Source organism: Malania oleifera, chromosome 7 (assembly GCF_029873635.1).
Source record: "Malania oleifera isolate guangnan ecotype guangnan chromosome 7, ASM2987363v1, whole genome shotgun sequence".
Lineage (NCBI taxonomy): Eukaryota > Viridiplantae > Streptophyta > Magnoliopsida > Santalales > Ximeniaceae > Malania > Malania oleifera.
The window spans coordinates 102,426,071-102,490,334 of record NC_080423.1 but is presented as its reverse complement, the minus strand read 5'-3'; the positions used below and the strand labels follow the sequence as shown (position 1 = coordinate 102,490,334).

The following is a 64,264-nucleotide window of genomic DNA, read 5'->3' as shown; positions in this document are numbered from 1 at the left end:
TGCCCCATGGCTTGTGGTTGTTTTTTCACTGCCTTTATCTTTTTGTGTTTTGCTTGTATGCGACTACTCCATGAGGATAATATAAAAGGGGAAAATGTTGTCTCCTCTAAGAATTAAAGGGTCGGGTGGGGATTTATCTACTTCAATAATTTCTTCAACTCTTTCTGATGATTGCGATATTCTAACCATTTTGCGTCTTTAACTAACAATTATACTTTCATAAATAAGGGTCTCGGTGGTGATTCGCATCCTTCTAACCCTCCTTGATTTGGTGAGAAGAAATTCCGCATTCGCATTTGTGAGACTAGTTAATAGTTAAGAGTAGAAATTAAGAAACTAATAAGAACCTTAAGTCTTGAATAATTGCATTCAAAGGAATTATATCGTTGTAAAACTGAGCATGTAAGAAGTGGCATTACGAAGATGCCTATACTTCCTCTAATATAACTCTAAGTGTTAATTTTCCAAAGCTCTTATTTTTTTTTGTGCATTATTGAAACTATCTAGATTGTCCTGTACCTAGGGTTATGTTAGATTAGAGTAGAGATGAAAGAGATGAAGCAGTTGATAGTGATCTATTAACCAAAACCTAGGTAAATAACCATTTAGTAGAAACTCCATGAACATTTATTCCTCCCATTAGCTTATCACACTCTCGCTGGGCTTATCATTTGACGTTAAGGCATTTCCATTCATCTAAGAAAAACTTCTGTTTGAACCAATTGGTCACCCTGATTATGTAGTTAAGGGCAAGTCATTTAGTGACTCTTTTATTTGCCCTCAACGGATCTATCAAGTGAGAAGTAAGGCAAACAAGGAAGAAAAATAATTAATTGAAAAGTGTGGAATAAGAATTTTAGGACATTCACTAATGATTCTTATGGTACACAGATAGTTATAATCAAGAATTTCGAATTACGAAATTTCTAGGTATTATTCATTTAAGAAAGCTTGTCTAATATGGATGAGGATTTTGTCTTTTTCAAATTCTTGACTCGAATTTTATTTCATCAAACAGCATTTGTAATTGGAAGGCTATAAGTCTCCTCCAAAAATTAAAGCTTTCATTTGGTTTGTTGTGCTAAATAAAAATAATACTGATCAACTTCGTATGCACATTTAGGTGGCTTTTGAGGCTCTCTCTTTGATGTTATGGTTCTCTATTACAAAAATTCAGAAGACGCACCTTTCCTATTTTTTTAGTGTCTTTATGAATATTTCTTGAGAGGATTTTTCGTAAGCTTTTTTGGCTTTTTATTTTAGTTTAGGAGAGGACTGCATCGGGTTTTTCCCCTCCTTTTGATTGGATGCTGAATTGTAGCATTTATTTTTCAAAGGAGCCCCTTTGGTAGAGAGTAAGGACCAAGGCCCAATGATATGGCAAGAGTGGAATATTCATAGTTTTATGGCGTGTTATGAGTTGATGCCCTAACACAAGTATTCAATGGAAAAAATTAAATGAGTGCGGTGTTTTGGTTTAGCGCAGAAAAAATTAGTATTTGCCCTTCAGGGGAGTGTGCTTTAGTTTGGGTTTTTGAGAGCGAATTATTCTTCATAAGTACACGAAATGGAGAGATGAGGAAAATTTTGCCATGTGAATTTATTAATTTTTTGATATTCTTTTTTAAGTGGTTTTATTGAATAATTCTAGGTCCTTTTTGGGGAGACGTCCATTCTTTCTTACGTAATGGTCCACTTCCTAATGAATGATGAAGTTTTCTTTTCCTATAAGAAAAAAAGCCCAAAACAACTAACAAAGGGCTTACAATTATAAATAGTTAGAACCCTAAAAATACAACCTATTTCCAATTATTTAAAAAAAAGCATAACTGTTTTTTTTTTTTTAAAAAAAAAGTTTTTGCATAAGCTTTTACAATTTTCTAACTTTGTACTAATTATAACCATAAAACACATGATGAAATGACTGAATCAAAACTATAATAAGACAAATATAAAAGAAAATTTCACATTTCAAGAAGTCCTATTTTCAAATGCTCGATCATTTCGAATTCCTTTGAAGCCCATCAAGGGCCTAAAAACCAATATGTAATAAGATTCACTAAGAATTGATAACTAATCCTAATAGTAATAATTATTATGCTGATTAGTAGTAGCAATAATTCTTTGAATACTAGTAATGATAATAAATACTTTTTGGTGGTTTTGTGTGACATTTTTTAATTGTAAAAAATAAATTTAAAACATAATGATGGTGTGGATGATGATTAGAGGACTAAATTGCGTTAAGTGGAACCAAATAAAGTCAAGTCAAATGGATCTTCTATTTTCCATTTTAGACGAGCCAAGAGAGGGTTTTTGTAGCCCCTCTAGGCTTTGACTACAAAAGCCATCACCTGAGCGCCGTGCACAAACCTATTGGAGCGCCAATTTTTGGTCGCGCATTGAAATAACTAACTAGGCAAGACGTCATTATTAGAACCAATGCTTGGGTGTTAGATTTTCTTCACATACGGTATTTCTTAGTTTTAAGATATCTCATCTATTTGTTTCAATACCTTACCAAGATTAGAACATGCCATCTTGAACTTGGGAGGATGTTTTTGAAGGGGGGGATGAAGGATTGTTTGAAAAGAACTCAAATCCACAATGATTTCTTAAAGCCATTTTAGACTGATATACTACGTTGTGAAAACACAAACAATAAAGAAACAATCAACCCCGTCGAGTAAGCTAACAAACAATGTTTGATCATAGTACTAACAAAGTAGTTGACAAGAAGTTGAACATTGATTAGCAATCATGATTGATAAAGAAAAAATGTGCCAAAAGCTTAGCATTTCCATCTTATGCATCTGCATAAAATTCTTCTATTATGGACGAATGATTGTGGACATTTTCACCAAAGATGGGATTAGTCAAATATACTATAATCCAAAATGAGTATCGTCCTGAACTCTTAGTTGGGAGCATATGTGATTAAACTTATTTCTTTAGGCTCCGTTGAAGAGCCAAAATTGGTGGTTGGTTCAAACTATCAAATTATTCCTAGCGGGAAGAGCTTGGTAATGAAATGTACCAAGTAAATTTGCCTGGACCAACATTTGCTAGCTTGTCCTTGATATGGTTAAGCAAGTCTTAGTTCGGAATGGAAATAGAGGGCAAAATTGAGATTTTCAGCGAAAATAGTTGTTCCATTGCACATTGGATGAGAATCAAGTCATTGAATGAACTACACTTTCATCATAGCCCATGGACGCAAATAAATTGACATAGTCTAGAAGTTCCATGATCAAACACACGACAAGGATCTATGGCTTTATTAAGGATTAACAACGCCACTCCAAGTCGAATGAGATCGGCACGTTGACTTGAAGTCTTCAGCAACAATGTGTTGACCTATACATCCTTTATGGAAGCGACATGGGTACGAGTGGGTGCATGTAGTGTGACAAATTAGAGAGAGAAATATTTTTTAAACACACACTAACACAAGAGAGAGAGTAACTTCAATAATTCTTTTTGATAACATCTGTGTGACAAGTGCAGATTTGATGGCAGCAGGGCTCCAAGTGGGATAAATAGATTTAATAAGAGCAACAACGGCGATATATGAGGACAGGCCATAGAAGTTCCATATAGAACGTTAAAGTTTGTATAGGGAAAGGAAGAAGGTGACCAAGCAGCCAATATCTCAATTCCCGGAGCAGCAATGTCAGGCTAACCAAATACATACCTGCATTAGTTAATGATCAATTGAAATAAAATATGTAAAAAATATGTTATTACCTTCACACAGCATGAGAAAGAGAAACTAGGTCCTCGTGAAGAGAAGCTTGCTACTTCAGGGGCAATTTGTTTCCCTATTGTTGTCGTTGTGGGACTATCTTGACTTAGGGTATCTATAGCATAAAATCCATTAGTAAGGGTCACTTAAACAAGCAAGTTAATTACGACACTAGGTTTTGAAAGGACGAGGCATTTCGAAATTATAAGACTTATGAAATCATGAACCACATGCATCCTAGTTATAGGATGAATGTTTGTGCACACCATTTTTTTTTTCCTTTAAAAAGGCACTTCAATATCATTTACTTCGTTCATAATATAACCTATGATCTATCTGGTCCAAATTTAGTTAGTATTTAAGATACCAGATCAATTTGATCTGATAACGAAAATTCTGTCTCATTTAACTTGTATAAAATAAAATCTATTAGAACAAAAGATATACGCTCACACACATAATCATATCGATTGATGCAAGAAATACATCTTGTAGAAGTATTGTTTTTATTTATAGCAATATAATCACAACAAAATATAATTACTTTGTTTTGAAAGATGCGTCATGTATGCTGGATGATTAGCAATTAGATAACATAAAACAATTCATCCACCTTATGAAATTTTATAGCGTCTTATCCTGCAATTTAGTGTACTTAGACAAGAATGAACACTTTAGATATTAAATAAAACCATGATCAATCCATTCAAAATTTTTAGTTGGAGAGGATACTAGTTAAGCCCATTTTAGTAAAATAAAAACATCATTTGGACAATCATGCATTTAGTTTAAGGACTATTATTCAAGATGCATACTAATTACTTTTAATTTATACAATTCAACCTTTGATTAGGTGTTGGTTGGGTGGTTTGGTTCATAGAATCTTTATAAGATCATGTGAAATTAATGGCGCATTTTGTTCAATTGTTTATTTTGGGTTCGAAGGTGATGTGATGGTAACATAACATTTTTAAAATTCAATTTATAACATATTACAATTAAATAATATAAAATTATATATATATATATATATATATATATTTAACTCAATGCTATTTTTCTTCTAAAAATTTATGTGCAATGCAAGTGTGTGTGTAGTGATGTAAATACAAAAGCTTTTTGGAGAAACTAGATCGCAATAGTGGAATTTGAGTAATGACCCCATGGCTTTAGGTCCTACTGGCATGAAACAAAAATTCAAAACCATTGATACATTATTTAGTTGTGATGCAGATCTTCAATTGTCTACCAACAACCAAACTGTATTATAGATGGCACTAAAGAATGGATAAAAACACTAAGATAGTGTTTGGAAGCATGAATTTCGGATCTTAAATTTGAATTTGAATAGATTTGAAAAACTTTCAATACAATTTTATAATACATTTTATTCAAATCCAAGGCATCTCAAAGCATAAGGTAAGAGTCCATTTGGATAAAAAATTTTAATTAGAGAAAGGAAATGAAAGGACAATAAGGAGGAAATTTATTTATTTATTTTTTGTATGTTTTTTTTTTTTTTTTTTTACTTTTTCTTGATAACCAAACATGATAGTGTGAATTTTTTGATATTTTCCTTTCTCTAATATATTTCGAGTTTTAAATGGAATGTAAAAGTCAACACTCTCTAAATGCTATTTGATAATTAAATATGAAAATGTGAATTTAAAAAAAAAATATTTTTTCGCAATATTTTTACGAGTTTCAAATAGAGTCTAAAAGCTAACTCTTTTTAAATGCTATGTTACCTGTTTAATACAACGTATAATCAAAAAGATGTTCGTATTGTGTAGTCCACTTGAACAACTGGAAATCGTTCGGATGGTGCAATTTCTTTTGTGGGTGCTTGGGCAAAGATGAGACCGACTCCCCCTGCTCTATATACAGTAAACTGTGCGGTATACACTAAACTTTGAGATTGAGTTTGAAAACAGAGAGAACGACCTTTCCTCTTGTTCGTGTGGCATTCAAGGAGCCAATTTGACAGCTTCTATTAACAATTAATAAACATTGCGAATTTGAGTTTCTTAACATAGTTACATTTCAAAAAGAAACAAAGGGAAAGGATGGTTCATATTGACTGTGATGGTAAAAATAAATTAATGGAGAGTTGTATTACTTGGCATCATCCGAGCTTGCGCCAATTGATGCAAGACCCTCTCCATACCTAAGAGGATAGAAGTTGTTCACATTTTCCCATGTATTTAAAGCTTGGCCCTACAAAAAGTTATTCCACAGTAGTGTGCTATTTAAAGAACATACTTCAAAAAATGGACATAATAACTTGAAACATTGGCATATGATATAGGCAAGGATACAATTTTTCTAATTATTTGTGTTTTTCTATGTATTAAGTTCAGCATTATATTACCTAGTTGTGAATCTCATGTTCAATGGCTTATTCAAAGCAGGATAATAAATTACCAAGAAGAAACTTAGATTGCTTATTATAATGCAGTAATTTTGAAGTTTTGAATAGAATTTGGAATCACAAGTTGGTTGACATGTAAACTTTAATCGAAGGGAGTAAAATATGAGTATTGTGATTTTCGAAATGAGATGGGATGAACACATGCATTTCCCTTAATAGTTGCAGACACTAAAAGAAATTAGGGATGCTTTTACGAAAGGAGCATGAAAACAAACCATGTTGGATCAATCAACCAAGAATTTGAGTTGACGGATATGAAGTAGCATGGAATCAAATTACATTATCCGATTTAATTTGAACCAACACATATATAGATATTGTTATGCTTTGTTGTTCTATTCTTTTATTAGCATTCACAGCTAGACCTAAGGCTTAGGCTACTTCTTGTAAAATGAACTAAAAATATGTTTCTGCAGTTCAAGGAGTAAAAGTACCACGAACGTTTGATTGTTCCCAAGTGTGATCGAAGTGGGGAAAGATCTATCAATGGTGCAAGCAGCAACACAGATGAGCCATGGAGCAGTATTCTGAACTGTTTGAGCGAAAGGGCCGTCATTCCCGGCAGCGCAGACTACAGAAATTCCTTTTGCTGCAGCGTGAAAGGAGCCGATAGAGATAGCATCCACAATATAAGGTCGAAATGGGATTACTAATCCAATAGATACTGAAACAACATCCACTCCATCATAAATAGCATCATCAAAAGCAGCAAGAATATCAGCTTCAGCGCAATGGTTATCAGTGCTCCAACAAGTTTTGTAAATAGCTAGGCACGCTGATGGGGCACCTCCTCTTGCCAATCCTTGAGCTAGTCCTAGAAAACTTGCATTTTGTACGAAAGCCCCTGCTGCAGTAGAGGCTACATGAGTGCAATGCCCATTTTGGTCTCGTGGAGATAAAAGATCACCCCAACCAGTTGAGTTCACGTTTTCATATTGTGCTTCGTACCCTTTAATGTACCGACGTGCGCCAATAATTTTTCTGTTAGTAGGGTCGTAACATTGTGTTAATACATTCCATCGGAATACAAGAATGAGCTCTCGCTATGCAAGAGGTAGAAAAATAGGCTATAAAAGCATCATCAAATTAAAATGACTCACTATATATTCTATGTAATTTCATAATATTTTAGCAAAATTTGATGTTACAACATTACAAGGAGAAATTGGATGCTCGACGCCTGTAACAATTAAAATGACTAAGTTTCGAAGGCAACAATGTGGGCTAAAATTTTTTTATACCACAAAATGATCTTCAAGGTGCAGAATTAAAACGAGGAGGAAGTTATACCAGCAATGTATTTTTAAATAGAAATAATGGAACATTGATTTTTGGGTCTCCACCTTAATGTTCGAGTTTACTAAAAGTGAAGAAAATGGCGTGTAAAGTAGTAAAGAATGCTAAATTAAGGATGAATAATGTGAAAAAATTTAACCTATTACAATTTGAAAGATTGAATTTTTCGCCTTCTTGACATGTCCCTTTCCAATGGGATGGGATCGGTCCCATGTCCTCATCATTGAAACTTTCAGATTCAGGCCAATTTCCTATACAATAACAATTGAGTGCAAGAACACAAAAGTGCATATGAATAAGTAAAATTTCCATAACTTGACTTGCGTATGGTGTTTTTAGTACTTACCAGTATCAAGGATGCCAATAATTGATCCGTTTCCATTATGACTCTTATTAAATATTCCACTTGCTACTTGGGGTTTTCCTTGTAAAAAATCCCAGCTTCTAGTTGTGTGGAGAGACAAAATTCTACTCGAAAATACACCAAGAACTTCAGGAAAACCTGTATTTTTATTTGTTAATAAGGTATATGAATTATAAGTAATACTTATTATTGCATCTTATTCATGTGCAATATCACATTAAGAAGAAAATCACATTTTTCTCCAAATACACATTACCTGAAATATTGTTGGCTTGAGACTCAGATAACATTGCAGCAAATCCTGAAAACCCATACTTGTAGCTATATAACATTGATTTCATGGCTTCTTCTTTGCTATCAAATAAAATTACAAACAATTACATTTTTTCATGAATAAATATTTAATTATTTGGATAATTTATATAAAAAAATCAGCAAAAATGAATGCCGTGCAAGTGACAATTCTTTTAAATAAATCCCAAGGAGAAAATGAGAAAGGGACCTAGGTAGTTTAAACAAAAGAAAATAGTGCAAAATTTAAAAGCGAAAACAAAATTGTCATCTCTTTTACTACCATCTGTTAGCCTTAAGGTTTCATTAACTTGATTTTGGTAATAAGAAACTATTGTGTACTAATAACTTTGTACTTAAGTTGTTTTCTATAGTATTAAGCTATTGAAGTTGAAGAAACAATAGAGGTTTTGAAGAGTTAAAGCTTTATTTGTTTGTATTGTCATTCTCTCAATTGTATTGTACTTCAATTTATAAAACTATATGAATATAGAAGTCATAGCACTAATGAACTTAGAATGGAGAATTACTGGAACAAAAGGATGACTAAACCTGACCTTGGGATAGGGGCAATTGATTGGTCATAGGGAGCATTCAATTGGTCTAGGTAGAAGTTATAAGTGGTTGATTGGCCCCTAAAAGCGGTTGAATGATATGGCAAACTTTGCCTGCAACAATTAGTTTTTCCTATCTAACGGCTAGTAAGTGGTTAGCTGGGTCCAATAAGCACTTGAACGTTTTGAGTAGCAAAAATGCTCCAAGGGGTTGAAAGGGACTAGTTTTTCTCTACTCTCTATAATACACCCTTTAAAGGTTAGAGAACGTTAAAGATACATGTTGAATATCAAAGTGCTTTTACTTTCAATTATCTCTTAGTCTCTCTTTGTGTTATAAATTACTCATTCTTGAAAGAAACTTTAGAAAACTCTTGAGCATTAATCTTGCATATTCTTTGAGAGTTTCTTATGTGAGCTTAAGTTTATAAATTATTCCTTATGAAGAAATTTTTTCTTGTAAACTTTCTTGTATTTGGTTCCTTGGTCTTCTAAAAATAAGGATTGTAATTTGCTTGGCTTGTCTTCAAAAAATAAGGGGTTGTATTAGTTTCCTTAGTCTCTGTTAAAATAAAGGGAATGCTAGAACCTCAAGACAGTTGACACTGAGAGAGTGGACGTAAGTGAGGATAGCGGAACCACTATAAAAGGAGTTTTCAATTTCCCTTTCCTTCTCTTTTTGAATTGTTTTGACATTGTGTATTTTTCTTGGTTTCTTTTGTATCAAACATTTAATTTTATTAAATTCAATTTACCCCATCTTAGGTTGCCACTTCCATCAACAATTGGTATCAGAGTAAGGGCTCTTCTTTTAAATTTTGACTTAACCGTCTTTGAATGATTTATGCCAATTGTCAACAATGGCATTGATGGATTCTCCATCATTTGACCTCCATTTTTTAATTGAGAAGACTTTGCCTATTGAAAAAATAAGATGACCATTTTTCTAAAATCTTTTAATTTTAAAATTTGGGATGTTATCCAAGATGGATCCACTCGCCTAGCCATTGTGGAGAATGGTGAGACCAAACCAAAACTTAAAAAATATGTGGAATGAAAATGAAAAATGCATGAGCGAAATAAACTCTAAAGTTATGAATATTTTACATTATGCATTAGATTACAGAGAATTTAATTGCATCATTGAATATATCTCTACTAATCAAATTTGGCGCACACTTCATGTAATCCATGAGGGAATCTCAAGGGCAAAATATTGAAGGATAAATATGTTTGTCATGAAATATGAAATGTTTGAAATGCATCAAAATAAGAAAATTAATGATATATTTACTAAGTTTGCTGATATAATTAATGCTCTAAAATCTCTTGACAAGAATTAGGCTAATTTTGTACTTGTGCAAAGAATACTTAGGTGCTTGTTAAAAAAGTGGGAGGCCAAGAAGACCACAATTGTAGAGTAAAAAGACCTACAAGAACTTCCTCTTGAGGAGTTATTTAGGTTTCTTCTTGTGCATAAAATGGAAGTAAAGAGGGTGATGGATACAAGAGACAAGAAGAAAACATTAGCACTTGCCTCAACAAAAGAAAAGGAAGAAGAGGAAGATGGCGATGAAGAAATAGTACTCATCACAAAAAAATTTAAAAGATTCATGAAAATGAAGAAGGATGAAAAAAATGAAAAAAAAAAAAAAAGCAAGAAAAAGTTACTTTTTATGAATGCAAGAAGTTGGGTCATCTTTGAATCAATTGCCTATATTTCAAGAAGGAAAATAGGAGGTTCAAGAAAAAGACTTTCAATGCCATTTGCTTCATGATTATTGAGGAGAAAGATGAGATAAACTCCTCCTCCTGGAATGAAAAAAAATTCAAGATGACTTGCTTAATATCCTTAAATTTGAGAATTAGTTTGAAAATGGTTCCTTTGAAAAATGAAACTTGGGCTTTTTAAAAAAATTCTTACAATTTCAAACCAATTGTTTTTACCTAAAGTTTCATCTTTAAATTGTTTGATATATTTATTTATATGACATTTTGGGCAAATATTCTGCTACTTAAAATATGATAATAATTTTTTTTTGAATTTTGATTCTTTTTTATTTACTTTGATAAACAAAAGTTTTGTCGAATGTTGAGAATGATTGAAAATATTTTATGTTGAAATGATTTTTTGCCAAACCGTATTTGAAATTTTGAATGCTTTGGTTTAGGGGGGAGCTTGCTCAATTTGAATAACATATTTTGATTTTATAACTAATTATCATTGAGCATAATGAGTTGTAGATTTTGAAAATTTTAAATGAAAGACGAACTTAAATGAATAACTTAAACGAAGAAGTTGATCTCTCTATGAACCTTATTTTTTCGATTGGACTTTCAAGCAAAGTGGATGAGATCGCTGAAATCTTAAATTGTAAATTAGGCCCATTTCCTACTTCATACTTAGGTCTCCCACTGGCGGTCAAAGCAAGCTTTTCTCATGTATGGGATCCGATTATTTAAAAATGGAGTAGACATTGCCTACATAGAAATCAAAATTTCTCTTAATGGGAGGTGGGTTGACTCTTATCAGTTCAGTTCTTTCCAATCAAACTGCATATTTCTTGTCCATTTTTCCCTTGCCAAAGAAAGTTGTCTATGCAAAGGAATTTTTTATGGAAAGGAAGGAGGAAAATTCAAATACCCACTCATGAACTAGAAATTAGTTTCAAAGCCTAAATCCAGGGTGGGTTGGGTATTAAAAATATGGAGCTCATGATTAAAGATATAATGGGAAAATGGTTGTGGAGATTTAGCAGGGAAGACAAGGCACTTCGGAAATCGGTGCTTTGTGTTAAATACTGGTATGATAAAGTTAAGTGGTCTCCAACCATGCCTTCAAGTAGCTTTGGTTGGGGATTGTCGAAGTACATAGTTAGATTGAAGGATACAATTTGGGATTGCGTATCAATCAAAATTGGAGACAGAGGTAAAATAAAATTTTGATAGGACAAGTGGGCCACTAAATCAACCCTCCAAGAACTTTTTCTTAAATATTTTTCTCTTGGCCAGTCGAAAGGAGGTTAGAGTGATAGAAATTGTGAGTACCTCCAACAGTAACTCCTTTTGGGACTTATCTTTTGTTAGATAAGTTAGAGGCAAGGAAGTCAAACAATTGTTTGAGCTCTTTGTTGTGCCGGGCACCCCACTTGTGCCAAACACCAATACTACAACTATTACTATTGAATATATAAGAAATTAAAGTAATGCAGAAACTAATAATAAAACAATAAAAAGATCAAGATAAGAAATTTATGAGGTTCGGTATAGAATTACTTACGTCCTCGGGCACCGATGATCAATCCACTACTTCTTGATAAAGTACAACTTTGAGGTGTGTTTTACAAATGAAGAGTTGAGCTCTTTATATAGCTTCAACCTCAAGTCCAAAAAACACTCATCTCCAATGTGGGACAAATAATATAAAAAATTCAAAATAACCTTTTATACTAATGTGGAACTATTCTACCAATATGGGACAAAAAAACAACAAATCTCCACCTTGACAATAAATTCAACAAAATTTTCAGTCACCAACATTTTCTGGAGTTCCACATCATTGGCGCCTTCCAAAATTATTCAAACTTGCAGGATATTGATAAAGTCCAAACAATGTTTGAACTTGATTGTTGTCACAATCTTGGTCAACATATATGCTGGATTTTCAGTTGTAGCAATCTTCTGAAGAAGTATATTGCTTCCATCAATAATATCCCGTATAAAATGAAGCCGAACGTCTATATGCTTCGTTCGTGCATGGTAGACTTGGTTCTTTGTCAAATGAATAGCATTCTGGCTATCACAGAACACAACAATGTGCTTCTGAACAACTCCCAAATTTTCAAGTAAACACTACAACCAAATAGCTTCCTTAACAGCCTCTGAAGCTGCGATGTACTCTGCTTCTATTGTAGACAAGACAATGGTAGACTGTAAGGTAGACCTCCAACTCACTGGACCATTAGAAAATGTAAAAATATATCCAGTAGTTGATCGATGTTTATCCAAATCACCTGCAAAATCAGAATCCACATATCCAACAACACGTTGATCAATAGTATTATTTTTTTCAAATACTATACCAATATCAATCGTATTCATAATATATCTCAAAATCCATTTCACAGCTTACCAATGTCCTTTACCCGAATAATGCATATACCTGCTCACCATACTAACAGCTTGTGAAATATCAGGTCTAGTACAAACCATTGCATACATCAGACTACCAACAACACTTGCATAAGGAACTTGTGACATGTACTTACGTCCCTCATCTGATTTAGGAGATAAAGCAGCACTAAGTTTGAAATGAGAAGCAAGAGGAGTGCTTACTGGTTTTGACTGTTCATACATGCCAAAACTCTGTACTACCTTCTTCAAATACTGTTTCTAAGACAAACTAACTCTTCCACTCATTCTGTCTCTGCAAATCTCCATACCAAGTATCTTCTTTGCTTCACCAAGATCTTTTATCTCAAACTCTTGATTTAACTAACTTTTCAACTTGTTGATTTCTTCCCTATTCTTTGAAGCTATTAACATATCATCAACATACAAGAGTAAATGTAGTAAAGGAAAAAAAATATATATAATAATAATAATAATAAAATAATAAAATAATAAAATAAAATAAATTAATTAAATTAATAAGTAAAATGAACAGTATGATAAGGAACAAATATATATATATATATATATATATATAAATATTAAAGCATGTATATATATATATATGTGTGTGTGTGTGTGTGTGTGTATATATATATATATATATATAAAAGGTATGAAAGCTTCTTAAAGAAGCTTTACTTTACTTTATTTTATTTAAGGTTTATTATATATATATATATATATATATATATATATATATTATTAAATTAGCACAAGCTTCTTTAAGAAGCTTTGGAAATCAAATTTTGGATATTTTTTTGGAAGTGCTCTCTCTCTCTCTCTCTCTCTCTCTCCTACGACTCTCTCTCTTCGATTCCGGGCTAGTTTTACGCCGGATCGACAAACCGAAACCACCACGACGCTCCTGGCGAAGTTCTCTACAAGTCTACCGGAACGGATCGTCAGGAAAACGAAGTTGGATTTCATCCCAAATCCAAGGTAAGACTTTATATTCAATATTTGGATTTTTGACAGTTGAAGAAAGTAATATACGCGTAAAAATACTGAACTTTAATACTGGAAATTTTCAGTTCCAGGGTATTGATTGGGAACGTTGGGAATCATCCCTAAGTTGAGGTATGACTTTTTAAGTCGAATTTGACTTAGTGGTAGTTATAGAAAATATTGTACGTACGAAAATACTAAACTTTAATTCTGCGAGTTTTCATTTTCAGGGTATTGAGTTGAGAACCTTGTGGGTACGGGAAAGATTTTTTTAGGGGCTTTTCAGGAATCAGGTAAGGGGATAAACTAAGCTAGTTTTGTTTTGAGAAAATGTATATATATATATATATATATATATATATATATATAGCATCTGGTTTCAGGAAAAATAAATATATTTATATATATGATTTATATTTGGAAAATACTGTTTAAATGATGATATGTTGAATACGTAGAAAATTTGTTTAGTGTGGCATGAGTATAAAAATGTTGTGAAATACTGTTTTTTTTGGAATGGGGACGATATGGATTTCTATGATGGACAACCGGCGTACGGGCCGAGATATTTTTATATGTATATGTGATTTGCCGGCGTATGGGCCGTGCTATGTGGATGAGATTTGCCGGCGTACGGGCCGTGCTATGTGATTTGCCAGCGTACGGACTGTGTTATGTGATTTGCCAGCGTACGGGCTGTGCTATGTGATTTGCCGGCGTACGGGCCATGCTATGTGGTTTGCCAGCGTACGGGCTGTGCTATGTGATTTGCCGGTGTATGGGCCGTGCTATGTTAAAATGTGTAATACCGGCGTACGGGCCGATGATTTTCATGATACACGTATGTATGTAAAATGATATGATTGATGTGAAAATAAATGATATGAGATATTTATGTATCACGGTTTTAGTATATGTATATGATATCAGAACCTGGTTGGTTTGGTCTAGGCTAGCACTTGCACGGTACCGTTGCTATGTGTCCATGGTCCTCGTGATCATGATATCTGTGTTAACGCCGCTGTACGGAGTGGTGTGAGATTGGATGGTTGATGTGGTTATTTTCAAGAAGTGTGCTGTTATTGCCCCTGGTGTACGGACCAGTCTGGGTGTAGACACCCTATTTTTGCCCTAGCCAAATAGAACAATGGGTCCCCTCTTATTTTCATTATTATTATTATTACTATTATTATTATTTTTCATTAGTATTATTATTATTACTTATTTTTACTTCTATTTTATTATCATTATTATTAGTATTTTTTATTACTATTATTACTATTATTTTATTTATTTATTATTATTATTATTATTATTATTTTTCATTAGTATTATTATTATTACTTTTATTTTTATTTATATTGTTTATTATTTTCATTATTATTGACATTATTTTTAATATTAGTATTTTTACTATTATTATTATTATTTATTTATTACTATTATTTTATTATTATTATTATTTTTACCTTATTATTATTATTATTATTATCGTTATTTATTTATTTATTTATTTTTATTTTTTTTTTGTTATTATTATTTTTGTTAACATTTTTAGTATTTATTATTATTATTTTACTATCATTATTATTATTTTTATATTATTATTTCTTTATTTATTTATTTGTTATTACTATTATTATTATTTTGCTATCATTATTATTTTTTATACTATTATTATTTATTTATGTATTTTTGTTATTACTATTTTGCTATTATTATTATTTTGCTATACTTATTATTATTATTATTATTATTATTATTATTATTATTATTATTATTTCCTTATAAACATAATAGTAGTATATATTATTTCCAAAAAAAGAAAAATACCAAAAACTGAAAAAGGAATTTTTTTTTTTTTAGGGTTTGTTTTTCAAATTCTTCTTTTTATAAGAAGGAGGCAGCGCACAAGACAGAGGGGGCACTGCACAGAGGCCAAAAAGGAAAAAAAAAAAAAAGACCTAAACTTCTCTATCTCTCTCGCTGCAACAGCAGCACGGCTCCCTGCCCTCGCTCCCTTTTCCTCTCACCTTCATCTTCCCAACCTCCATCACCATCTCCAACCTCCTCCACACCAGCAGGTCACACCCGGCCACCCTCCGGTCTGCACCTGCAGAAGACCATCCTAAGACTTCCTGCAGCACCGCAGCCCCTACCAGTTGGCCGAGCATCACTGCAACTCTTGGCCAGATTCAGGACTGCCACAGAGACCCTCCTATCACTCCAGCCTCCATTCGACGCCCCAACCACCAGCTGCAACTTGAGTGCATCACACTAGCAGCAGAGGGCCAGCCGCTTTCCCACGCCACCACAGCAGACCACCCGGGAGCATCACCACGCACAGCCGTGAACAGGATTACCCAGCGCCTCCAACAATCCTCACTGCTCTTCTGCAGCCGCAAGGACCACCAGACCAGCAGATAGCCACCAGTTAGCCGAGAAGAACAGCTCCAGGAAATCACCAGTCAACTCCAAACCCTCGGCCAGCCCTTGGCTTCCTCCGCTCTGCAACACAGCCGAGTCTTCCGGCCATCCCTGCAACACAAGAACCCCCCGGTGAGTCCCCCTTTGCCTCCTGTTTCTGCTGCACACACTACAACACTGTTCGGCCATACACACACTGCACACACACACACACTGCACACACAGTAAAACACACACGTTCACCTGTATTTTTATTTATTTATTTATCTTTCTTTTTCTTTCATATTTGGTTTATTTTTCTGTTTTGATTCATTTGGATGTCCGGGTTCTCATTGTACATGCAGGAAGTGTGCTTAGGTTTTTGTTATATATATAGCATGATTACCATTCATTCTATAGGATTTTTATATTTATTTTAATATTTAATATCCACGGGTAAATTTATTTTCTTTTTTAGGGTTAATTGTTTTATTATTATTGTTGTAAATATTTTATTGCAGGAATTTGTTTTAATATTGAAAGTTTAAATTTTGATTATATTTGTTATATGTATTAAGTGATTAATAATGTTATGGAAGGACTTTTAATGTTGTAACTTTAGTATATAATATCCAGGTTTATATATTTGTAGCATTCATTCTAAATACTAATTGGTTTATTTTGTTTTTGTAGGATTCCTTTTTGTTTGATTGGGTCTCAAGCGTCAAAATTTTGAATTTTCTAGTCATCTTTTTTTTTTTTTTTTTATATTATTATTATTTTCATTATTAAAGTTTCTTATTATTGTTATGTATTTGTTATATTTATTATGTAGATTGTTTCATTATTATATGCTATTATTGCGTTTATTATGTAGATCGTTTCATTATTATGTTTAAGTTTATATAGTTGATTTGCATATATTATATATTGGTTACGGTTAGTATGTTGATACATCTAGTAATCTTGTGTTTAGTATTTTAGTGTATTTGGCATGTTAGTTTTAAGGTAGGTTCAATATTAGAATGGATATTACATATTATATATTTATTACTATCATATTTGTAGTATTTTAATGTACACAATATCATTTATCTTGGTAACCTTAGTATTTTGGGATCATGTTATTATATTGTATATTAGGGTATATTTAAAATTGCTGCATTACTACTATATATTCTTAACATTGTATATCATTTATTATATTCTCATATTTTGATTTATTGTATCTTGATGTATTTTAGGATTGAAATTGCTTCTATATAAATCGTATACTTAGGGTTTTTTTTTTTTTTTTTTTTTGTCATTATTGTACTCTCTTTGTATTTAATATTTGTATAGTTAAGGTTGCGTGTTAATTTTGGTTGCCATATTAAATAGGTAATTATTAATTTTAGAATTAACTTGTTTCCATAAATTCAATTATTTTCTTGCCTGTTTTAGTAGTTTACATATTTTAAATTCGATTTGTTTTCCTTAATTAATTGTTAGCATATGTATGTCTTGTGCATATCTTTGACCGCGTGTTAATATTAGGATAAATATCATATTATTTAAATATGTATATTGTTAGTTAATGATATTTAGTATTGTTACTGTTAATATTATTATTGTTACCATTATTGTCATTTATTATTATTATTATTATTATTATTATTATCATATCTATTACTACTATTAATATTAGTATCGTTATTAGTATTAGTATTATTTATTAACGTTATCATTCTTATCATTATTAATAATATTATCACTATTTTTAGTATTTTCTTTATTCAATCTTATACGTACTATGGTATATATTTTGATAAAATATTTTCTTGATTTTTAAATCCCTATGATTTTATTGCGGGGGTATGAGCCTTCGGGCATTACGTACCCTAAGCTCTGAGGGAATATATGTATATATATATATATATGTATATATTTATTTATTTTCCTATGTATTTATAAATTCATAAAAATGAGTAATGTAAAGATTTATTAGATTAACTTAGGGATAATTTTAAATTAATTAGGTACCGTTCTTAAGAACGGGCGCGTAGGGGGTGCTCATACCTTCCCCTCGCGTAACCGAACTCCCGACCCCAACTCTGGTATTGTAGACCAATTCTACCCCTAACGGGGTAGTAATCATGTGTTCTAACCGCACTAAAGGTTAGTGGCGACTCCGATAACCATGTTTTTCCATGAAAATAAAATTGATTTTAATTTCGCCGCCCGGGGCACACGCGCTCCCGGGACGTCGCGACAGCTTGGCGACTCCGCTGGGGACGTAGAGAGTCGAGCCATTAATTAATTGAAAATTATCCCAAGTTTAAATTTAATAAATCTTTTAATTACTCCTTATTTTGTAAATATAGTAATTTGTAAATAACTTTACTTAATTGTAAAAATTTTGCTTCCATAATTTACAAATAACCTTACTTAATTAAAAATATTTTGTTTCCTAATTGTGTGAATATTAATTGTAGATATTTTGTTTCTAAATATTCTGAATAGAGCATATTAATTGTAAGATATTTTGAATAAGTAGATATTTTGTATACTAGACGTAAATATTTTGTTTCCATATTTTTTTTTAGTATGTTAATTAAAAATATTTTGTTTCCTTATTATTTTTGTTTCCAAATTTGTTGAATAGACATATTAATTGCATATATTGTGTTTCCTTATCTTTTGAATATATATATTAATTGTAAATATCTTGTTTCCATATTGTTTATAGCATGTGAATAAATGTGGGGATAGTGAGATTAGGTTAAAAATTAAATTCACACACTTTCACGCTCTATACCCGAGCTTTCCTTACTAGGATTAGATAGGAGTGTAATAGCGTTTGTCCCCACGTGGCAGGGCTTGTGGGGACCCGCGAACCACTCCACTCAGTTTAAACTTTGTCCAAACCCCTTTTGGGTGAGGATGGAGGTTAGATTGGGAACCTGTTTTATATAGGGATTAGAGCCTACCCACACGTACTTGTCTATAGTCTTCCCTAACTAGGATAGAGCCATGAAGAACCCTATATATACGTACCTACCCTAGGTTGGGACAGGAGCCACATCCTTCTCCATGTATAGTGTGTTGTATATATGTTGTGAGATACTTTGTATTATACCATGTATTTGATATCAATTTAGACATGCATCCTACTTTGTCAATATTCTGAAAAAGCCCAATAATGAGACCAAGGCCCATCCTTTCAAAACATGAAGCACTTGGCCCAAGCATTTTAAAATATGGGTCGGCCCAATCCTTTTCAAATAAATCGGGCCCAATTCTTTAAAAACAAGCCTAGGCCCGACATTTTTCTAAGTGAAAACTCGGCCCATGCCTTATTTTCAAAAAGGGTCAAACCCAGATTTCAAAAGAGGGCTTCAACCCCATTGCCTAAAACTTCGGGCCAACATTTTTTCAAGTAATCCAAACCCAATTCCTTTTTAACTAAGGCCTCAGCCCATCATGAAATATGGGTCGACCCAACCCTTTTCAAATGACTCGGGCCCAATTCTTTAAAAACAAACCTAGGCCTGACATTTTCCTAAGCAAAAACTTGGCCCAGACATGATTTCCAAAGAGGGTCAAACCCAGATTTCCAAAAATGGGCTTAAGCCCTATCACTTAAAAATTCGAGCCAATATTTTTTTCAAATAATCCAAGCCCAATTCCTTTTCAATTAGGGCCTTAACCCATCATGAAATAACTCGAAGCCCATATTTTAAAATACTTGAGGCCCAAGTGCACACTAAAGTCCACAAGTCCACATGGAATGAATCCAATGGGTTGACTAGCCTGGGTCCACCCCAACCTCAGAACATAATTTGACCCTTTATAGAATCTGAGGTACATAGACCCTCATCAAGGAAATGAATGGGTAAGGGAGAAATTGAATTGAAACCGTAGCCCATCAATGATTATGTTAATCTTGATCCGTTTCATTAGTGGGATTTTTTTTTAAAATTCTGGCCAAGTAGTAATTTAGGACATCATATTCATGCATCTCATTTCATACATAGTCATGCACGATAGGCGGCATGCATGTTTATATCTTTGTTTGTATATGTAAGTGCACCATTTGCATCCATGCATAAACACCTATTACATACCCCAATCATGCATCAAAACACTTTCACTTATGTAGTACGTAATTGTGCATTCATGATTCTAAAGAGGAAACTTTTGGTTTTCAGTTCAAAGAGGTCGTTTGAGTGATATAAAGCAATAATTGAGACCACCACGCATCAGTACAATACCAGGAGAAGAGCGAGAGAAATGAGCGAACAATTGGAAAATAGAGTCCTGGGTCTAGAACAAGGACAAGAAGAGATAAATGACAAGATAAGTAAGGTTTTGGAACTACTGATGAACAAGGGAAAGGCAGTGCATGTTGATACTGAAGTAGATGTGGACCCCACTCATCCCCCTGGGTTCACCCCAGATCATGGACAAACATCAATTCCACCGCCTGGTGTCATGGGGGGTCCACCGCCAAATATGCCCCCTTTCATCCCTGCCATGCCAGCACAGGGGTTCCCAGTGGTAGGAACTCCTCCGTTAGTACCGTCTGATATGGGAATAAGCAAATCTGAGGCTGAGCGTCGCTGTGACGTGTTAGAAGAGCGTTTAAAAGCAATGGAAGGGTCTAATAATTTCGATTCAGTTAATCCAAATGACCTCTGCTTGGTGCCTAAAGTCACCCTGCCGCCAAAGTTCAAAATGCCAGACTTTGAAAAGTTTGACGGGACCCGGTGCCCTCGAACACATCTAGTGATGTACTGCCAAGCAATGGCCGCTTACTCGGATGATGAAAAACTAATGATGCATTGCTTTCAAAGCAGTTTGACAGGGTCTGCTATCCGTTGGTACATCCAACAAGATAAGGCTCGGGTCCGCACTTGGAAGGACTTGGCCAGTGCCTTTATCACTCACTATCGCCACGTGACGGAAATGGCACCTGATCGAATGACTCTTCAAGAAATGGAGAAGAAATCCACCGAAACATTCAGAGAATACGCTTATAGATGGAGGGATATGTCGATCCAAGTGGACCCCCCGGTGAGTGACCGAGAGGCTATCTCCTTGTTCATGAGCACATTAAAGGACCCCTACCGTACGCACCTTCGGGGAGCAACTCCCCATGATTTTATGGATATTGTGGCTGCGGGAGGAAGAATTGAAGGCGATATCAAGGCAGGCCTAGTCAAGGATAGCGGCATAGAAACTGGCTTAGGCAAAAGGTGGACTAATAGGAAGAAAGAGGAAGAGGCGCAAATGATACAGGGGCAGTTTAATTGGAATAATCAGTACACCAGAGGTGGGAACCAATGGCCCAAGAGAAACTTTGGTTTTGAGCCCATGGTAAATCAAATGGCGCGTACAGGCACCAGGCCTCAGATTGTTCACTCTGGTCCACCGAATCAACAAGCACAAGATAGGAATGTGACTAGAAACTTCCGAAGGGTGGACCCCATTCCCATGACATATGCCGAATTATTTCCTCAGCTGCGGGAAAAGGGGATGGTATCTGCAATCCCTGGGACGCCTGTTGCGAACCCTCCACCACAGTGGTATGACCCTGGGGTTCGCTGTGAGTACCATGCTAACTCTCCCGGCCATACTATTGACAGATGTTGGGCCTTCAAGCATAAGGTGCAGTCATTAAGAGATGCTGGATGGTTAGCATTCGATGACAAGCAACCGGGAGTCCAGGGGAATCCTTTGCCCAAACACGAGGAAGGAAGTGGTTAACATATCCAGGGGGTTCCCAAATCAATGAGGCTAAAGTGATGGAGTACCGAACTTTTGACTATCTAATCCTTTTCAATTAATGTTCTTTTGTTTCCCGTTGTTATTTGCTTTTTGTAATCCGTGGACGCTTGTGTCTCGGAATAGTTTCTACGTTTCAATAAAATGAGTTATGCATTTCATTATCTCACTTGCATCATGAGTCCAATTGCCAAAATTCTGTTTGCTTATGTTTCATGCCGGAATAGGGAAAGAAATATTGCCAGTGTTCATGAGCTAGAAAGAGATGTTAAAGGATGAAACAATCATTGAATTCAGACGTTATGAAGAAGCTTTACTTTCCAAGGAATTCAACGAGGTGGCCGCACTGTTTTGATAAATTAATCACCCATGCTTTGATCAAATGATGGATGGCCCTCTTTGGCCGGTCAGTTATCCCTAAAAAGAACCCAAACAATGATTTACCATTTGTTAACCAAATTGAGCCTGAATGTTAAACCAGCTTTTTCTTAAAAGTCAGATCACCAAGAATCCAACCTGGGTTTGGGTCCCTTAGCGTTTGGCAAATCATTTGAGACAATAGTCATTACCAAAAGGATGGCAGGCCATTATTTTGCTACCCAAAAGAAAGTAAAAAAAAAAAAAAAGAAATCCCTTGCAAACCCTGTTTGAGCCTGAAAGATTCATTTCTTGATTAACCCGTCAAAGGATCACACCCCACACTGGGGCAATTTTTTTAAAAGATTGGTCCCAATTGAAGTTCAAATGAAAATGAAGGCAAGATTCCTTTATAAAAGAAAAAGTGAAAGTTGCGGGAAAATAAGGAAAAGAAGATTAAAAGAAAAAAAAAAAAAAAAAAGAAAAGCAGGAGGAAGAAGAAAGAGAATAAGGGACTTACTACATATGTGATCTTTGACCAAATTACCCTTGATGAAATTGATGATTTTGAGCCTTATGTAACTCCTTTCTTCTTCAACCTATGCCCTTAGCCTACATTACAGCCCAAATGAAAGTCCTGACCAGATTGGTATACATTGTTGTCTTAAATGATTTGTCAGACTCAATGTTGAGTCTGAACTACGTAATGACCTGATCCTGAAAGGTACGTAGGCAGCTTGTTAAATAACAAGTTCGGTCAACATCTTGCAAAGCGCCTCAACTCGAACTGGGGGCGTAAAACATCAGTTGGGGTGGTATATTTGAGCCTTAGTTTTCTTTTTATTCTGAAATCCTACATCCCTAAGCTTACGTTTCGTCCCGAGTCTTAAAGACCATCTTGAGATCAAAGCATGGGTGATGAAACAGGGGCAGTTGAAGAGAAGGACAATCATCTAGGCTGGGAAATCAACGTTATACGACTTTTGAATACTGGTATGAATTTTCCTATGATAGCATTGAAACATGGTAAAACATTTATTCTGTGCTGATGGCCTTTTGATTTAGCAAGTTGATGTCATAGTTGCATAACCACTCCTCGTTCTTTAAAATCACAAAAAAAAAAGAAAAAAAAAAGAAAAGAAAAAGAAAACCTTTCTTATTCTTTAGAGCATTAAAAGAAGATGGATAGTCAAAGAGTTTCAGAATCACCAGAAATTCCTATAAAGAGGATCCTTGTGGAGAAAGAGCAGTCAAACCGGGGCAAATGTTATGTCAAGTTCAAAAGGAATCCAACAATAGATTCAAGATCGGTGGCGGATGAATTTAACTGGGACAAATTGCGAGTTGAGTCTCAGTAGGCCCCATTCAAGCGCCTTCTTATCATATTGGAATATGAAATCAAGGTTAAGATCAGCTGTAGGTCCATTAAACTGGGGCAGATTTTATGATTTTCATTTGGGCTGAGTCAATCGCTTCCATTACCGGATGAATAAAGAAGATTAAGCTAAGATCGGTTACAAATCCATTCAAATATGGCGAATCTCATGTAGAGGCCAAAGATGAGGACATTGATCACGAGTGCATTGGGAGAAAAGATTCATGCATTATCAAGCATTACCCCGAATTTCATGCATTGTCATACATTTCATGCATTACCTAGATTTCACATATTGCCATGCATTCCATGCACTACCATTCATCTCATACATTGCCATGCATTTCATGCATTATCTACATTTCATGCATTATCATCCATTGCATGCAGTACCTACATTTCATGTATTACCGTACATTTCATGCATTGTCATGCATTTCAAGCATTACCATACATCTTATGCATCGTCATGCATTGCATGCATTTCATGTATTACCATACATCTTATGCATTTCCATGCATTTCACACATTGCCATACGTCTTATGCATTACCATACATCTTATGCATCGCCTTGCATGTCATACATTAACCTATATTTCACACATTACCACACATCTCATGCATTTCACGCATTATCATACATTTCATGCATTACCATACATTTCATGTATTGCCATGTATTTCATACATCACTTAAATTTCATGCGTTGCCATGCAATTCATGCATTGCCTGCATTTCATGCATTGTTATTCATCGCATACATTACCTACATTTCATGTATTACCATACATCTTATGCATCGCCCTGCATTACATGCATTGTCATGCATTTCATGTATTACCATGCATCTTATGCATTGTCATGCATTTCATGCATTACCATACATTTCATGCATCGCCATTGTGCGTTTCATACATTACACAAAAAATAAAAATGCATACATATAATCACAAGTTAGTAACATGCATATTAATAGCAACATATCACTGCATTATAAGTTAGCAACATGCATACATATAGCAGCGTATCATTGCATTCTAGTATCACAAGCAGCAATAGAGCACCCTTCACACTTGTCTTGAGTTTTCAAATGATTATTTGATATCCTTGAGGGAGAGATTCCTGTTGTGTTTAAATATGAGCTGGGGTAACTGACTCCAAGCATACATTGATTTACTTGGAAAACTAGGGCAAGTTGACCCCAAACATACGTTGATTTATTTTGAACTGGGGCAACAAATCCCAAAGATAGGGGATTCATTCATTGACATTCGGATTTTTTTACCCTAAGTGCATTTTCCAAATAGAGTAACAACTTTCCCGACTTTGCATTCACACCTTGTTACTGATGGCTGGATCATTGTATCCCTACGGTTCGGATTCTTACATTCGAAGCAAGCCATCATTGTGTCCCATGGCTGGATCATCGTGTCCCTACGGCTCGGATTCTTACATTCGAAGCAAGCCATCATTGTGTCCCATGGCTGGATCATCGTGTCCCCACGGCTCGGATTCTTACATTCGAAGCAAGCCATCATTTTGTCCCATGGCTGGATCATCGTGTCCCTACGGCTCGGATTCTTACATTCGAAGCAAGCCATCATTGTGTCTCATGGCTGGATCATCGTGTCCCTACGGCTCGGATTCTTACATTCGAAGCAAGCCATCATTGTGTCCCATGGCTGGATCATTGTATCCCTACGGCTCGGATTCTTACATTCGAAGCAAGCCATCATTGTGTCCCATGGCTGGATCATCGTGTCCCTACGGCTCGGATTCTTACATTCGAAGCAAGCCATCATTGTGTCCCATGGCTGGATCATCGTGTCCCTACGGCTCGGATTCTTACATTCGAAGCAAGCCATCATTGTGTCTCATGGCTGGATCATCGTGTCCCTACGGCTCGGATTCTTACATTCGAAGCAAGCCATCATTGTGTCCCATGGCTGGATCATCGTGTCCCTACGGCTCGGATTCTTACATTCGAAGCAAGCCATCATTGTGTCCCATGGCTGGATCATCGTGTCCCTACGGCTCGGATTCTTACATTCGAAGCAAGCCATCATTGTGTCCCATGGCTGGATCATCGTGTCCCCACGGCTCGGATTCTTACATTCGAAGCAAGCCATCATTGTGTCCCATGGCTGGATCATCGTGTCCCTACGGCTCGGATTCTTACATTCGAAGCAAGCCATCATGTGTCCCATGGCTGGATCATCGTGTCCCTACGGCTCGGATTCTTACATTCGAAGCAAGCCATCATTGTGTCCCATGGCTGGATCATCGTGTCCCTACGGCTCGGATTCTTACATTCGAAGCAAGCCATCATTGTGTCCCATGGCTGGATCATCGTGTCCCCACGACTCGGATTCTTACATTCGAAGCAAGCCATCATTGTGTCCCATGGCTGGATCATTGTGTCCCTACGGCTCGAATTCTTACATTCGAAGCAAGCCATCATTGTGTTCCATGGCTGGATCATCGTGTCCCTACGGCTCGGATTCTTACATTCGAAGCAAGCCATCATTGTGTCCCATGGCTGGATCATCATATCCCTACGACTCGGATTCTTACATTCGCAGTAAGCCATCCCTGTATTACTCAACATGGATTCTCACATTTAGTGCATATCATCTCTGGTTGGTAGAAATAAACAACTCTTGATTAACCTGAAAAGCCATAGAGAGTTGAATGGCTTGGCTAAAATAGGTGTCTTTTATCTTTGCAGGCTTGTTGCTACAAAAACGTAGGAGAGTTCCTACCGTTACATTGAAGCAACTAAGCCTACAAAGAGGGGCAGCTGTAGACACCCTATTTTTGCCCTAGCCAAATAGAACAATGGGTCCCCTCTTATTTTCATTATTATTATTATTACTATTATTATTATTTTTCATTAGTATTATTATTATTACTTATTTTTACTTCTATTTTATTATCATTATTATTAGTATTTTTTATTACTATTATTACTATTATTTTATTTATTTATTATTATTATTATTATTATTATTTTTCATTAGTATTATTATTATTACTTTTATTTTTATTTATATTGTTTATTATTTTCATTATTATTGACATTATTTTTAATATTAGTATTTTTACTATTATTATTATTATTTATTTATTACTATTATTTTATTATTATTATTATTATTTTTACCTTATTATTATTATTATTATTATCGTTATTTATTTATTTATTTATTTTTATTTTTTTTTGTTATTATTATTTTTGTTAACATTTTTAGTATTTATTATTATTATTTTACTATCATTATTATTATTTTTATATTATTATTTCTTTATTTATTTATTTGTTATTACTATTATTATTATTTTGCTATCATTATTATTTTTTATACTATTATTATTTATTTATGTATTTTTGTTATTACTATTTTGCTATTATTATTATTTTGCTATACTTATTATTATTATTATTATTATTATTATTATTATTATTATTATTATTATTTCCTTATAAACATAATAGTAGTATATATTATTTCCAAAAAAAGAAAAATACCAAAAACTGAAAAAGGAATTTTTTTTTTTTTTAGGGTTTGTTTTTCAAATTCTTCTTTTTATAAGAAGGAGGCAGCGCACAAGACAGAGGGGGCACTGCACAGAGGCCAAAAAGGAAAAAAAAAAAAAAGACCTAAACTTCTCTATCTCTCTCGCTGCAACAGCAGCACGGCTCCCTGCCCTCGCTCCCTTTTCCTCTCACCTTCATCTTCCCAACCTCCATCACCATCTCCAACCTCCTCCACACCAGCAGGTCACACCCGGCCACCCTCCGGTCTGCACCTGCAGAAGACCATCCTAAGACTTCCTGCAGCACCGCAGCCCCTACCAGTTGGCCGAGCATCACTGCAACTCTTGGCCAGATTCAGGACTGCCACAGAGACCCTCCTATCACTCCAGCCTCCATTCGACGCCCCAACCACCAGCTGCAACTTGAGTGCATCACACTAGCAGCAGAGGGCCAGCCGCTTTCCCACGCCACCACAGCAGACCACCCGGGAGCATCACCACGCACAGCCGTGAACAGGATTACCCAGCGCCTCCAACAATCCTCACTGCTCTTCTGCAGCCGCAAGGACCACCAGACCAGCAGATAGCCACCAGTTAGCCGAGAAGAACAGCTCCAGGAAATCACCAGTCAACTCCAAACCCTCGGCCAGCCCTTGGCTTCCTCCGCTCTGCAACACAGCCGAGTCTTCCGGCCATCCCTGCAACACAAGAACCCCCCGGTGAGTCCCCCTTTGCCTCCTGTTTCTGCTGCACACACTACAACACTGTTCGGCCATACACACACTGCACACACACACACACTGCACACACAGTAAAACACACACGTTCACCTGTATTTTTATTTATTTATTTATCTTTCTTTTTCTTTCATATTTGGTTTATTTTTCTGTTTTGATTCATTTGGATGTCCGGGTTCTCATTGTACATGCAGGAAGTGTGCTTAGGTTTTTGTTATATATATAGCATGATTACCATTCATTCTATAGGATTTTTATATTTATTTTAATATTTAATATCCACGGGTAAATTTATTTTCTTTTTTAGGGTTAATTGTTTTATTATTATTGTTGTAAATATTTTATTGCAGGAATTTGTTTTAATATTGAAAGTTTAAATTTTGATTATATTTGTTATATGTATTAAGTGATTAATAATGTTATGGAAGGACTTTTAATGTTGTAACTTTAGTATATAATATCCAGGTTTATATATTTGTAGCATTCATTCTAAATACTAATTGGTTTATTTTGTTTTTGTAGGATTCCTTTTTGTTTGATTGGGTCTCAAGCGTCAAAATTTTGAATTTTCTAGTCATCTTTTTTTTTTTTTTATATTATTATTATTTTCATTATTAAAGTTTCTTATTATTGTTATGTATTTGTTATATTTATTATGTAGATTGTTTCATTATTATATGCTATTATTGCGTTTATTATGTAGATCGTTTCATTACTATGTTTAAGTTTATATAGTTGATTTGCATATATTATATATTGGTTACGGTTAGTATGTTGATACATCTAGTAATCTTGTGTTTAGTATTTTAGTGTATTTGGCATGTTAGTTTTAAGGTAGGTTCAATATTAGAATGGATATTACATATTATATATTTATTACTATCATATTTGTAGTATTTTAATGTACACAATATCATTTATCTTGGTAACCTTAGTATTTTGGGATCATGTTATTATATTGTATATTAGGGTATATTTAAAATTGCTGCATTACTACTATATATTCTTAACATTGTATATCATTTATTATATTCTCATATTTTGATTTATTGTATCTTGATGTATTTTAGGATTGAAATTGCTTCTATATAAATCGTATACTTAGGGTTTTTTTTTTTTTTTTTTGTCATTATTGTACTCTCTTTGTATTTAATATTTGTATAGTTAAGGTTGCGTGTTAATTTTGGTTGCCATATTAAATAGGTAATTATTAATTTTAGAATTAACTTGTTTCCATAAATTCAATTATTTTCTTGCCTGTTTTAGTAGTTTACATATTTTAAATTCGATTTGTTTTCCTTAATTAATTGTTAGCATATGTATGTCTTGTGCATATCTTTGACCGCGTGTTAATATTAGGATAAATATCATATTATTTAAATATGTATATTGTTAGTTAATGATATTTAGTATTGTTACTGTTAATATTATTATTGTTACCATTATTGTCATTTATTATTATTATTATTATTATTATTATTATCATATCTATTACTACTATTAATATTAGTATCGTTATTAGTATTAGTATTATTTATTAACGTTATCATTCTTATCATTATTAATAATATTATCACTATTTTTAGTATTTTCTTTATTCAATCTTATACGTACTATGGTATATATTTTGATAAAATATTTTCTTGATTTTTAAATCCCTATGATTTTATTGCGGGGGTATGAGCCTTCGGGCATTACGTACCCTAAGCTCTGAGGGAATATATGTATATATATATATATATATATATATATGTATATATTTATTTATTTTCCTATGTATTTATAAATTCATAAAAATGAGTAATGTAAAGATTTATTAGATTAACTTAGGGATAATTTTAAATTAATTAGGTACCGTTCTTAAGAACGGGCGCGTAGGGGGTGCTCATACCTTCCCCTCGCGTAACCGAACTCCCGACCCCAACTCTGGTATTGTAGACCAATTCTACCCCTAACGGGGTAGTAATCATGTGTTCTAACCGCACTAAAGGTTAGTGGCGACTCCGATAACCATGTTTTTCCATGAAAATAAAATTGATTTTAATTTCGCCGCCCGGGGCACACGCGCTCCCGGGACGTCGCGACACTGGGTAGACCCATCGGACCTACAGACTACTGTTTGACTTGGCAGTGGTCGGCCAACCATTGTCAGGTCCCGCCTTCGGGCCACACAACCCAGTCATGTGGGGGTAATACATGACAACAGCCAGCTAACCTACCAGGATTGTTTTATGTTATTATTAGTGTATGAGATGAGATATGTTTATGAAAATGCAGTATATTCTGCTATGTGTTGATATGCATATGTTTTCCCATATTTGATAAACAGTATTGAATATGTTATGTATGGTATATGTAGAACACAGAATACTCATGTTGCCACACACTGGTATTAGTTTATTTCCCTTACTGAGAGGTGTCTCACCCCTAAATCTTATACATTTTTCAGGAGCCCTTGATAGGAGAGCGGGAAAAGCCCCGCTGATCTAGATTAGTTGTTTGCCCTCTTTGGAAGGGTAAGTTTTTTGTAGGGACAGTTAGGTTTTGTGGGAGATTGTCCCTAGATTTCATTTTTGAGATGTATATACTGTGAGATAGTAATTTTAGTGACTCTGGTATGTGTTATGCACAATATGATAAGATGTATATGATTTTATACTTTCTGCTGCGTAGGCTTCTGCTGTATGTTTTGTTATATCCCTGGTGCCCACAGGCGCAGGTGGATTGTGACCTGCTGAGCTGGGATGTATAATGTGATGATAATTTATTTATAAAAAAAAAAATATGTGAAAAAGGAGCAGGTCGTTACAGTAAATATATAAAAGATCCATTTTCTAGTGTGCAAAAATAAACACAATGATCATGTTTATTTCTGATGTACTTCTGACCAATTATAAACGGATGAAATCGTTGGTACCATTGTATTGGAGACTGTTTTAAACCATACAATGATTTACCCAGTTTACATACCCAATTTTCTTTTCCAACAACCTGAAATCCATCTACCTGAGTCATATAGATTTCCTCTTCCAAATCACCATGTAAAAATGCAATTTTTACATCGAGTTGAACTAGTTCAAGATCAAACTGTGCTACCAAAGTCAATAAAATTTGAATGGAAGAACGTTTAACAAGTGGAGAAAATACCTCATTATAATCAATGTCTTCCTTCTGTGCAGAGCCCTTAGCTACCAATTTAGCTTTGAAGCGAACATTATTTGCATCTGGAGATCCTTCTTTCTTTACATAAACCCATTTGCAACCAATTACTTTCTTACCCTTAGGCAGCTAGGCAAGCTCCCAAGTTTGATACTGATGAAGAGACTGCATTTCTTCATCCATTGCTTTTTTCCACTTGTCCGATTTAGAGTTCCTCATTGCTTCTTTGAAAGTGTAAGGAATATTATCATCTACAACTAGAAGTGCATAGGCCACCATATAAATATACCGAGCAAGTTTTCGAATTTCTCGTCTTGGCCTTTGAGAAACAATTGATTCTTGTTGCTGTGAAGATTCTCGAATTGAAATCTCCTTTTCTTGTACACTATTCCCCACCGCAATTGGAGAGTTACCTTGTGTAGTCTCATTTCTCACTGGGTTTCCCAAAATTGCCTCAACCTCCACCTGTTGTTGAGTACCACTGGTCTTCTCTTCAACTCATGACTCCTTGTGTATTGTTTTCTTCATCATCGCAAGTTCATCAAAAGTCACACCCATGCTTAAAGTCATTTTTTTTTTTCGTCTCTAGACAACAAAGATGATATCCTTTGACTCCTGCACTTATCCCCAAGATACTGTTTTCTTGGCTCTTGGATCCAACTTATATTCTTTAACATGACAATAAGCCATAGTACCAAATACATGTAAAGAATCATAATCACTAGCAGGCTTTCTAGACCATACCTCATAGGGTGTTTTTCCCCCTATTGTAGTTGATGGTAGACGATTGATGAGATGACACACATATCTAACAGCCTCAGCCCAAAACCTTTTGTCTAATCCAACATTAAACAACATACATCGAACTTTCTCCAGCAAAGTCTGATTCATGCGCTCTGCCACCCCATTCTGCTGTGGTGTATTTCGAACTGTTAAGTGTCGAGTAATACCTTCATCCTGACATACCTTCATAAATGGGTCACTCATGTATTCACCACCATTATGTTATCTGAGCTGTTTAATCTTTTTTCCAGTTTGAGTTTCAACTAATTTTTTCCACTTAAGGAAAATATCACACACTTCATTTTTATGCTTCATAGAATACACCCAAACTGTTCTAGAAAAATCATCAACAAAAGTGACAAAATAATGCATACCACCCAACGAAGCCATTTTTGTGGGCCCCTTTACATCTGTATGGATTTAGTTTAAAATACCTTCAGTATGGTGGATTGCTGTGCCAAATTTCACTCTAGTTTGTTTTCCCAGAATGCAATGCTCACAAAATTCAAGTTTGCACACCTTTGCACCCTTTAACAAATCTCGCTTAGCTAATTGTTGCAAAGATTTTTCTCCTACATGTGCTAATTGCATATGCCATAACCTGGTTGTATCTGAACCTGCATCTTTCTTAGAAACAACAGCCGTTGAGCCAATAATTGTACTACCTTATAAATAATACAAGTTATTTTTCGTTATTCCTTTCATCACCACTAGCGCACCTGGTTTAATCTTTAAGGTTCCATCTTTCAAAGTGATAGCGAACCTTTTAGATTCTAAGTTACCTAATGAAATCAGATTCTTCTTCAAGCTTGGAACATACCTAACATCAGTCAATGTCTTAATAGTTCCATCTTGACATTTCAACTATATTGATCCTATTCCAGTTGTTTTACAAGTATTATCATTTCCCATAAAAACAACCCCACCATCTAATTCTTCAAAATTAGAAAATCATTCCATATTGGGACACATGTGATAGGAACAACCAGAATCCAAAATCCACTCACCAAAATAATGTGATGAAGATGTTCCAACAAGAGAAAAATCTGACTCACTTCCATCATCATTGGCTATATTGGCATTAGAATGTGCTTTTCCCTTATTCTTCTGCTGTAATTTAGGGCAATTTTTCTTCCAATGCCCTCTCTCACGACAAAAAGCGCATTCATCTTTAGCAGGTCTCACGAGATTTACTCTTCTCATGAGATTTACTCCTCCCATGAGATTTACTCTTCCTTCCAAGCATACGACTCTAAGAACATCCTCTTATTGTTAGTGCTTCTGCTGTTTTCTTATGGACCCTCTGGTCCTTCTTTTTGCATTCAGTACTAATCAATGCAATACAAACAGCATCATAAGTAACTTTATCTTTCCCATACAATAAATTGGTGGTCAAATGTTCATACTCATTAGGGAGAGAATTCAGTAACAATATGACTTTATCCTCATCTTTCACCTTTTCAGCCAAATTTAACAAATCGGACAAAATTTTATTGAAAGTATTTATGTGGTCATTAATCAAAATACCTGGTTGATACCGGAAGCGAAATAATTTCTTTTTCAAATAGAGTCGATTTTCCAAACTCTTGGTCATAAATGTATCTTCCAAAGTCTTCCACAATTTCTTTGTAGATGTCTCCCTCATAACACAATATTTCTGATTTTTGACGAGACATAGACGAATCGTACCACATGCCTGACAATTGATCTCTTCCCAATCTCTATCACCCATATCTATTGGTTTATCATCCAAAGCATTATCTAGTTCTTGCTGATACAAGATGTCCATCACCTCACATTTCCACATACCAAAATTATTTGTACTATCAAATTTCTCCACTTCAAACTAAGCATTAGCTATCGTCTTTGATGATGACGTCAAAGCCGAAGGGGTTGGAGTTCGTGTGGACAGAGTTTCTTCTACTGCTGCACTAGTTTCTGCCATCTTCTATATATTCAATAGCAACCAACAAAGCAAAAGGCCTAGGATGAATAGTACGTACCAGCTGTGGCTACTCTGTTTTATCCTATGAAATTCCACTTTGACAAGACCGACCTCAAAGGACTGACTGAGTCACAATGGTCTCTGGGCACTCGCTTAGACAAGGTCTTTCTTAGGCATCAAACGTGGAATCAAAGATCCTAACAGAGGAACACCTCCGTATCAATACTATTCAACCTAGTTCCGATACCAATTGTTGTACCGGGCACCCCACTTGTGCCAAACACCAATACTACAACTATTGCTATTGAATATATAAGAAATTAAAGCAATGCAGAAACTAATAATAAAACAATAAAAAGAACAAGACAAGAAATTTATGAGGTTCAGTATAGAATTACCTACGTCCTCGGGCGCCGATGATCAATCCACTACTTCTTGACAAAGTACAACTTTGAGGTCTGTTTTACAAATGAAGGGTTGAACTCTTTATATAGCTTCAACCTCAAGTCCAAAAAACACTCCTCTCCAATGTTGAACAAATAATATAAAAAAATTCAAAACAACCTTTTATACTAATGTGGAACTATTCTACCAATGTGGGACAAAAAAACAACACTCTTTACTTTAGTATATAATACACGTTAACAGAGAGGAGTCTGATCTCAACTTATGGGGTCTTTCCAGCCCTCAGATTTTTACAGTCACTAGTTTTATAAATACCTTTCTTACAATGTATCATATGCTAACATAAGCATGCCTCTCAAAATGATTTGGAACCCCTTCATTGCCTCAAAGATCAATGCCTTCTGCTAGTTGACAATCAATAATAAAATCCTTACAGCAGATAATTTACAAAAAAGAGGATGGACACTGACCCAATGTGCTCTTTTTGCAAGAACGATATTGAAGGAGTAGATCATTTTTTTTTTTTTTTTTTGCATTATCCCTTCAGCAGACATATATGGGTCACAGTGTGGCAGTGCTTAAATCTTAAATGGGTCACGTCCAAATATTTGATATCATTATTCTGTGCATGGAATTTGTCCAGACTAAAGGGGTTCCTCAGAAGTTTTAGATTATCAATTCTGGTGGCCATATGTTGGGAAATATGAAAGGATAGGAATAGAAGAATCTTCAAGGATAATTACACCAACACGGCAACAATGTCATATAGATGCCTCTTTAGTTGGTTCCATTGGAGTTGGACTAATAAAAAGTTGAGCTTATTGTATTAGGAGGAGTTTTTGATTGCTATATCAGACTTTGGAGGGGTGGAAAGTGGGGAAGGGGGGCTAATTCAGTACTCTCATTGATTCTACCCTACTTTTAGGGTTGCATTTTGTTCTCTTTTGCTTCATTGGAAGTTTCAAACTTCTTGTTTGCTTCTTCCCTCTTAATAAATTACCTTTTCTAAAATAAAATAAAAACTTTTTGGTGATAATGAAAATATTTGAATAATGATCTTTTTTGGAATATAAATATGTATAATGAAGTTGAACACATTTAATATTTTGCTAAGATTATTAAAAATTGAGCATATTATTGAAATTGAGCTTAAATAAGTATCTTGAAAATTTGAGCAAATAAATGTTATAAGTACTTTTTTAAAGTGTTCCAAAACAAAGCATAAGATGGATCACTAGGTTCATAACCCTGAAGATACATGGAATTATAAATTAATTCGTAAAAGACACATTATTACGAATAGACTTTTGCATAAACATAATCCTAATTTATTTTTCCTAAATTTATTGAATTGAAATTCAATTATTCTTTAACTTAAATGTTCAACCAATAGAGTCTATTTATTGCCCTCCATCTTGTTATACATTGGATTGCATATACCTAAACAAGGTGATTATATATAGGGCAAGAAAATTTCACTCTTAAAAAAGGTGGAGGGACTATAATCTAAGAAGAAGGTGTCAATAGATTGGCATTTACATTTAATGTAAAGAGCTCATGTGATACGTGAGAACTCCAAATTTTATGTAACTGAAATTAAAGACAAAAACAAGTTAGTACAAGTATTCAATTTATATTAATGAAAAGAATGATTGAGATTTCTATATATTTCTACAATAAAAATAAAAAATTATTTTGATTTAATCTTTCTAAAAAGTTTTGTCAATTTAAGAGTTTAAAGAGCATGATTCGAAGTTATCGTTGATGGATCTTTTGGATGATAAATTTTATAATCTATGGGATATGAATTTGTGTTGATTTTAATTTCCTTAAAGAGATTTATTAGCATAATTTTTGAACTACGAATTTGACGATATGTGTAAAATGGTTGCGTTGATCTCGATTTCCTTAAAGGGATTTGTTAATTTGAGAGTTCAAGGAGTATACTCCTGAATGAGGTGGTGATGGATATTTTGTACCACAAATATGATGATCTGCGGGTGATTTTATATTGGTGCTCATTATCTTTAAAGAGACATTTTGGACAGCAAATTTGACAGTCTTACGGAAAATGATCTTTTGGAGCAAAAAGGTTTTTTTTTTTTTTTTTCAAAAATGGCCAAAATACTTTTTTCTATTAATTGATTCCAAAATTAATTAATCAAATATATTATTTAATTTTGACTAATTAATTTTTTGAATGTCTACAATTTGATCACACGCATCAAGTAGTCATATGATGGGCTAAGGAACCTTAGGAGAACAAAATACATAGGGCTACAAAGAACCCTATGAAGACAAAAGGAAAGGGTGTCCAAAAAGGCCAATGACAAAGGAAAGTGCTTCTCTTAAGAAAAGGGAACTATCATGAGTTCATCATGTCCTCCAAGGAAGGCAATTCAGATACTTCTCATAGAAATCAGTCTTTCACTTGGATTAACTTCTACATGAAAATATTTCGCTTCATGTTTTATTGGTTTGAAATTTATATCAAGGAAATATCTGTTCTCTTTAAATAAAAATGTTTTATGAATTATATTTTTTTGAATTCATTGTCAATATAAATTAATTAGAAAATGAGTATATACTTTTAAGTTAGATAAACAATGTAAATTATAATGAGAGTTCACTGTTAAGATGTACACAACTTATTTTAAGAAAAATGATCAAGTCATTTTTTAGGGCACATAGGGAACACATACTAGGATTCATATATAAAGATGTTGTGGATTATTGATTGTTATAGACAAAGAAAATTATTTCTTAGTTGTCAAAGTCGGGAATTTTCATATTCAAGATCTTGTGTTTGAATCTTGTGAAGTGTAAAAAAAGGGGAGGGGTGTTGTAGAATGTGACTCATATTGAGTGGAACACATGCACGGGGAAAGCATGCAAAGGAAAAATAAGGAAGTTGGTCTTCAGGAAGAAACAATCAACGATTTGATCAACGGTTCATACTCGGGAAGAAATCGTCGATGATTTCAATCTCAGTAAGAAATCGTCGACGATTTTCTGAAACTATCGACGGTTTTGTTCAACGCTATTTTTTGAATTTTGAATTGGGAATATCAATAGGTTGGGGATTCGGAGGAAAATCCTCCGAGGATTGATATAGGGGTATTTAAACAACTTCCTAATCCCTTTGTACATGTAGGGTTAGCATATAAATAATGTTGTAACCCTGGTTTTGACAAGATAATGAATATCAGCCGTCGCTTGCTCCCGTGGACGTAGGCACATTGCCGAACCACGAAAATTCTTGTGTCATGTGTTTACTTGCTTTCCTTATTATCTGTATGAGTGTGTTTTTTGTATTATTCATCGTTGGTTGTTGCATTGACGAATCGAACACGTTTTTGCACGCAATAATTTGTACAAAAAATTGGTATCAGAGCTAGGTTACAATGGCTGGGATTTCTTCTACAAAGTTCGGGATTGTCAAATTCGATAGATCGGGAAATTTTGGACTATGGCAGAGGAGGGTTAAGGACTTGTTAGTCCAGCTGGGTATGGTAAAGGTATTATACGGAAGACATGGACGACATGAGTTAGAAGGAATTGGAAGTAAAGGTTGTGTTGACTATCAGGCTTTGTCTGGCTGATGATGTGATGTATCACGTTATGGATGAGGAATCACCGACGGCAGTTTGGCTAAAACTAGAGAGTTAGTATATGTACAAGTCGTTGATGAACAAGTTGTATCTTAAGCAAAAATTGTATGGGCTTAAAATGTCAAAGGGTTTGGATCTCAACCAACACATCAATGTGTTCAATTAGATCATCCATGATCTGAAGCAAGTTGATATGAATTTTGAAGACAAAGACAAGGCTTTGATGCTGCTGAATTCTCTACCTATGTCTCCTACGTACGAAAATCTGGTTACAACTGTGACATGGGGAAAAGAAACTCTGGAATTGGAGGATGTCACGAGTGCTCTTTTGGGTTTTTATTATAGGAAAAAAACCAGTGATGAGAATTCACAAGGTGAAGGGCTTGTGGTGAAGGATAACCAGGAATATGAGTGAAGCAAGTTCCAGAACGGATCAAGTAACAATAAGGGTTGTCCAATTCCAGGAAGAGGAAGGATGTATGATATTTTAAGTGCGAGAAAGAAGGGGAATGTAGAAAATAAAAAGGGTTCATCAAAATCGGTGAATGTAGTGGAAGAAAGAGACTCAGAAACCGGTGATGGTGATATGCTTTCAGTTTCATCCAATTTAGATTGTCTCACGGATTCTTAGATTTTAGAGTCAGCATGCTCTTATCACATGACACCAAACAAAGAGTGGCTCACCACCTACTAGTCGGTAAATTCTGGTTTTGTTCTAATGGGAAATGATGCTTCCTGCAAAATTTTCAGAATAAGGAATGTCAAAATAAAAATGTTTGATTGTGTTGTGAGAACGTTGTGTGATGTTAGGCATATACCAGAGTTAAGGAAGAATTTAATTTCATTGGACACTTTAGACTGTAATAGATTTAGTTTCAAGTTTGTAAGTGGGGTAATGAAGGTGAGTAAGGGTGTTCTAATTGTGATGAAGGAGCAGAAATTACCAAGGAATATCTATACACTAGGTACCATAAATGTAAGTGGAGGTGCAACTACAGAGTCTGAGTTGGATAAAACTGTCTTGTGGCATATGCGGTTAGGGTATATAGGTGAGTGTGGGATGATGAAACTTCATGAGAGAAATATTTTAAAGGGTGTCAAAATATGCAAGCTGAATTTCTACAAGTATTGTGTGTTTGGGAAATGGAATAGGGTGTAGTTCATGATCACCACACACAAGACGAAGGTAATTCTTAACTATGTTCACTCAGATGTTTTGGGGCTGGTAAAGGTAACATCATGGGGAGGACATATGTACTTTGTGAGTTTTATTGATGATTACTCACGAAAGGTCCAGGTGTACTTCATGCGACACAAGTTAGAGACGTTTTCCGAGTTCAAACTGGGGAAAGCTGAAGTGTAAAATCATATCAGGAGGAAAATCAAATGCCTCAAGACTAACAATGGTATTGAGTACACTAATTCAAGGTTTATGGAGTTGTGTGAGTAGCATGGCTTTAGGAGACATTTCACAGTACGCAAGACACCACAACAGAATAATATGGTAGAAAGGATGAACCGAACTACAGCTGAAAGAGCTTAGTGTCTTAGGTTGAATGGAAGGCTTGTAGAGAACTTCTGGGTAGAGACAGTAAATATGACGTGTTTATTGATTAACAGATCACCAAGGGCAACACTAGATGTGAAAGTTGCAGAGGAGGTGTAGACAGATAGTATAGTAGACTACTCTGGTTTGAAAGTATTTGGATGTCCAGCTTATGTGCACGTTTCTAGTAAGGAGAGATCGAAGATTGATGCAAAGTCTAGACAATGCATCTTTCTAGGGTATCAGAAAGGGGTGTAAGGGTTCAAGTTGTGGGATCCGAAGGCAAACAAGGTGGTGATCAGTAGGGATATGGTTTTTGATAAGAAATCCATGTTGCAACGTACTCAGGAAGAGGAAGAGAAACAGGTGCTAGAAAAGTGCAGTAACAGCAACGATCATGCGATGCAGGTGGAGCTAGAGACTCAAGGTGGATATAACAATGTGCAGAGCGCAGGGAGTTCTAGCTCAGGAGACAAGCATCATCACAATATCGCTATAAACAGACCTAGACACACAATTAGGCCCCCCTAGGTATGGATTTGATGATCTAATTTCTTATGCATTTATTACTAGTAGTGTGGGTCCTACTACTTTTCAAGAGGCGGTGCACAACCAATAGAAAAGTAGATATATAGGTGCTATGGTGGAGGAGATGGAATCTTTGTATAAAAACTAGACGTGAGAGTTGGTGGAGCTTCCAAAAGGGAAGAGAGCGACATGATGCAAATGGGTGTATAGGAAGAAGGAAGCAGCATCTGAAAAAGAAGGAGAAAAATTCAAGGCTCATCTAGTAGTAAAGAGTTACTCACAGAAGAAAGAGGCTGCTTATGATGAGATCTTATTTTTTGTGGTCATACACACTTCCATCAGGGCAGTGTTGGATTGGTTGTGCATTTCAATATGCATTTAGAATAGATGGATGTAAAGACAACGTTTCTCCATGGTGATTTAGAGGAGCTGATTTACATGGTACAACCAGAAGGGTTCAGTCAGCCTAGATAAGAGCACTTGGTCTGTAAATTGAGGAAATCACTTTATGGGCTGAAGCAGTCTCCAAGGCAGTGGTACAAGAAGTTTGACTCCTACATGATGTGGATTGGCTACAGGTGATGTGAGTATGTTTTCTACATTTATTTGAAGAGCGTTGATGATGTTCATTCATTTTTCTATTGCTCTATGTGGATGTCATGTTGATTGCTGCAAAGAGTATGACTGAGGTCAACAATTTGAAAACATTGTTGAGCAAAAATTTTGACATGAAGGATTTGGGTGCGGTCAAGAAGATTCTTGGGATGGAGATTCATAGAGATGAAGCTTCTAGGAGATTGTGGTTATTTTAGCGTAGCTATATTAAGAAGGTGTTTGAGAGGTAGCATGGATAATGCAAAACTGGTGAGTACACCGTTGATGAGTCATTTCAAATTGTCTACCACCCAGTGCCCAAAGATAGATGATGATGACATTCATAACATGTCAAAGGTCCCATATGCCAATGCAGTGAGATGCTTGATGTATGCTATGGTTTGTACAAGACTGGATCTAGCACAAGCTATCAGTGTGGTGAGTAAGTTTCCTTCAAATATGAGTCGATAGCATTGGGATGCAATCAAGTGGATTTTCATATACTTGAGGGGTACTACAAACTATGGTATTATGTTCAGTAGACAACAGGGTGATCCTTCAGTGGTAGGATATGTGGATACAGACTATGTAGGGGACTTGGATGACAAGAGGTCTACCATAGGGTATATATTCACTGTAACAACCCGAATAATAATGGAATTTAAATAATACGAGGAGGGGAATGGAAACGGTAACAAAAGGAGGGAGTCGACTTCACGTTCATCGATGACATTGCATTTTGGAAGGAAAAATGAAAAGGGGGTCATCAGGGATTCGTCAATGAATACAGGGGATTCGTTGATGAGAGTTTAAGAAAATTTGTTGATAAAGAAATACCGAGAGGGTTTGAGCTGACTGAATTTCGTCGACGAGGTCTTAACAGAATTCGTCGACAAAGACTGAATTTTGTTGACAAAGAAATGCCAAAAGAGGTTTTGAGCCTCCTGAATTTCGTCGACGAGGACTGAATTTTGCCGACGAAATTACTGAAGGACTCGTCGACGAGATGACGTGGCTCGTCGACGAATCCAGTTCTATATATATCAAAAATCCAATTTTTAACTTCATTACTAAGCTATCTTCATCCTCTCTCTCTCCCCTTCGGTGCTCTCTCTCTCTCTCTCTCTCTCTCTCTCTCTCTCTCTCTCTCTCTCTCTCTCTCTCTCTCTCCTCATTTTTGGGCCATATTTACACCGGATCGACAATCCGAAGTCACCACGACGCTCTTGGGGAAATTCTCTCCAATTCTGCTGGACCAGATCGTTGGTGGAAACTAATTGGAAATCATCCCTGAGTTGAGGGAAGGCTTTTTAAGCCAAATTTGGTCTTGAGATAGTTATTAGAAATGATGTACACATGAAAATAATGAGGTTTAGTACTGGAGATTTTCAGTTTCAGGGTATTGAGCAGGAAATCCTACAGGGGTCAGGTTAAGATATTTTGGGAGCTTTCTCAGTAGTTAGGTAAGAGAATAAACTAAAACAATTATTTTCCATGCAAATTATTATTAATTATGAGTAAATCTATTTTCAGAAAAAACATATGTTATATTTGTTTATTACGAATGAAATGTACGATTGGGAAAATACTGCTATGATGATTAAAATGTATATATATGTATGAGATGCTAGAAAATCACGATTTTTAGAATATAAAGTAAGACTTTAAACAGCACATGTGTGGTATGAATATTATTTTACGTGAAATGTATTATGATATAAAATATTTTACGAACAAAGCATGGTTTCAGGTATTATGAAAAGATGAGTTATGTTGTGATGATTTTGACAAATATATGATAATGATTTATTTTCAAAATATATATATACATGAAACAATTTTGGCGCGAGGCCATGTATTTATGTTATTAGCACGAGGTCGTATTTATGTTATCGGCACGAGGCCATATTTATGTTTTCGGCGCGAGGCCGTACTTATGAAATTATGGAAGATGCTATATTACCAAGTACTATATGAACCAGGATGTTAGTTTAGTTCGGTTTAGGAGCTCGGTACCATAGTTATATTGTAGATCAAATATCTACGTCAGTTAGTGCTAACCATCCCACGAGGGGATGGGAGATGGATAGTCGATGTGGCTTTCAGTAGAGTGTGGACGCCTACCTGGCAGTCCAGACCAGGGTGTGGCAAGCTCATCGTACTTATAGACATATTTGACTCGGCAGTGGTCCGTCAGCCATTTCTGGTCCCGCCTTCGGGCTGCACAACTCGTCATAGGGGGTAATACATGACACCAGCTAGTTATTCATCCTGGGTATATTTTCAGTATTACAGTTTTAACAGATGTTTTATGTATATTATGATTTATTAACAAATATGAAATTATATGATTATCCAGTATGATATGATGAATGTTTACAGAATTATGAAATGTACTGTATATGTAAAAGTGCCTTAAGTATTCAAGTTTCCACACAGCTGTATTTAGTTTATTTTTCCTTACTGAGAAGTGTCTCACCCCCGAACATTAAATGATTTTCAGGAAATCCAGAGAGACCGGCGGGTCAGGGCCGCCGTTGAGTGATTGGAGCTTCCCTACTAGAAGGGTAAGCATTGAACTAGGATCAGGAGATTTTTGTTGTATGATCCTAGTGTCATTTTGACTTTTTGGAAGAATGTAAATAAGTATAGTCTTTAGGGAATGTAAATAACTCTGGTATTATGTTTCATGGTTGGATGAATGTGATTTTATTTTACTGCTACTTAGGTTTCCGCTGTGATTGATAGGTGTCCCCGTTACCCACGGGTTCGGGTTAACCATTTATTTATTATATTTTATTTTATATTAAGGAAAATTTAGGGTCGCTACATTCACCCTTGTGGGAGGGCCTATTTTTTGGAGGTCCATGGTTCAGTCTTTAGTTGCACTATCTACAACTCAATCAAAGTACATAACAGCGGTTGAGGCTACCAAGGAAGCGTTGTAGCTTACAGGATTGATCAAAGAGTTGGGTATTTAGGAAGGTGGAGTTCAGCTGCATTGTGATAGTCGTAGTGTCATTTGGCAAAGAACCAAGTTTATCATGCGAGGACCAAGCACAGATGTGAGGTTTCATAGGATCAGGGAATTGGTTGCTTCTGGTGAACTACTACTCAAGGAAGTTTGCACTTTTGAAAATGCAACAGATATGTTAACAAAGCGTGTTAGCACGAACAAGTTCAAGCATTGCTTGGACTTGATTAACGTCTCCAAATGCTAGATGGCAGGCATCCCAACCTATGTGGAGCTGTGGGTTATGTTTTCGTATTTCTCTTAAGGGGTGAATATTCGCCAAGGTGGAGATTGTTGTAGTATGTGGCTCATATTGAGTGGAACACATGCACAGAGAAAGCATGCTGAGGAAAAACAAGGAAGCTAGTTTGCAAGAAGAAACAGTCGATGGTTTGATTGACGGTTTAGGCTTGGGAAGAAACCATCGATGGTTTCAGTCTCAGTAAGAAACAGTTGACGGTTTGCTAAAATCATTGACAATTTTGCTCGGCGCTGTTTTTTGAATTTTGAATTGGGAAGATCAAAAGGTGGGAGATTCAGAGGCAAATCCTTCGGGGATTGATACATGGGTATATGGGGAACTTCCTAATCCCTTTGTACACGTGTAGGGTTAGCATATAAACAATGTTGTAATCTTGGTTTTGACAAGATAGTGAATATCAGCCACTACTTGCTCCCGTGGACGTAGGCACATTACCGAACCATGTAAATTCTTGTGTCGTATGTTTTTTTGCTTTCCTTATTATCTGTGTGAATGTGTTTTTTGTATTGTTCATCGTTGGTTGTTGCATTGACAAATTGATCACGTTTTCGCCCGCATTAATTTGCACAACAAAGGGGGTTATATGCAATGAGAGATGTACTGCTTTTCATTATGTAGCCCTAGTTCAATGTATAAAAATAAATAAACACACATGACTTGATCTCATCCAATATTCTAATGATCATTAATAAAAGGAACATTGCGAATAATATAAATAGCTGTGGATGATTTTCATTTTTTTTTTTAGACTAGAGATGTATAAGTAACTCATAAACAAGGATGTTTTGAGACATTAATTAGTGGTTAAAACTTGAGACTTCTATGTTGGTGATCTTCGGTTTAAAAATTAAAAAGGATGAGAAGAGATAAGGGATGGGAGATGAGAGATGAGCTACCTTATACCATGTATGCTAGGGTAGTGTAGACTTTCAAGCATGACAAAAGAAAAAAAAAAAAAAAGAAGGGCAAAAATTCAATGAGCCAGGGTTCTATACAATTTAGACTATTAACACTTTGGGTATTAGTAGGATGTACTTCTACATATTATTTAAAGTGATTGAACTATGTTTAGTTTTTGATTTTTTTTTCATATATTTTTTAAATTCACAATTAAATTAAGGACAAGATTGTGTGGAGAAGAATTAAATTTATAATAATATATAAATAAATGTTAAAATAAGGAAATGAAAAATTTTTAAATCAAAATCAAAACGAGATATATGTAATTGACACTAGAAATGTTGTATTGGCAACTCTCCAAGGTTAAGGGTTTTTAGGACTCATTTACAGGCTTTGAGTGTCCTTAAATTTTTTTTTGACAATAGTAGAAAATAAAAAAATAATCATCTTAAACAAATGCATATTAATAAATTCAATAATAGAAATAAAAAAGATGAGATCCCTAAAAATAGAATTTAAATAATGGATTGTTTGGAAACATTAGAGAGACTGCATGCTTGGAATTATGTTCGAGATAAAGAAAATTCTTGAACTTAGGCAAGATGTTGAAGGTTCTTAAAGCACTCAAATGATAACCCAACTCTAAGATTGTTATGCTTCTTAAGAGACATTTCATAAGTCAAAACTTGAGATATCCTTATTGGAGATTTTGGGTTCGAATAATGAGAGGGGGGTGGGAAGGGATATAGGCTGAGAGATGGACTATATATATATATATATAAGAGTGCCACAATGATGGATGCTTTGAATAATTTTTAAGATAAGGAAAGTCTAGTTTCAATTGAGGTTCCAAAATGATGAATGGAATTTAATTACTAAATATTAAGTAAAAGACAACTTCTCTTTTTCATCACTAAGGGTAATGAAAATCAGTGAAGATTAGGAAACAATTCTAGTCAAGGCTACACAACATTTCATAGTTACTATTAACTAAATGCGTGTTGTAGAAGTGCTAGTGTCTGCTTTATGCATAATCATACTCTCAAATTTCATATTTATTCATGCAATTCAAATTTTACCTCTTTGATGAAAGAATTTAGGTTGATTAGTGAACCATCATTAAAATTTCTAGATGATCAACTATGTTTATGAAAAAGAATTGGAGATAAATCCATTTAGCTTATAAAACTAAAATATACTCTTTCTGGTATGGGGTGTTAAATACAAATCCAGTATTACAACAATTCATTCTATAATACAACAAAGCCTAAACTTTAAACAAGTTTTTCTTATATGGATCTTGGAGGGAAAACAACCTATCTAGGCATCCAACGAATTCAAAAGAGAAAAAAGTTGTGAAGAATGACAGAGGCTTAAATGTTTTCAATAATTTTTGAATAAATTCCTAAATTTCTAAGAAACATACAATACATGTATATGTATATATAAATGATTATAGAAATGAGTAAAAGTTGAAAACCTTCCAAGCAATTTTATGAGGACCTTATTGTGCGAGTCCTCAATAAGTTGGGGACTATCAAGAGCTGCAGCACCCATGTACACAATGTAAACCTATGAAATCCATGTAAATATTAATATGTATGTGTGTGTATATATGTATGTATATATATATATATATATATATATATATATATAAGACAGAGTTACCAACAAACCATGTATTAAAAGAGGAAAGTAGTACTGAAAGTAGAGTAAAACTCACATTGTTTGGTTGAACGAGAAGGAAGGACATCTATTGCATAGCAAGAACAATAATAGTAATGCTGAATGTCCTTAAAGAATCCATCTGCTTAAGAGACCCAAAAGAAAAATAACCAAAGAAGTAGTAGTTGCACCTAAAATATTTATCTATGCTAAAGTTATTAGGTTTAACACTTTTAGACTTTAGACCTAATTTTTTAAAAAAATTGAGCAAAGACTTATGTTTTCTTATATCAATTAGCATAATTAATTTTCAACGACACTTTAGCTTTGATGATTGGTTAAGCCTTGACATTTGTTCCTCAATGTATATGTCGAACTTTTGCTCGTAACTCGTGGAGCATACATAGAGCATATATAAATAAATGCCTATAGTCGGTTGTTCTTAGCTCCTCAACAAGAAGAAAATGTCAATTCTTATGACAATTGTAGTGTATCATGCTACACTTATCCAGTATTTGATACGCTGGAATGAAATGAATTCATAGTATAATGAAATTATAAAAAAATATATCATGAATTTATAAAATTATAAAGACCAATTTCATTATATTCCATTTCATTTTTTGCATACCAAACAAAACATCAAAGAATAGAGAACTAATAATTATTATAAAATAATAAAAATTATTTTGAAAAGTTAATGTTGTTCCTCAATCACATTTAATGGTGCATGATATATTTATTTCCAATGCTACGCTTAGGTATCTTAAACCTACTTTAATTTAACTTATTGGTGTCACATATACAACTTATGGAGTTGAGATTAAAACGTTTTACCAACCAATAACATGACATTAAATTTATGTAGAAAATTTTTGGCATGAGCAAGACATTATTTTTAGTGTAATGTAAGTATTTTGAAAGGTCAGATTGTCTCTTAATCACATTTAATAATATGAATTTATTTATTTCAAATGCTACATCGTAAGTATTTTAAGCCCACTCAAATCCAACTTGATTAAGTATTTGATGTTATAGAGTTGAGATTAATATATTTTAACTGACAATAATATGTGACAGTAAAATTTTGATGTCGTGATAGGATCGTGCGGTCATCCTTGCATAGTAAGTTGGTTGTATGGTTGAAATTTTAAAACCCCAAACATTGTTCATAAAAAGTAGTGTTCTAGTCATTGAAAAAAATTCCTTTTAATCATGCCAATTAACAACATGGTCTTGTTTGATCAAAAATTTTTTTTTTTTTGAAAAAAAAAAATTAAGATCAATTTAAATATAATAGGACATATGATAGAGGTAGACATCACTGGAGAGACGTACGTACTTTAATGGTTAAAGATAAGCTTTCTTATATTGAATATATTCACTTTTGACATTAATGGGGCATGCATGCTTTTATAGTTAAAAAAAAAAAAAAAATTTGAAAGTTATTATTTTGATTTGGAGATGCCAATTAGTAAAGCCTTATTTGAATTGTTAGGTGTTTCTTAGATACCAATGTGATAGGCGAATCTTTTTTCTTTGATTGAGAGAGGATTTCTTACTCTTTTTTTTTTTTTTTTAAAGGTTAAAGTCTGAATGTTAAAATGTCACAATTCAATGCTTAAGAATTAATCAAACATGAAAAACCTATTTGAGATTTAAAGTTATGATTTCGTCCCCTTTATTTTTTCTTTTACGAGGCAATTCATTGATTGATTTCATTTTCCAAAGATTCTACTAAAATATTTATTATTGTAAAATAATTTCACCCCAAGTGAATTTGATGGGTGTTATTTATTTTTTCAATACTAAAATAAGATTACTTTGATGGCGGCATAGCATTTGTTATGCTACACAACATAATACACTAGTCTATGAAATATAGTCTATTATAATACTTAATATAGCGTCCCTCTTTTTTCATCTTGTCTCAAATCATGTATGTTCTCTTTATATATATTGTTGTGATATGTTCCTCATATACTTAATGAGATGCATGTACAAGGAGAGAACATAGTGAAAGTGTTGAGGAGCAGCAGGGTAACCGTTGACGGTTTCACTATGACCACTGACGGTTTGACGACTAAATTTAGACAATTTACATTTTTTTTGAAACCGTTGACAATTTGGCCCAATTCGTCGACGGTTTTACTATGGTCATCCTGAGAATATAGCAACGTTATGAAAAATTGATATTGCTTAGATATCCCTAATAATTAGAATTAGTCCACCATTGATTGTTCCATTCTGTTGCTCTCCTGCAACTATCACAAGTGGGTTGCAATGCCTAAATTTGGGCTTACCAAATCCATGGCTAATAGGGATTTGAAGTAAGGACAAAAAATTCTTGCTGAGGACTGAAAGGAAAAAAAAATAGATGTAGTAAATTAGGACTTCTTATTAATTCTTCAAATGCTAACCAAATAATTCCAAAATTTCTTTCCCCATGTTAGGAAGAGGCCTTTCATTTGGATTTATGTAAATGTAAATAAAATATAATACAAATTTGCATTTCATTTTATCTAAATCCATACAAATTCAAATCAAATGATCAAAATCCATGCCCTCAAATGTAGTGTTCTTATTATATTTATGACTTTTCATTGATGTTTGATTATATTGAAGAAAAATATCAAATTTTAGTAATTTTAAAATTTTAAATTATAATTTTGTGTATTTAATAACTAAATATTAGTTTAACAACTAATTAAATGAGTTTCACTTAACCATTTGGAACAATTTGAACTTAGTTAGCATTTTTTGGTGAATAGAAATTTCAATTCAATTAGTAGTTCGAGGTATATGCTTCGGATAATTAAACCATGGGCAACCCTAATTTGTGCTTCTTTGTCTAAAGTGGTGATAGGCCTCTAAGCTCAAGGAAATGGTAATTCACTTTTTTGTGATTTTTTTCTCAATATTAGATACTATTAAAAATAAAAAACTTATTATAATATATAGGATTATAAAAAAAACCATTAAAGGTAATTGAGGTCTAAAATTGAAATTCTTTTAGTTGATTTTCCTCTCTATTTTTTTTCTTCCTCATTTCTTTTGATAAATTAAATATGGATAGGTGGATTTCTTTATATTTTCATTTTGATTTCTACAATGTTTTCCAAATTCCAAATATGCTGGCCTTTAAGGTGCATTTGGATTTATTAATGGTTATTTGGAATTATAATTGAGATGTATTATAAATAGAGGAAGGGACCTATCATCGAGGCTAGGTCTTCCATTTTACTCGATTTGTTAACATGGTATCAGAGCATGATTCTGAGACCTAAATCATAATTGTTACAATCACCATCAAAATCGAACCTAAACCCTAAATTCGCTGCATGTTTATTATCATGGAAGAATTTCTAGAAATACGATAGCCCTATAAAATAATTAGTAGCTATCAAAAGTTAGACCAATTGTTAAAAATTGTTAGGAAGACATAATCTACTATGGATTTTGTGAAAAGAATGCCCATTAAAAAGAAACATTTAGAAGGTGACATGCTCTTTTTCTTCCTATTCTTGAAAGTTAGTCTGGCTACATCAAGACAATACACACTACACAGGATGCCCTAGTTTTCAAAGACAATGAATTTTTTTTTGCCCAAGTTTTATTTTTCATTTTTTATTTTGTTTTCGTGGCAGTACAATGACAATAATTGGCAACAAGGTGTTTGTTTGCATCCCCAGAACTCCATGGAAAAATGAAAGAGGAGATTTTATGATGGAATCGCCCAAAAAAAAAAAAGACAAACGACAATAACAACTTAAATATCTTCTTTCTACTAGTATTTATATGTCGAAAATTCAAAAAAATAAAAATAAAAATAAATGCATAAAAATTTCAATATTCTCTAGAAATTCCATGGAAATGGAAAAAAAAAATCTAAAAAATTATAGAAAACTCAAGAACATTAAAAAAAAAAAAAAAAACTATATTCCAGTAGAATAAAACCCTTTTTTGTGTACTTTTGTGGATTGCATGACACGTCTACATCTCTTTTGGTTGTTTTTTTCACTGCCTTTATCTTTTTTGTGTTTGTGTGCTACCAAACTATAAGAACCATAAGTCATGCATAATTGAATTCAAAGGTAATTATATCGTCTGTAAAAACTGACATGTAGGAAGTGCTAACTGCTAATACATTCCTTCATATTACCATATTCCCAAGCCTTATTTTTCTTTTTGTACATATTGATACTATAGGTTTTCCTGTACCTAGGTTATGTTAGCTTATAGATGAAAGAGATGAAGCAATTGGTAGTAATTAGATGATCTATTAACCAAACCTAGATAAATAACCAATTAGTAGAAACTCTGTGATGACCCAAAAATATATATATGATTAAAACATAATAATAATAAAATAATAAAAATGGTTATGAAGTTAATATCAATACAAAAGTGTTTTTCTGTAGGATCCTTGATTCCATGTTTGATATCCAAGAAAGACCTTATCTTAGCGAGTGTTCAGAGATCCTTGCGGCTCAATCGCTCTTTAGAGGTCGGTCTGATCAAAATGAAATTTCATAGGATAAATAGGATAGATACTGTTTGTACATGTAAATAAGTACATAAAATAATGTTTTGACTCACATAATTTGCAGAAATATATGATTAAATAATAATAATATAAGTATCCTATGCGGGACCCACAAGATTGTGTGGGGCCCACATGAGTCTCGAAACTGTGTAGGGCTCATAAAATCGTATGAAGATTATTGGAGTTACGTAAGATCCATTTGGGTCTCGAAGTTGTGTGGGGCCCACAAGACCATGTGGGGCTCACATGAGTTTTCAAAATTCAAATTTAATTCTTTTTCAAAAATAAATACTAAAAATAGTTTAAAAGTAATAACAATGATAATAATGATGATAAAATAATAAAATAATAAAATAATTAATTAAGTAAGTAATTAATTAGAAATTTATTTAAATGTTGGCAAGCATTCCCACATGGCCACCATCCTCATCCCATACTCAACCCATACCTTACCCATTCCTTGTCCATTCTTTAATTTAAAAAAAAAAATTATAATTTCACCCCTCTCCCCACATTTTTACAAATTTCATTTCTTCCCCAAAATTTTCCTATAAATAGGGAGCTCTTAACCTTTATTTTTCACAACAATTTTTCCAAGAAAGAGAAAGATTAGTTAGTGAAAAAATTTGTGGTGGAGAGAGAATTTTTAAGTAAGTTTTCACTCACCCACTCTTTCCGATCTCATTTCTTAGAGATAGTTATTGTGTTCGTAACACAAGGTAAAAGAAGAAGGTAAGTAAATTTGATTATGTTACGATTTTTATTTAAATTTTTTACCCGAATTTATTTATAAGTAAATTAGATTATGTTAGATTTACATTTAAAATTTATACCCGAGTTTATTTGTAAGTAAATTTCGTTTATGTTACTTAGTTTCGTAAAATTCCTCTGAATTTATTTTTACATATATTTAATTATACCAATTTTAATTTTAATATTCTTACATTTATTTTTGGGTTAAGAAATATTCTAATCCACTCGGGTAATTTTCAGCATTTCTTTCTATTCAAAAATAAATAAATAAATATTTTTAATACAAAAATTGTGTGGCATGAGTTTATTTCTACATTACATGTATTTATGAAAATATGAGTAAATATGAGATTTTCATGCTATTATTTTAAATTGCATAAATTATAATAAGATGATTTTAAAACCCCTTATGGCAACGAAAGTTCAAAGTTACGGATGCTTGGTAATGCAGCTTAAAGTTTATATGGATCAGAGTGCACCCACACTGTTTATAGAGTGGTTATTTATGTTAGTGGATTTCTCCTGAGTGCATACCTGGTTTCGGATCAAGACTTAATAAGGAAAATCTCACTTAATGTTTACGTACGTTGATTTAGTTTGATCGGCCAACTAGCTAAGTCCAACCTTCGGACCGCACAACCCAGTCATGGGGGTAAACATAATTTACAGCAAACAGACCTAAGGGTAATTTTTACAATATATGTTTATACATACTTAATTATGTATATAGAGTTATTAATGAGTTGAAGGAAAAATATAAGTTTATATGAAAATGGTCATTCTTATGCTTAAATGACGATTTAAATAAAACGTATAAGGAAAAATATATGTATGTTTATCATTAAATATTTTTACAGTTTTAAAGTTAAAAGTTTAATTTAACGGTCACAGTATATGGCTATTAAATTTTACTGTTATAATTGATGGTAAAATTTTTATGCAGAAATTTTTAGATTTACATTTATTTTAGAAGAAATTTTGAAATTATGATATTAAATATTGTTTTACGAAATTTTTAAAAAACTCATTTTAGCCACACACTAATAATAATCTTATTTACTTACTGAGCGTCGTCTCACTCCAATCATATTTTTATTTCAGATAACTCTGAAAGACATGTCGGAAATCAAGCTTAGCAAGCATGTGGGTGGGGATAGAAAAAAATAAAGATTGATTAGAACTATTAGTATGATGTCAGATATTTATGCTTGTGTAATTTTTCTTCTTTTGAAATAAATGATTGTAATATGGATAATTAGCGCTCTGATTTAATAATAATTGAGTTTATTTGCTTCTACTCTAAATCAATAGTAAGAAGTAAATATCCCAAACCCTTCGGGGTTGGGGTGTTACAAACTCCATTGAACATTTATTGTCCCATTAGCTTATAACACTCTCTTGGTTATCATTTGAGTTAAGGCATCAGTTCCCTTAGTCTGCATGTTATGATAGAAAGATTATATTTAGAGAAAAATAGATTATATGATATTCAAGGAAGATGTTTAAATTAGTAATTCATTCCCCGCCCTTTCAAAATACTTTGTTAGCGTTTCCATTCATCTAAGAAAATTGTTTGAACCATATTTGTCTCTTAGATTTGTTGTGCCGGGTACCCCACTTGTGTCAAACACCAATACTACGACTATTGCTATTGAATATATAAGAAATTAAAGTAATGCAGAAACTAATAATAAAATAGTAAAAAAACAAGACAAGAAATTTACGAGGTTCGGTATAGAATTACCTACATCCTCGAGCGCCGATGATCAATCAACTACTTCTTGACAAAGTACAACTTTGAGGTGTGTTTTACAAATGAAGAGTTAAGTTTTTTATAAAGCTTCAACCTCAAGTCCAAAAAACACTTCTCTCCGATGTGGGACAAATAATATAAAAAATTCAAAACAACCTTTTATACTAATGCGGAACTGTTCTTTCAATGTGGGACAAAAAATAACAAATCTCCACCTTAACGATAAATTCAACAAATTTTTCAGTCACCAACATTTTCTGGAGTTCCACATCATCGGCGCCTTCCAAAAATATTCAGACTTGAAGGATATTGATAAAGTCCAAACAATGTTTGAACTTGATTGTTGTCACAATCTTGGTTAACATATCTGCGGGATTTTCAATTGTAGCTATCTTCTAAAGAAGTATCTTGCCTCCATCAATAATATTCCGCATAAAATGAGACCAAACGTCGATGTGTTTCGTTCGTGCATGTTAGACTTGGTTCTTTGCCAAATGAATAGCATTTTGGCTACACAAAACACAACAATGTGCTTCTGAACAACTCCCAAATTTTCAAGTAAACCCTGCAACCAAATAGCTTCCTTAACAGCCTCTAAAGCTGCCATGTACTCTGCTTCTGTTGTATACAAGGCAATGGTAGACTGTAAAGTAGACCTCCAACTTACTGGACCATTAGAAAATGTAAAAACATATCCAGTAGTTGATCGACGTTTATCCAAATCATCTGCAAAATCAAAATCCACATATCCAACAACACGTTGATCAATAGTATTATTTTTCTCAAATACTATACCAACATCAATCGTATTCATAATATATCTCAAAATCCATTTCATAGCTTGCCAATGTCCTTTACCTGGATCATGCATATACCTACTCACCATACTAAAAACTTGTGAAATATCAAGTCTAGTACAAACCATTGCATACATCAGACTACCAACAGCACTTGCATAAGGAACTTGTAACATATACTTACGTTCCTCATCTGATTTAAGAGATAAAGCCGCACTAAGTTTGAAATGAGGAGCAAGAGGAGTGTTTACTGGTTTTGACTGCTCAAACATGCCAAAACTCTGTACTACTTTCTTCAAATACTGTTTCTCAGACAAACTAACTCTTCCTCTCATTCTGTCTTTGCAAATCTTCATGACAAGTATCTTCTTTGCTTCACCAAGATCTTTCATCTCAAATTATTGATTTAACTGACTTTTCAAATTGTTGATTTCTTCCCTATTCTTTGAAGCTATCAACATATCATCAACATACAAGAGTAAATATTTAAAAGATCCATTTTGTAGTCTGTGAAAATAAACACAATGATCATGTTTATTTCTGATGTACTTCTGACTCATCATAAACTGATGAAATCGTTTGTACCACTGTCTTGGAGACTGTTTTAAACCATACAACGATTTACCCAGTTTACATACCCAATTTTCTTTTCCAGCAACCTGAAATTCATCTGGCTGAGTCATATAGATTTCCTCTTCCAAATCACCATGTAAAAATGTAGTTTTTACATCGAGTTGAACTAGTTCAAGATCAAATTGTGCTACCAAAGTCAACAAAATTCGAATGGAAGAATGTTTAACAACTGGAGAAAATGCCTCATTATAATCAATGTCTTCCTTCTGTGCGTAGCCCTTAGCTACCAATCTTGCTTTGAAGCAAACATTATTTGCATCTAGAAATCTTTCTTTCTTTATATAAACCCATTTGTAACCAATTGTTTTCTTACCCTTGGGTAGCTGGTCTAGCTCCCAAGTCTAATTCTGATGAAGAGACTGCATTTCTTCATCCATTGCTCTTTTCCACTTGTCTGATTCAGAGTTCCTCATTACTTCTTTGAAAGTATAAGGAACACTATCATCCACAACTAGAAGTGCATAGGCCACCATATCAATATACTGAGCAGGTTTTCAAATTTCTCGTCCTGGCCTTTGAGAAACAATTGATTCTTGTTGCTGTGAAGATTCTCGAATTGAAATCTCCTCTTCTTGTACACTATTCCCCACCGTAACTGGAGAGTTACCTTGTGTAGTCTCATTTCTCACCGGATTTCCCACAATTGTCTCAACCTCCACCCGTAGTTGAGTACCACTGGTCTTCTCTTCAACTCGCAACTTCTTGCGTATTGTTTTCTTCATTATCGTAAGTTTATCAAAAGTCACATCCCTGTTTAAAATCATTTTTTTCGTCTCTAGACACCAAAGACGATATCCTTTGACTCCTGCACTTATCCTCAAGAATATTGCTTTCCTGGCTCTTGGATACAACTTAGATTCTTTAACATGATCCATAGTACCAAATACATGTAAAGAATCATAATCACTAGCAGGCTTTCCAAACCATACCTCATAGGGTGTTTTTCCCTCTATTGTAGATGATGGTAGACGATTGATGATATGACACGCATATCTAACAGCCTCAGCCCAAAACCTTTTGTCTAACCTAGCATTAGACAACATACATCGAACTTTCTCCAACAAAGTCCGATTCATGCGCTTTGTCACCCCATTCTGCTGTGGTGTATTTCAAACTGTGAAGTGTCGAGCAATACCTTCATCCTAACATACCTTCATAAACGAGTTACTCGTGTATTTACCACCATTATCTGATCTGAGTCGTTTAATCTTTTTTCTAGTTTAAGTTAATCTTTTTTCTAGTTTAAGTTTCAACTAATTTTTTCCACTTAAGGAAAATATCACACACTTCATTTTTATGCTTCATAGAATACACTCAAACTCTTCTAGAAAAATCATCAACAAAAGAGACAAAATAATGCATACCACCCAACGAAACCGTTTTTGTGGGCCCCCATACATCTGTATGGATGTAGCCTAAAATGCCTTCAGTTTGATGGATTGTTGTGCCAAATTTCACTCTAATTTGTTTTCCCATAATGCAATGCTCACAAAATTCAAGTTTGCACACCTTTGCACCCTTTAACAAACCTCGCTTAGCTAATTGTTGCAAAGATTTTTCTCCCACATGTGCTAATCGCATATGCCATAACCTGGTTGTATCTGAACCTGCATTTTTCTCAGAAACAACAGCTGCTGAGCCAATAACTGTACTACCTTGTAAATAATACAAGTTATTTTTCCTTATTCCTTTCATCACCACCAGCGCACCTGATTTAATTTTTAAGGTTCCATCTTTCAAAGTGATAGTGAACCCTTTAGATTCTAAGGCACCCAATGAAATCAGATTCATCTTTAGGCTTGGAACATACCTAACATCAGTCAAAGTCTTAATAGTTCCATCTTGACATTTCAACTGTATTGATCCTATTCCAGTTATTTTACAAGTATTATCATTTCCCATAAAAACAATCCCGCCATCTAATTCTTCAAAATTAGAAAATCATTCCCTATTGAGACACATGTGATAGGAATAACCAGAATCCAAAATCCACTCACCAAAATAATGTGACGAAGATGTTCCAACAAGAGAAAAATCTGACTCACTTCTATCATCATTGGCTATATTGGCATTAGAATGTGCTTTGCCCTTATTCTTCTACTGTAATTTGGGCAATCTTTCTTCCAATGCCCTCTCTCACGACAAAAGACGCATTCATCTTTAGTAGGTCTCCCACGAGATTTACTCCTCCCATGAGATTTACTCCTCCCATAAGATTTACTCTTCCTTCCAAGCATACGACTCTGAGAACGTCCCCTTATTGTTAGTGCTTGTGTTGTTTCCTTATGCACCCTCTGATCCTTCTTTCTGCATTCAGTACTAATCAATGCAGTACAAACAGTATCATAAGTAACTTTATCTTTCCCATACAATAAAGTGGGGGTCAAATGTTCCTACTCATTAGGGAGAGAATTCAGTAACAATATGGCTTTATCCTCATCTTTCACCTTTTCATCCAAATTTAAAAAATCGGCTAAAATTTTATTGAAAGCATTTATGTGGTCATTAATCAAAATACCTGGTTGATACTGGAAGCGAAACAATTTCTTTTTTAAATAGAGTCGATTTTCTAGACTTCTAGTCATAAATGTATCTTCCAATGTCTTCCATAATTTCTTTGCAGATGTCTCCCTCATAACACAATATTTGTGATTTTTGGTGAGACATAGACGAATTATGCATGCTGGACAATTGATTTTTTCCCAATCTCTATCACCCATATCTACTGGTTTATCATCCAAAGTAATATCTAGTTCTTGCTGATACAAGATGTTCATCACCTCACATGGCCACATACCAAAATTATTGGTACCATCAAATTTCTCCACCTCAAACCGAGCATTAGCTATCGTTTTTTATGATGATGTCGAAGTCGAAGGGGTTGGAGTTCGCGTGGACAGAGTTTCTTCTACTGCTGTACTAGTTTCTGCCATCTTCTATATATTCAATAGTAACCAACAAAGCAAAAGGCCTAGGATGAATAGTACATACCAACTGTGTTTATTCTGTTTTATCCTATGAAATTCCACTTCGACTAGGACGACCTCCAGGGAGCGACTGAGCCGCAATGGTCTCTAAGCACTCGCTTAGACAAAGTCTTCCTTAAGCATCAAACGTGAAATTAAGGATCCTAATAAAGAAATACCTCTGTATCAACACTATTCAACCTAACTCTGATACCAATTGTTGTGTCGGGCACCCTACTTGTGCCAAACACCAATACTACAACTATTGCTATTGAATATATAAGAAATTAAAGTAATGCAGAAACTAATAATAAAACAGTGAAAAAACAAGACAAGAAATTTACGAGATTCGGTATAAAATTACCTACGTCCTCGGGCGCCGATGATCAATCCACTACTTCTTGACAAAGTACAACTTTGAGGTGTGTTTTACAAATGAAGAGTTGAGCTCTTTATATAACTTCAACCTCAAGTCCAAAAAACACTTCTCTCCAATGTGGGGCAAATAATATAAAAAATTCAAAACAACCTTTTATACTAATGTAGAACTATTCTACCAATGTGGGACGAAAAACAACAAGATTATGTTAAGGGCCAATCAAGTGCTGCCTCAATGATCTATCAAGCGAGAAGTAAGGCAAATAAGAAGAAAAATAATAGTTGAAGTGTGTAAAGAATTTAGGGCATTCACTAATGATTCTTATGGTACACCAATAGTTATAATCAAGATCTTGAATTACGGACTTTCTAGTTATTATTCATTTAAGAAAGCTTCTAATATGGATGGGATCTTTTGTTTTTGTTTTTTTTTTTTTTTTGAATTCCAATTTTTATTTCCTACGCATAACATTTCATTTGGAAGGCTAAGGCTCCTCTAAAAATTAAAGCTTTCATTTGGCTTGTTATGCTCAATAAAATTAATACCGATAACTTGTTGCAAATTAGGAGACCTTTGAAGGCTCTCTCTTTTGATGTTATGTGTTCTATTACAAAAATTCAGAGACGACTTCTCATATTTATTTATTTTTTTATGTTGTGAATATTCTTGGAGGATTTGGAATATGCTTTTTGTTATTTTAGGAGATACCTGGGGTTTTCCCTCTTTGGTTGGTGAATTGTTAGCTATTTCTTTCAAAGGCTTTGGTAGGAGAAAGGACAAGGCAATGCTATGGAAGTGTGGAATATTCATAGTTTTATGGGTGTTATGGTTGGAGTGTAACGCAAGGATATTCAATGGACAAAATTAAACAAGGTGTTGGTTTAGGAAAAAAATTAGTCTTTGGTCTCATTGTGGTGCTAGTTTGGGTTTTTTTGAGAGGAATTATTCTTCACATGTTACATAGAAATTGGTGAAACATTTCGCAATGTTGATTTATTAATTTTTTGGTATTCTTTTAAGTGGTTTTATTGAATAATTCTAGGTCCTTTTTGGGGACATGCCACATTCTCCCTCGCGGAAATTCTCTTCCTATGAATAAAATTTTCTTTTCCTATCCAAAAAAAACAAAGACAAAACAACTAACAAGTTAAGTTAAAAATGTAAATAGTTAGAACCCTAAACACAACCTATTTTCCAATTTTTTTTAAAAAAAGAAACATAACTCTTTTTTTTTTTTTTTTTTTTATGAAGCTTTACAATTTTCAAAATTCGTACTGATTTTAAAAATAAAACACATGAAATAAATGAATCAAAAAATAAAAGAAAATTTCACATTTCAAGAAGTCATATTTTCAACTGCTCGATAATTTTATAATTCTTTTGAAGCATCAATGGTGTAGACACCCCAATTTTAACCAGACCTTTCTAAGGAAACCCGGTATACATAAAAATCAAATTTATATCTCGAAAATGGGAGGACCCTTTTTTTTTAAAAAAAAAAATCAGACTGTGTCCCAAGTTTTCAATTGCGTCTTTTTATTTTAAAATTGAGCTATGTTATCTTAAAAAAAAAAAAATGAGTCCTGATTATTTTAAACTGAGTTCCGGATGCTTTCAAAATAGTCCTTTTATTTCTTAAATTGAGTCTTTTGAGTTGAAAAATTGAATTTTAATTAAGGTCTTATTAATTTTTTAAATTGAGTCTTTCAGTTTTTTAAATTGAGTCTTTTAATTTTTAAATTGAGTATTTTAATTTTTAGATTAAGTATTTCAATTTTTGAATTAAGTCTTTTAAAATTAAGTTTTTTAATTTTTAAATTGAGCATTTTAATTTTTAGATTAAGTTTTTCAATTTTTGAATTGAGTCTTTTAAATTGAGTCTTTTAATTTTTAAATTGAGTCCTTCAATTAAGTATTTTATTAAATCGAGTCCGGGTCCGTTGTTTCCGGGAATTAAAGTTCACTTTATGTTTATCGGGCCTCTTAGCTATTAAGCCTTTAATACATGGGCTATTACAAATTAAAGCCCATGCAAATGCATGAGAGAGGAAGGGGGCGCACTAGGGTTTAGGGTTTCATTTAGATATTTAGGGGGCTTACAAATTACAAAGAGAGGCTGAATAAAGCAAGGGGACACGGCCATAGGAAGAGGAAGAAGAAGAAGAAGAGGAGGAGGAGGAGGAGTAGCAGCAGCCATACAACATCATTGGCGCCTATGCAATCAGTTTGATGAAGCCAATCGAACGGTGGTTTCTCATCCGATCAAATTGAAAATTTACCAGGTTATTTCTAACTTATTAATTTTAATTTTTACAGATTGAATTTTTATTTAGAGCTTTTAAGTTTTGATTTTTATTTCTTGGACAGCCAACTTACTGCAGCAGCAGCAGGTTCGTCGGTGCTGCATGGTCGACTTAATGAAGCCAATCGAATGGTGGTTTCTCATCCGATCAAATTGAAATTTTACCAGGTTGTTCCTAACTCTCTAATTTTAACTTTCACTAATTGGATTTTTATTTAGAGCTTTTAAGCTTTTATTTTAATTCCTTGGACAGCCAACTTACCGTAGCAGTAGGTTCACCGGTGCTGCGTGATCAACTTAATGAAGCCAATTGAACAATGATTCCTTATCCGATCTAATTGAAATTTTACCAGACTGTTTCTGACTCACTAATTTTAATTTTCGTCATTTGGATTTTTATTTAGAACTTTGAAGCTTCTATTTTTATTTCTTGGATAGCCAAGTTATCGCATCAGCTGCAGCTTCTATTTTTTATTAATTTTTACCGGTTCGATTACCTTTTTGAACTTTACAACTTTATTTTTATTTCTTGGACAACCAACTCACTGCAACAGTGGTAAGTTCATCAGCGCCTGCGCAATCCACGTGATGTAGATGATCGGATGGCGATTACTCGTCTGATGAAACTGAAATTTTTGCAGGTATTATGTTCACATGTCCTTTATCATGTATGTGTTGTCTGGGTAGGTGAGTGCTTGGGTGTGTATTGTATTTTGCTTGTTTCTTTTTGTATGTCATGTTTATTGTAGTTGTATTATTTAAAATTTTAGAGTTATTGTTGTATTATTTAGGTTGCATTTGTATTATTTATTATCATTGTGATATTGTACATACTTAGAGTCTTGATTATTTAATAGGGTTTAATTATTTCACTTTATTACGGTTTAGGTATTTTCAGGGTTTGGATTATGTCATGTTCACATTTATTAGGGTTTTGATCACTTCATAGTATTTTTGTGTACTTGTAGGGTTTAAATTGCTTCCATATAGATTATGTATTATATATAAGGTTTTTGATTGGTTTTCATGTTTAGGATTCAATTACTTACATATAACTTGTGTACTAATTTTAAAGATTCCATATCATTATATAGTGATCTTAAAGGTTTCCATATGATGTATATTAATTTTTAGGCTTCTATATTATTTAATATTGCTAAGTAGAATTCAATTTATTTGCATATTTATTTTTAAGGCTCCCATCTTACGGCATATTGGTTTCTCTTGAGATTGTGTATATTTCATATTAGATTCATGACTTGAATTATTTCCATAATATCTTTCTTTTTCTTTACATGTTTACATATTATATATAATTTCTTGGGTTTAATTATTTCCAGACTAGGGTATATCATTAGGGTTAGATTGATTGTTAATACTTGGGGTTTTATCATTGAGATTTTGACTATTATGATATATAATACTTACGTGTTATGATTTATAGTACTAGTAGTATATTATTTTCTTTATTAACTATTTGAAATTTTGATAAAATATAGAAAATCATAAAAAATAGAAAATTAGTAGAAAATTCTAAAAATATTTTTGACTTGACTTTCGCTAATTGTTTTTTTGTTATTTCAAAATTTAGCAAAATGTGAAAAAATATTTAAAAAAATAGGAAAATAGAAAAAAATAAGAAAAATATTTTGAGGCTTGTAAATCATTTTTTGACACCATTTGAGTTCCAAAACCCTCCCAAACTAGTATTTTTCATATTCAGAAAAATCTTATAAGATTTTTAAAATTTGGGAGTGTATTTTGTAAAATATTTTCTCTATTTTCTTCCCTATTATTTCCGAAAGGGGGTACCAGCTTTCGAGTTTCACGTACCTTTAGTTATGAGAGAATATATATTATGTATATTTTCTAAATTCACAAAAGGAGTAACATAAAAGACTTTTCAAATTTACTTTGAGATAATTTCATAATTAATTATGTACCGTTCGTAAGAACGGGTGCATAAGGAGTGCTCGTACTCGTGGGGGTCCGGGGGTACACGCCGTACTCGTGGGGGTCCGGGAGCAACGCCCCTGGGGAAAATTTTTGGAGCCCATTCGGAACGGAACCCTAGGCGCAACATATAAAAAGGGTGCTTTCGGGTGATTAGGGTTTGTGTGGTTGTATCCGCGAGAGAGAGCGAGAGCGAGAGAATTGTATCGCCGCACTCTCTGTGCTTTCTTCCTGATAATATTGAAATCCCTGCAACTCCGTGGACGTAGGCAAAATTGCCGAACCACGTAAATATTGTCTTGTGCGTGTGACTGAATTTTTCTTTGGCGTTATTCTTTCTCTATTTGTTTCTCATAGGTTTCGGGAATTTGTTCGTATATTCCTAACACAAACAAGTTTGATCACAGTACTAACAAAGTAGTTAACAGGAAGTTGAACATTACATGCATCTTGAACTTAGGGGGATGAAGGGATTGTTGAAAACTCAAATCCACCATGTTTCTTAAAGCCATTTTAGTGATATACTAAGTTGAAACACAAATAATAAGAAAAATCAACCACTTCAGTAACAAACACGTATGATCATGGTACTAACAAAGTAGATAATACGAAGTTGAACATTACATGCATCTTGAACTTAGGGGGATGAGGGGATTGTTAATAGCAATCATGATTGATAAAGAAATGTTGCCAAGCTTAGCCTTTCCATCATGCATCTGCATAAAATTCTTCTATTATTGGACGAACAATTATTGGCATTTTCACTAAATGATTGAGATTAGTCCAATATATATATCCAAATGAGTATCGTCCTTGAACTCTTAGTTGGGAGCATAATGTGATCTTAAAATTGATCTTCTTTATAGCGTCGTTGAAGAGCAAAATTGGCGGTTCAACTATCAAACTTATTCCTGGGGGAGCTTCGATAAATGAAATGTACCAAGAATTTGCTGGACCAACATTTGTAGCTGTCCTTGATATGGTTAAGCAAGTCTTTAGTTCAGGAACGGAAATAGAGGGCAAATTGAGATTTTCAGGAAAATTAGTTGTTCCATTGCATTGGATGTGCATCCTAGTAATTTGAAAGATAACACTTTCATCATAGCCCATGGAGCAAAGAAAATTGACATAGTCAGAAGTTTCGATGTCAAACACAAAACCAGGATCTATGGCTTTATTAGGATTGACAACACCACCTCCAAAGTCAAATGGATCGGCCCGCTTACTTGGAAGTCCTTGAGCAACAATGTGTTGACCATATACATCCTTTATGGACGCTACATGTGTATGAGTGGGTGTGTGTGTGTGAGACAAAAAAATTAGAGTCAGAAAGAGATAAATATTTTTTGAACACACACAACTACACAAGTAAATTGAGAGAGAGAGAGAGAGAGAGAGAGAGAGAGAGAGAGAGAGAGAGAGAGAGAGAGAGAGAAGTAACTCTTTTTGATTTTCTACCTTTTGTGACAAGTGCAGATTTGATGGCAGCAGGGCTCCAAGTGGGATAAATAGATTTAATAAGAGCAACAATGGCTGATATATGAGGACAAGCCATAGAAGTTCCAGATTGAGTGTTAAAGTTTGTATAGGGAAAGGAAGAAGGTGACCACGCAGCCAATATGTTAACTCCCGGTGCAGCAATGTCAGGCTAACCAAATACATACCTGCATTAGTTAAATAATCAATGAAATAAAATATGTGAAAATAATGTTATTACCTTCAACACAGCAGGAGAAAGAGAGCTAGGTCCTCGAGAAGAGTAGCTTGCTACTTCAGGGGCAATTTGTTTCC

The 64,264-nt window shown here is 34.0% G+C and overlaps 1 protein-coding gene and 1 pseudogene across 1 annotated transcript in view; both read right to left on the bottom strand.

Annotated features, from left to right (window-relative positions):
- Nucleotides 1-5,513: 5,513 nt before the first annotated feature.
- On the bottom strand, nt 5,514-46,479 carry LOC131160976 (subtilisin-like protease SBT3.7; annotated as a pseudogene).
- A 16,702-nt stretch (nt 46,480-63,181) lies between these two features.
- LOC131160975 (subtilisin-like protease SBT3.9) overlaps nt 63,182-64,264 on the bottom strand; it is a 9,772-nt gene continuing 8,689 nt past the window's right edge. Inside the window, exons 8-10 of the mRNA XM_058116844.1 lie at nt 64,191-64,264; nt 63,932-64,121; nt 63,182-63,750 (exon numbers count right to left, since the gene is read on the bottom strand). The exon at nt 64,191-64,264 is cut by the window's right edge and continues 41 nt beyond it. Coding sequence (XP_057972827.1) covers nt 63,182-63,750; nt 63,932-64,121; nt 64,191-64,264 — 833 coding nt within the window. The remainder of the gene's footprint in view (nt 63,751-63,931; nt 64,122-64,190) is intronic.